A 72,089-nucleotide genomic window follows, 5' to 3' on the forward strand; every position below is an offset into this window, starting at 1 on the left:
AATTCCTTTACATTTTATATTGTAAACTGAAACATATTGCAAGGCAGGTTTTTTTGCTGAATTCTTCAATTTTTTATATCTAATTTTTAAGTTTTAAATTTCATTTATTTTACCAGCGAAAATAAGCATACGGATTAATTTGAATTACTCATGTTACAATGTTTTAAATTTAGTTCAGTCGTTTGTTTTGTCAATTATGGCTACGGGGCCACCTGTCATTTAAAGAAATTTGTTGAAGGGCAGACCCTTAAGGGGGCGGCGTTTTTTAAGTATTGTGATATTAATGCTTCGGGCATACTCGCGTACGATCCGCCCCTTTTCCCCCCCCGCTTACCCAGGGCGATCACGTGAGGGACCCGAGCCATCTCCACCAAACTCTCCCCCAGAAGTTTGCAGGAGTCAAGCAAGCGCACGTGAAGCACGGCTATCTTAAGCTCAGCGTTTTTTCTTATCATATTTGCTAGTAGACTTGTCGAGAATAAAAAAGACTTAAAATAAAAGATCTTGTCGCCCAACCCCGGGCCCCGAGAAAACACCGGGAGCAACGGGGAAGGGTTTAAAGGGCCAACGATTTTTTTAAACGAAAATTAGAAGGGGGCTAAGAGTTCTCAAACAAAAAACACCCCCCGGACCGACGCCCAGTCGGGGAAGATCGGGCGCGGAAACCCCAAAATTTTTAAAATTTAAATTTTCAAACGAAACCGTGTGCGCGGGCCAAGGCGGCCCCCATGCCCCCCGACGAGCGACGACGGCACCCAGCCCCCCCGAGGACAAAGGGGGCGCCGCGCCGCCCCACCACAGCGCGACGACGGCGTCCTCGCGAACCCGCCCCCCGGGGCGGGTATAAAAAACCCGCCGCCCCGGCGAGAAAGAAGACTTGGGCGAAAAGCTCCGCTTTTTCCGGGACGAAACCTACCCCGACTCCCAGGGAACACACCAAACGAGGTCCGGTGCTCCGAGTCTCGACTGAGAGCTTCAGGTGTTCTAGCCTCCTTCAAACCAAAACCCCGAAGGCACGGTTACGCGGGGTCGAGCCCCGTGGGCCCCTCGCAACGAGGGCTCCGCTCCCGCCGCCCCGGGGCCGGGGCTCAGGAAGTTTCCTACGCTACGCTTTCCCCGGCACGCATATCCTCGCGATACCCCGGCCCCCAACCCGGGCCCCCAAAGCTTATACCGGCTTTCGTTTTAAATACCGGCGGTTTTTAAAGTGCAAAGGATCCCTGTAAAGAAACCGCGTCCGTATAGTAATAGGGTTTTTTGGTTATACCGACCCCGTCGAGTAATGGCCGGTTTGTATAAAAAAAACCCCCATACCCTTTTTGTTGATATATCGGTCATTTGGGGTAAAATTAAAATGTGAAAAACCTGCTTTTCCAAAATTTGTTTATTGTCTCGGGCCGCCCATCGGACCCTACCCGCACACGCCCGCGTTCGATAAAGTCAGGCCTTTAAAAAGTTATCAAGACTCAAATAAAAAGAAATAATTTGGCGAGCAAATAAAAATAAAAATCAAACAAACTAAAATGTATTCTATATATGTACGCGCCCCCCTCAAGTGCCCTCGGGCCCTCAGGGATGTCATTCGCCGACCCGTGTCTCTCTTTTTGGGCCCCATCCCTCGTAATCGTCGGTCTCGCTTTCCCCCGAGGGTTTGGTTTTGAAATCGTCGGATGGCGGGTTCATTGGGCCGATCGGGAAATGATCACACGAATTCCCGATCGCGTCTATCAACGGAGGAGGCCGTGAGTCATGTGGGAACCGTAATGCCAACATTAACGGGGTGGGCGGGGTGCTTGGGGGGTTCGGTCTCCCGTAGTGCGGATGCCGTACTGGGTTTCCCTTTTAAGTGGCTGCGCTTCCCCTTCCGTGTCCCGTCTGTGCCGGCGGGCTCTGCCCAAAGGGTAGTCTCTGTAGGATTACTCAGGTGACCGTTTTGGCAGGCGACGGGCTGTTGGGAAGTGTCGGTGCAAGGTGAGGTTGGGAAACCCAAAGGAGGAGTGATATTCCCCCCGATTTAGAAAATTTGGGGGCACGAAACGTGCCCCTCGATTTAACCCCCAAAACGAGAAAAAATAACGTAAAAAATTTGGATTTTTCCCCAAACCCCTTTTTTTGCCTCGTGATTCCCTTCCTTGGTTTTTTTTCAGGTCGCCCCCCCGGGGGGGATTTGGTCGCGATGGACCAAAAAAACCCCGGGGGTCTTCGGACTGCAGTGTGCACCGGGACGTGTCTCTGGAAAATTTTTCTGGAAGAACCCCCGGGGGTTTCCCCCCCCCGGTTGGGGGGGGCCCCCCAGGAAAAAAAACAGGATTTAGGTAAGTATGTCTTTTTGGTGGTTTCCCCCCCAAAAGAATAAAAATTTTTTTTTCCCCCTTTCTTTTAGCAAAAAAAAAAATAAAATTTTTTTTTTTATTTTTGGGGGGACAAATTTGCGTTTCCGACAAAGATTTAAAAAAGGGCTACCGCGGGATATGTTTTTCAGAGTTAAGTGTTGTCGTAAAATTTTTAAACGAATCGACTGTACTTTTAAAAACTAGCGCGGAATCGTCGAGTTGGGCTTTTTTTGGGCTCCCCCCTTGGGGCCTCCCCACTTTTTCGTGGCTTTGGCCCCTTCACATCTTTGCACCCTGTCGCCTACAATGCCAGGTGCCAAATCGGGTTCCGCGTTCCTTGAGGAAAATGTTTCCCCCAACAAAAAGGGGTTTTTGGGTTTTTTATTCGCCCCTTTTATTTTTTGGGAAATGGCTCTCGCAATAAAAAAATTTTTCATTTTCTCAAAATTTTTCCCTTTGGGGGAAATTTTCCCGGGTTTTTCCCAATTTTTTTTAATTCGTAATTTAATTTTCGTTTTTTTTGGGTTTTTAAACCTTTTTTTTGGGGTAGAGGGGGGGAAAAACCCCCCTTTTCAATTTTAAATTATAGCTAACGTTTCCCCCCCTGTTTCGTGAAGCCCCGGGGGAGGGGGCCCCTTAAATTGGGCAAAAAATTGGCAAGTTTGTATGGGCTCCTTGTTTTTTAGCCCGCGACGGTTGTATTTTCTTTTCCCATTTTACCCCCCCGGCTTTTCCCCGTGAAAACTTTTTCCATTTTTTTAGTAACTCGTTTGGGGTTTCCCCAAAAGCTCCTACGGTTCCCCATGTCCACGGTTTTTTTTGCCCCCCACCCCCCCAGTCGCCCTTTAAAATTTTTCCGGCCCCCGTGGTTCGCGGGGGTTTTAAACCCCCCCGGGGGGAAGGGGGATTCGATCCCCCATTAGTTCGCTATGTTATCTCTTCGGGGGAACCCCCCTTTTTGGGGGGTTTTAATTACCTGCGTCAAAACCCCTTTTTTGTCGCGTGTTTTTTTTCCGATGCGTTACATCCCCCCGGGGTTTTAAACCGCTTTTTTTTTCCCCAAAAATTTGTGGGGTTTTTTTGGGGCTCACTTTATTTTTTATCCCCGTGATTGCCCCCTTTAAATTTTTTTCCCCATTGCTGGGTTTTGGGTTGGCTTATTTAGTTCCCCCCCCTTTGTGTGAAGGGCCCCCTTTTCCCCGGGGCCTTTTGGGTTAAAAACCCCTTCGGGGGGTTTTATAGGTGGTTCTCCGCTTTTTTTTAAACTTTTTTTTAACTTATGGTTTGTTTTTTTCGGGGGAGGGGGGAAAAATTTAAAAGTTAGCGTTTATTTAAAAAAAACAAAATTAAACTCTTTATAAAAGCGATTAAACCTTTTTCTCTTTTGCACGATTTTCCCGAAATTTAAAAACCCTTTTTCGTCCCCGAAAAAGCAAATAAAAGTACAGGAAACAAAACGCAACTCAAAAAGTTCAAAAAAGAAAATTTTTTCTTTCTTTTCCCGGGGTTTTTTTAAAAATTTAAATTTCTATTTTTAACCCCTTTAAACCTTTTTTTTCTTTATTTTTAATTTTTTTGGGGATAGGGCCCCCAAAGGTCCCCCCCATTTTGCATGGCCCTCAACGCTCCGCCATTGTCGCTACGTTCAAATTCCCCCCCGGATAACGCCGGGGGCTGTATTTTTAGGGGGGTGGGGGGAAACATTGTCCCCCGGGTGGTGTTTTCCCGGTCTTCCCCCTTTTTTCCCCGATCGTTTTTTTCCCCAAAAAGGGGTGGCAAAATACCCCCCCCCTGATCCGGGGGGGGTTTTTTTTGTCGTGTGATCGTGGGGCCCCAATTTTCACCCGCCGGAAAACCCCCGTCAGGGGGGGTTTGAGGGCCCCCCAAAAGGGCTCCCCTCCGGGTTTTGATTGCCCCAGAATGTTTCGGGTTTTTTTTTTAGCGGGGGTTTTTTGCCCCGGGGCCCACAGGGGTTTTTTTGGGTTAAAAGTTTAGGTTTTGCGGGGTTTTTTTTTGCCTTTTTTTCCCCCGCGGCTTCCCCCTCCCCCGCTGTATTGGCGTCGCGTCCGAATTTTCGCACGCCCCCGGGTTTTTCTTGCGCGTTGAAATTTTTCCCCGGGGGGTTTTCCCCTTTGTCCTCTTTTCGCAAACCCCCCCCTTTTTTTTTCGCGGGTTTTTTTTAGTACGTTTTAAATTTTTTTGCCCCTTTTAGTGTTTTTGGGTTTGCGGTTTTCGCCGTTTCGGAATTTCGCCCCCCGCGTGATCCTTTTTATGGTTCAATTTTTTTTTTGTCTTATTGTTTTTTTCCCAAGGGGGTTTCTTTTTTTTTTTTCCCCCTTTTTTTCTGTTTCTTTGGGAGTCCTTTTTTTGCCGTCCTGTGATTTTTTGGGGGGTCCTCGGGGGGGGGGGGGTTGGGTTCGTCATCGCCCGTAGGGGTTTAAAATTTTTTGTGGGGGGTTTTTTCCCCTTCTTTTTTTTCCCCCAGCTGCTCGCTACCGGGGTAAGTACTCCATTCCTCCTTCTGGTTGTTTTTTAATAGTTTTCCCCCCCTTTCCCCCAAGGGCCTGGGTTCCCGAAAGAAAAACCCCGGAATCTACGGGCTTGTTTTTGCTGTCGTCCCCCCTCCCAAAAAAATGGGTTTATCCACGCAAGTTTTTGGGTTTTTTGAATCAAAAATTTAATGAACGTGTATTGCCCTTGGGCGTTTTTCCCTTTTCTTTTCGTCAAAAAAAAATAGCAATTGTAGAATCGCTCTCCCCCCCTTCCTCGGGGGGGGTTTTTTTCTCGCTGGTTTTTTGGGGGGGTCAGCTCCACGGGGGGTCTTAAAGTTGGGTTTTTATTCGCGTTTTTGATTATCCCACGTCGTTCCTATCTGGTTGTTGGTTTTGGGGGAAATTTACTGTTTTCCGGTTTTTTTTCCCGGGTTTTTCCTCAAGTTTTTTTTCTATTCCTCCGCTTCACGTCGTTTTTCCCCTCTCGCGATGGGTTTCGCACCGGGGGTTTTTTCTCCCGTCGCGGGTTGTCCCACGTCCCCACCCCCCCCTCTTTTTTTGTTTCCCCCCTCCGGGCGTACCAATCGTCCAGGCCCCTTTTGGGGGTTTGGTGGCGTAGCATCCGGGTTCTTCCCTTTTTTGGGGGTTTTTTTTCGGATCGTCTGTCCACGGACTCCCCGTCTTGTCGTCTTTTTGGGGGGGTCCGTCGACAGATTTTCCTCTCGTTGGGGTTTCTTGGGGGCGGACTCCCCGTATTCGGGACTTTTGGCCCTTCGTCAGGTCGCTTGTCAAAACCCCCTCAGGGGGGTTCCCTCTCCTGAATTTGGGGGGGTCGATTGAGGGTTTTTTTGTCGGGGGATTGAATACTCCATTTTTTTTTGGGCCCCCCAGGGGTTTTTTTAGATAAGCGTTTGGCCCCCGACCGTTGTTCGGTTTTTGGCCCCCTTTTTTTCACCAAGTGTATTTTCCCCGTCAGGGTTTTTGAATAGGTTGATTTCGGTGGGCTTTAAAACCCCCTTCGTTTTTTCCCCTTTTTGGGGGGGGGCCCCCCCCCTGCTTGTAAACTTGCGCTTCCCCCTTTGGCCCCCCCCTGGTCGTTTTTGTGGTCGTTCGCCCCCCGGCCCAAGGTTGTTTCCCCTTTTGGTTTTTTTAGGAATAAACGGGGATGATCCCCGCTTAAAATCGGTTTTTCCCCCCATTAAACTCCAAACCCCGGGGGGAAGCCGTGTGGGGGGCCCCGGGTGGGTGTGGTTTTTTTCCCCCGCGCGGGGGAAATTTTCTTTTGGGGCCCCCCGTGCTGGCGCCCGGGTGCGTATGGCGGGGTTTAAAATTTTTCCCAATGCGCATTCGCGGGGTTTTTACTGGATTCGATTGGGGATTATATGGGGGGGCGTTTGCCAAAACCCCCAAAAACCCTTTTGGGGGGCCCAAAAAAATCGGGGCCCCCCCCTCCTGGGAAAAATTTTTCCCCCAAAATTTTTGGTTTTTAAAAATTTTTTTTTCGGTATACCTATTTCGGAAAAACATTTCCAATTTTTTGGGGGATTGATCAATTTTTTTGGGCCTTTTTGGAAAATAGTCGTACAAAATTGGAAAATGACCTGATTACTGAACGTTTTTTTAATCCGTGATGCGTAGCCGGTGTGGACCAAATATTTTTAACGAAAGTTTTTCCCTGCCCCCCGGAAAAATTGTAGTATTGGGTTTCCACTTTTCGGTCGCATAATATTTGTCTTGACGGGTCTCGCAAAACGACTACATCGCGTCCCAAGCTTCAAATTTTGGTCCGTCAAAGTATCGCCGCAAAAATTTTGCTTTTTTCTGGCCAAAAGGGGTTTTTAATGGGGGGAAATTTTCGGTATTTCCTAAAGCTCGGTAGGAATTTTTTGCCCCCCCGGGGTTTATTCTACGAGTCCCCGCTTGTAATCGCTTCCGGGTTAATTCGCACCCCCCGTAGCTTTTTTAGCATTTTTTGCTTCCGTTAAGGTATCCTTTCGGGTGGTTCCCATTCACTTTTTTTAAAAGCGTTTTTTTTTTTCGTTTTCGCGTCCCTTTTTGTTTTTCGCGAGAGCACGTCCTATCTCGTTTTTTGGGGGTCGGCAAAGTTGTTTTTAGGAAAATTTTTCCGAGGAACGCGAAAAAAACGGCTTTTTGGCTTTTTTTTGTACGCAGGTTGAGGAAAACTTAAGCTTGGGATGGGTGTGCAGGAAAAGTTTTCCCCAAAAAAACGTAGGGGCCCTTTTGTGTGCCCTCCCAGGGGGCCCATCGATTCCGTGACGTGAAATTTCTTAGCCCTTTTAAAAATTGCTCGCGTATCCACCCTGTCGCTTTTTCCCCTCTGCGTTTGGTTGGTTTTGGTAATCTAGCCCCAAACCCCCCTTTGCGCCCGCCCCCGAATTCCCCCAAATTTGCGTCCGGCCAAAGTAAGGGCGGCGCTTTGGGGAACGCCGTTAATTTCCCTTTTAAAGGGGCTTTGTTTTTCCGTTGTCCATTCGAATTTTGCCCCTTTTTTTTAAAAATTTTTCCCCAAAGGTTTTTTTAACGCGCTAAGTTTTTTAAAATTCGGCCCAATTTTTGAGTCCTAAAACGATTTTTTTTGTTTTTTTTCGCGGCTCTCGAAAAGGGGGATCGCCTCGCGTTTTTTTTGGTTTTTTCCCTTTTATTTTTTTTTGAAAAATGTGTCCCAAAAAATTTTTTCTTTTTAGGAAATTACATTTGTCTTATTGAGTCGGAACGGGTTTCCAACTTTTTTTAAACCCACTCGAGGTGATTGGCCTCCAAGATTGCCTATAACGGCGTTAGGTTACCAACAAGAATTTTTTGGAACCCCCGGGCTTTTTGCATTGCCCGGGGAACACGTCCCCACGTCTTCAAACCAAAAGGCATTTTTTTTTAATTTTGTAGGGGTTGGCCTAAAAGGAAAACCCCGGTATTGCTTGAATTTTTTTGGGGGAAAGGGCCAAAGGATGATTTAAATCAAGGTGGAAAAATTTTCTCTTTATTTGGGCGAAAAAATTTTCCCCGTCGGCGGTGGTTGGCATATCGTTTTTTTTTTTTTTTACTCTCGCGCTTCAAGATCCCCATGTCGATTTTCTTAAAAACCCAAACCCCCGGGGTTTTTTTGAGGCCCCTTTTTCCTACGATTCCCCCTTTGTTGGGTTGGTTTTTAATTTTTTCACACGATCCGTGTATTTCCGGGATCGGAATTTTTTTTTGACGGGGGGGGTCACGTTTTGGCAATTCGATTTCTAATGGTTTTCCTACCAATTTTGTTTTAAAAAACTCGGCGCGGGCCCCAAAAAAATTTGCAATTGCGTTTTTCCCTTTTCCGCGATCCCCTTTTCCCGGGATATTGGACTGACGTTTACGGAAAAGCGTCGATTTCGCGTCACAAGCCAAAAATCTCCCCTATTTCCAGGGGAAACGATTCCCCCAAACTTTTGTTCCAAAAGGGTTTCCACATAAAAAAAAATTGTGCGTTATCGCTCTTTTTTTTCTCGAATATATTCTTTGCGGGGAAAGTGGCCCTTTCTCCGAAATGTTCCTTCAGGGTAAATTTTTTATCGGGGAACCCAATCCTTTTTCCCTTTTTGGCAGTTGGTCGTAAAAGGCCCGGGTATCGCCTGACGCGTCCGTATTTTAAAAAGCGTTTGTATGATTGCAATTCATGTGTCATTGGGAGTCCCCCATCGCTCTTTTGCCCCTCTTTGCCAACTTTTTTTTAGTTTCCGAAAATTTTTTCCCTTCCCAAAGATGTTTAGGGTCCGGGGGTTGCCGGTAAATTTTTCCCCCGTAGGGCTCGTGCCTTTGGGGTTGGATTATCGCGAAAAAAGCTTTTTCCCCCCGTACCCGGTGGGGCCCCGTCGGGTCGATATGTTCTTCATCTTTTTTTCTGTTTGACGGTAAAGGTTTTAACCCCCGGTTTACCCCGGGGTTTTTTTCCCGGGGCGTTGAATTTTTCCGTTTTCACACAGACATTTGTTTGAACCGCGTTCGCGCTTCGCTTCCGCCTCGCGTTCCCGCGTGTATCTCGTAACTTTGGGTTTCCCATCGTCGTCTCCGCTGTCTGGCGAGTCCGTCTTCCGCCATCCTGGCGATTTGTTGTACGACGACTGTCCCTTGTTCGCCGTGTCGCGTCTGGCTGAATTGTTGTAACGTCCATCTGCTTTTTGGTCGCTCGCGCCTCCGCGATTGGTCGAATTCCCTTTTTCGGCTACTTTTGCGTTATTTGTGCGGTTACTCCCGCTACTCTCGTTTGCGCGTCGCGCATCTGCGCGTAACTTTCGTGTTTCTCTTTCGTTTTCTATGGTGTCCAACATTTCCACCATATCGTTGACCGTCTTTACCACAGATGGTCTCAACTCTCTAGACACGTCTGTATCAAAGTGTTCTCTGACGGTTTGGACTATTTCTTCGTCCGTCATTGGCGGTAACAGTGTCTTGGCTTGGCGGGCCACGCTCAAAGCGTACTCCGCCATTGACATTTGGTCTTCTTTAGCTCGGTATTTTCCAAAGTACACGCGTTGTCGAAACCGCATCTGTGCTTGGCATCCCCAATACGTCTGCGTAAACAAGCGTTTTATTTCGGTTATATCCTCCGCCATCTGAAGCTCAAACCATTGACTGGCTGCCCCACGCATGCATCGCCCAAAATAGTGCAACTGTTCGTCTTCTGGAACGTTTTCGTACAGTGCCAATTTTTCAAATTTTTGCAAAAATTGCATCGGATTTTGCTTATCGCTTTTTCCTCTATATATCACCTCGTCAAATGGGTTTTTTATCCAACCCCCTCGCGGAAGTCGGACCCCTAACGGTACTAACTCTTGTGGCGCGTAGCGTCGCGCGGGTTCCTCGTCGAAGACACGGGAGTCTATTTTTTCCTCCGACCGTCTTCCGGCTGATAGCTCGCGTTCGCTCCGATTGTGTTCGAGCAACTCACGATTTTCGCGCGCCTCTACTCTCAATTGTCGCATCTCTTCCGTCATTTGCTGAATTATTCCGACTAATTCCGCATTTTGTTGTCTCATCGCATTGATGTCGACCATGTTTCGCGGTGGTTCGTTACTCAAGTTTAATACTTGGTTACCATCGCTTTCGTTACCTTGTAACGCGTTTTCATTCGGCTGCTGTGCCTGTGCCATTTCGTCCTCTTCGTCCCGATAGACGATTATTGGAACACGTTGAGTTTGATTCTGACTCGCGTTTATTCTGGCGTTCTCCAGAATTTGTTCTTCTGGCGTTGCCGTTCCTCTAGATCGCGTTTTCACGCCTACGGGTGTCCTTTGCAAATTGGGCATGCCCGTCTGGAATTTTCCTTTTTCGGCTTCGTTTTGCCGTTTTCGCGTACGTTCTCAACTTTTCCCGGTCACGATCACTTTCTTCGGCGCCCGTAACGCTCGTACGTTTTTAGCCGCGTTGTTTTCTTGATCGTGCGCCCGTTTTGGCGTTACGACCACGCGTACCCTTTTTCGCACGTTTTTTGCAACGTTCGCGCGTCTCGCTTATTAGTGTCGCTATCCCGTAGCCTAACGAACGGTTTACCACGATTTTATTAGTTTCGGATATCTTCGATCCATTTCCGACTTTTTTCTGTCCCACCCGGTATGTAAAGCTGAAATGCCCGCTCGTCGCGGTTGTTGCCCCACCCGGTATGTGGTGACTTTTGGTCGCTGTGTTCGACTTCCGTATACCAGGTATAACGGGTGTCTAAATTGTTTTTCGAGATTTTTTCTCTTCACGCTATTTCCTACTGAAATTTTCGCGTTCTCTCTGCGCTCTGTGCCGATTCGCGTAGAATATCCGTACCCTTTTTTCGCGCGAATTGTTTTGTCACGATAATCCCTATTTTTCGCAACTTCGCGTCGTATTTGGCGCACGTTGTTTCGATATTCTCAACACGCGTGCTATCGAATGCACCTTTTCGCGCTACTAATCACCTTTGTTTCGCTACAGCACCTATGACTTTCGCGTACCTCCTTTGTGATACGACCTTTACGTGGCTTTGTGCTTAAGGCCTGGTGGACAACGTCGTACGTTCTCCACGCGAATTTTTTCGTCACGAATTTGCTGATGCTAATCGCGGCTTCGCGTCCTCTTCCGCACGTTGTTTCACGCTCCCACCGTAACTCTTAATTCGCATGCCTAATTTCGGTCTATGTATACTATCGTACGGATTACGCTTTCCGTCTTTACGCAAGAAACTACGGTTTCTTTGCAAACTATTATTCTCGATCGGTTCACTCTCGCGCTGCGGCTCGCACGCAATTCGGTTACGCGTGTCCTGTCACGGTCGCCATTTTATCAATGCGGGTTTTGTTCCCTCCCGTGCGCCAGGTAAGCTATCGGTGCGTTTTTTAGACGCTACGTCTCCGAGATTTCAGGCCCACGCCATATCGTCACGCACGCACCACAACGCTCGATTTTCCCGTCGAATCCACTCTTTCTACTGTAACCGAACGGAGGAGTGATATTCCCCCTGATTTAGATTTAGGTATCACCGACACGGTCGCCACTCGATTTTAACCCCCAAAACGAGAAAGGATAACGCTAGATATTAGGATTTTCCCAACCTTTTGACGCCTCGCTGATACCTCTTTCCTTGTTTCTGTTTCAGGTCGCCCCGTTGCCGCTGGATATTGGATCGTCGATGGACCAAGCACCTCGGACCTCTTCTGGACTGCAGCTGTGCACCGCTGACTGTGTCTCTGGATCTGCGCTGGACCGACCTAGGATCTCCCCGAACGGACTTGGGATCGCCCACAGGTAAGTATCAGGATCAGGTAAGTATGTCTTTTAGGTAGGTTACCCGCACACGAATAAATTTGAGTACTCTGATTTCTTTTAGCAAATAAAATATAATCTATTTTATTTTAATTCAGGTTGTACAAATTTCGCGTGACCGACTTAAGATTTAACGCGTCTACCGCGGGATATGTTACGCAGAGTCTAAGTGTTGATCGTAAGATTCTCAAGACCGAATCGACTGTACTTGTTGAAGCTCTAGCGCGGAATCCTCGATGCTTGGGCTTCGCTTGGGCTCCCGACTTCGGAGCTGCCTCCCCACTTCGGCGTGGCTCCGCCTCTTCACATCTGTTGCACACCTGTTCGCCTTACAATGCCAGGTGCCACACATCGCTTCCGCGTTCCTTTGAGGCAGATGTTGCCTCGAACAAAAGGCCTATTGTGTCTTATTATTCGCCTTCCTATTATTCGAGATAATGGCTCTCGCAATAACAAGTTTTTCATCTTTCTCGAACATTTTTTCGAGAATCTACCCGGTGTCCCATTTCCATTAATTCGTAATTAATTATTCGTTCGTCTGGATTTTATCCTTAATTTTCGCGGTAGAGATGGGACCCCGCGTTTACAATGGATTACTTATAGCTAACGCTTCGCTCGCTGTTTCGTGAAGCCTCGTGGTATGACCACTGGTCACTTGTCGCATACATTGGTCTATCGTTCTGTGTGGGCTCGTTTACTTAGCCCGCGACGGTTGTATTCTCGTTTCGATTTTACCGCTCCGGCTTTTCCTCCGTGAAATCCGTTTACCATTTTCCATGGTAACTCGATTTCGCGAGTTCCATATTATTCCTATCGGTTGCCGATGTCCACGGTGTTTTCGCGGCCTACTTATTCCTATGTCGTTCTTAATTTGTCCTGCGACCTCGTGGTTCGCGTGGTTCTCTTACCATCCCGTATGGTAATGCGATCTCGATACCTATTATTTCGCTATGTTATCTATTCGCGGTAATCCTCTTTTCGAGGTGTTCCCGTTACCCTCGCATCGTAACTTTATCGCTCGCGTTGTTCATTTACCCGATGTGCTTACCATCGCCTGTGGTAAGCCGATTTTCGTTTTCGCACACTTTGTCGGACTTTTGTTGGTGGCTTTACGTTATTATTTATCTCCGTGATTCGCTCGCGTTATTTTTGTCCCGATTCGCTCGGTGGTTCGGCCTATTTAGTTACCCCCTAGTACGTGTGAACGCACCTTTACCGCGCGTCAGTAGCTCTCATCCCCTTCAGGGGTTATCTACTAGAGTCTCCCCGCTCTTTTCAATCTTTGTCCTTAATTTATTGTTTTAGTATTCGCTGGGTACTCGGGATAAATTACATTTCGCATTTTATTTAAACAAACCAACCTTAAACTCTTTATTGAATGCAATTGAACCTTTTTCCTCGTCCGGACGGGTTTCCATAAACTTAAACCATAATTGTCGTCAACGCAACTAAAAGTAAAGTATAGGAAAACAAACGCAACTCTGAATGTCTCTAATATAAGAAATATACTTTCTTGTGCCTAGTCATTTTGATACTTAATTTACTATCTTTAATCCTTAAGCCTATTTATTCTATTCTCTACATTTTTACGCATATGGCGCCTCAAATGGTCGCCCCGCGTCGCATGGCGCTCAATCGCTCCGCCATTGTCGCTACGTTCAACTTTGCCGCCCGGACTACACGCCGCTGGGCCTGTATGATCTCAGGGCTGGCTCGCACATCATTGTCTCCGGGTGGTGATGCCGGTCTGTACCCCTTTTCTTCCTGATCGTATTTCACCAAGGGGTGTGGCAACACTACATCCCCCATGATCCTGGGTTGTCTCTTTGTGTCGTCGTTGGTCGTCGGCAATGCAGCTGCCGGCTGCAAGGTATGTAAAAAGATTGCATACCGAATGTTTGTTGCATAATGTGTTATAATTAAATATATATATACCTATATGTATTATATCATAAACTTACCACTCATCACGTTGTTGCTACTATCACCTAATGTATTAGAATTCTCATCGATAGAAAGTGCATCTTTAGTCACACGTAGAACCTTTAATATTATCTCTATCATTTATATTATCACAAATAGTCAAGTAAAATCAGACTTTTGGTTTGTATTCCACTGTTCACAGTTATTGCTTGACAAAACCCAAGTTCCTTCTTTGATTTCAGATGTCGTATTTAGTGTTCCAATATTCAACATTGCATTGGAATCAACAGCTAGTAATGAATCTGTAAAACAAGATGTATGATAAAGTAAAAATAGCTTTATATATAAACATAAATATAATTTTAAGTAAATAGGGGTTTTAACATAACACTTTTATATATTAATTTAATGTATATTATAATACCTGATGTTGATGAAGTTGTTAATCTTTCTTTATGCATTTTCTTGTTTAATTTGTCTGCAATCTATTGCAAGCTAGGTTTGTTTTCTAAATGACATAAAAAAAATTGTGGTAAATATGCATATTAGGTCAAACCTCACCAATGACTTTGACCTTGACATATGTTGTCAAGGTCACCCTCCTGAGTGACCTTTAGAAGGTTTTAGCCGGCGGTCATTGTTTATTAAAAAGTTGTAAACAAAAAATGTTTCGAAAATATAGCAGTTATTTTGAGTATTGGAAGGCATAAATGACTAATATATATGTCGAAATAGTTCACGCATACACTTTTCACGCAAACCGAGGTTTACGCACACCTCCCCCTGCTTTCGGGGGAGGTGCGGTAGTCCCGAAATAGTTCACGCATACACTTTTCACGCGAACCGAGATTCACGCACACCTCCCCGTGCTTTCGGGGGAAGTGCGGTAGCCCCGAAATAGTTCACGCATACACTTTCCACGCGAACAGAGGTTCACGCACACCCCCCCGTGCTTTCGGGGGAGGTGCGGTAGCCCCGAAATAGTTCACGCATACACTTTCCACGCGAACCGAGGTTCACGCACACCCCCCCGTGCTTTCGGGGGAGGTGCGGTAGCCTCGAAATAGTTCACGCATACACTTTCCACGCGAACCGAGATTCACGCACACCCCCCCCCCCCCGTGCTTTCGGGGAAGGTGCGGTAGTCCCGTGTATTTAATTACCTAAAAAAAAATGAAAGTGGTAGTATTATACCTCGAAAAAACTTAAGTAACAAGTGGTAGACTTTTATATCTCGAAAAATCTCGAAAAAATCTAAGCAGTAGTATCTTTATTTCCGAAAAATTATAACTCAAGTGATACACGTCACAAAATTATGTTTCCTTATCAAAAAGAAAAGTAGCGCTTCAAGTGATCTATTACAATTACAAAAAAGAAAGTGTATGCGTGAACTTTTCATGCGTGGAAAGTTAATATGCGAGATGCCACATGGGTTAGATGACGCGCTTTAAAAGTATTTAACTGTTTAAAGCGCGTCATCTAACCCATGTAAGTATTCTCTGCTTTAACAAAAAAACTTCAATTTATCAACAATTTACTACTTTAAATGTTGTGTTTTGGTAAAGCAGCGACTTTCTCGCAAAATAAAGTATTCTCTGCTTTTAAAAAAAAACGTAATATTAGTCATTTATGCCTTCCAATACTCAAAATATCTGCTATATTTTTCAAACTTTTTTTGTTTATAACTTTTTAATAAACAATGACCGCCGGCTAAAACCTTCTGAAGGTCACTCAGAAGGGTGACCTTGACAACATATGTCAAGGTCAAGGTCATCGGTGAGGTTTGACCTAATATGCATATTTACCATACATATATTACGAGAATTCAAATGTGTTTCTTTATTTTAAAAATTATGGATTAATTTTTATCATCTTTTTACTTACTGTTAGTTGCGATAGTGCATGATTTCGAAATACATCTTTTCTTCATCTGCTTTTTATTATAGACACTATAGTGTCCACTTGCATATATTAGTTTATACATTTTGATTATCCAATCGACACCAATATGTGATACTGTTAATCCGTATGTCTTTTTAAAACAACACTAGCAAAATAACCGAAATAAACACAGTAAGACGATCGACAATGGTCTGTTTCTTTGTGACGTGACAAATGTCACGTCCCTCACCCCAGATGGGAGCTCGGCCGAGGGAAGCGTCAGGGATGGTGCCTCCGCCCGAGGCGGGCGGAGAGCGAACATTTAGGTTAGGATTAAGATCTCTTGCGAGCGTTACAGGTCGAGGGAGTGCGGAGCAGATGGCCAGAGTCACAACGTTGTAACGGCCTATGCCGCATCGAGGGACTTACGGCTGGACAGCAGGAAGCTTCCAAGGGCGGACGGTCGACGGGCGGGTCACGCTGGAGCCCACAGCCGGAAAATCAGCTGGCCTGTCAAGGCGTCACCAGCGGAACGAAAGCACTGCAGCCCGAATACGGAGGACCCGAAGAGGGGGACGCCCCGACAAAGGTTCCCGTCAAGGAACGGCAACATCCAGCCCTGCGAGCCGAACGACGAGCTGCCGGAACCGGAAGAATTTGTAAGGCCACTGCTCAGCCTCCCCGAAATAAGATCGCGGTAATACCAAGGCCCTCCCGGGAGTCGCGTTGTGCCGCGGGAATACATGAAATCAGCCGTAATTGAATAATACCGAGTGCCATACCGCAAAAGGGCCCGTGCGATAAAGTGATCGCGAGTGCCCTTCTCGGGGATGCGAACGTCCGGCCGCCGACAGTCAGCGTGATTGTAATTTCGTTGCTTGTGATTTCGTTTCGGGTACTTTCGTTGCGTGTAATTTCGTTGTGGGTAATTTCGTTGCGTGTAATTTTGTTGCGGGCAATTTCGTCGCGTGTAATTTCGTAAACGTCGTTGGCTTAATCGTGCCGTAGTTTTGGGAGGTGGCTCTCGCGCGTATGAGAGTTTCGTAGTTATCGTCGCCGGTTAAGTTTGTGCCATTTGTAATTAGAAATCCGTGCGTTTCATCGGGATTAATGGCCCACGGTTGTGTCGCGTTTACGGGTGAGGCCATTCGTGCGTCTCAGGGAGAGTAAAGATCCCCAGCGTCGTCGCGGTGGATCGTAAGGAAATTGCGCTAATTGTGAGAAGTAGACGTTTCGAGTATTTCGCGTTTGACCGTCCGGGTAGAATTCGATGCAATTTATGCCGGGGAATAGTCTTGTAGGAATTTGATCGGGATTGCCGTGCAGTTTAACGACGAAATGAGTATCGCGTTCGTGGGGTGACACGTGACGCGTACTCGAATTCTGCTTGTTCGCCGTGGAACACGCTATCCTCCACTTGGTATCTGCCTTAAACTGAAATATAATTGTATGCTCTTGGTTATTCGAGTGTATTGATTGCGCTATACGCTCCCTCTCCTATTCCAACCGCGGTTAATTAAAGAAGCTCACGCCTGAGAATACTGCGATCTCGTGTATCGTGGTGCGAGGAATCGCACCTGGCGCCCAACATTACATCCTAAAAATACTCAGTCGAGCTACCACCAGGGTTTCGGAGAGGAATATCGCGAATTATAAGGAGATCTCTAGTGAAGAAAGCGACGGCGCGCTTCTCCACGGCCGGCGAGACCGTAAGGACATCGTCGTCGTCGTCACATCTTATTGCTGCACTGCCGAACTAGTGCACACTAATGCAGTAAATTCGAGTAAAACGAAATATACTTGTCCTACTCTAACTTATTGCATTATTTCAGCAGTGTAGCTATAAAAAAACAGACCTTTAAGGCCATTGCACATGACAATGTTTTAGTCATAATTGTAAGACCCTAAAAAAAATAGACCAATCACAGTCGATTATTCTCCTTGAGCTCAAAAAATAATCGAGTGTGATTGGTCTATTTTTTTAGGGTCTTACAATTATGACTAAAACATTGTCATGTGCAATGGCCTTAAAGGTCTGTTTTTTTTGTTACATGTCCACTACCACTTCTAGTTTCCATTTCTTGTAATTTTTTTTAACGAGAATATCGTTCGCGTAGTCTAGCCCATCTTGTCTGACAATCCGCAGCTGAAATATATATAAATAAAATAAAAATCTATTTTACTCGCACATGCACACACATTACAACTATATTTATACATAAAAAATACATTATAATTATTAAAATATATTAAAACAGTCACATATATGAATGTAATATTAGTATAAAAGAAAAATGTATCCTATACCCGTCGCGTTTAAGATTTCTCCTATTTCTTCCAATGAATTATTTTTTTCTTTATATCTTTAAAATCTCTTGATTGTTTATATATATATATATATATATATATATATATCATACAGTAAGGGGTAACCTTTAACAACATCCACCAACAGAGAATCATCCTCTCTTGAAGTTCTATTGTAAAGTATATTATTATTGCAATTTTCATCTTCATCTTCACTTCTTTTCGCATAATAATTATCATGATCTTCCTCCATATTTTTATTTGCTATATGCTCGGTAATAAACAACACAATATTCACACGAACAACACAACATTCGATACACATCAAAATAATAGGTTTGCTATCTTGGGGTATGTTCGAAAAGTGCACTATCAGCTCTAGTAGCGTGTTTCTAGAGCGCATCCTTGGTGATCAAAGCTCATGACTGGCATTTGATTGGTTGAAATTTCGTTTTTATGGAATTTCTCGTTTACTACGCACATGTTCTGTCTATGCTTCTGTTATGCTCTGTAAATCAATATGACGACTTTATGTTCGATGCTCATTGGTCCAGCCGGTCTTATGCTACGCATGGCATTTTTCGTTATTTATGCATATGTTCTGCCTATGCTTCTGTCATGTTCTGTAAATCAATATGGCGACTTTATGCTGAATGCTCATTGGTCCAGCAGTCTTATGCTATGCTTATGCAGCCTATGCAATTTTGTGTGCGATGGCCTTAATATGTGTTATAATACTATTAAGTATATATACTTAATCGTTATGCAAGGTATGTAAAAAGATTGCACACCAAATATTTGTTGCATAATGTGTTATAATACTATTAAGTATATATACTTAATCGTTATGCAAGGTATGCAAAAAAATTGCATACCAAATATTTGTTGCATAATATGTGTTATAATACTATTAAGTATATATACTTAATTGTATTATAACACATTATGCAAAAAATATTCGGTATGCAATCTTCTTACATACTTTGCATAACAATAACATTTATAGCTTTTGCGACTTAAGTTAGTCGTAATAAAATTTTTTTTATTTTATTTTTATAATTTGTTTTACAGATTCTCTCTCTCTCTCTCTCTCTCTCTCTCTCTCTCATCGCTAGCTGCCATTTCAATGCCATATCAAATATTGTTATATCAAATGTGACATCTGAAATTGAAGAAGTCACTTGCGTTTCATCAAGCAATAATGCTGATATTGAACAGTGGAATACAAACCAAAAGTCTGATTCTAACTTGACGCTTTGTGATAATGTAAATGATAGAGATAATATTAAAGGTTCTACGTGTTTGACTAAAGATGCTCTTTCTATCGATGGGGATCCTAATACATTAGTCGATAATAGCAACAACGTGATGAGTGGTAAGTCTATGATATAATACATATATATATATATATATATATATATATATATGAATATTTAATTATAACACATTATTCAACAAACATTCGGTATGCAATCTTTTTACGTACCTTGCATAACAATAACATTTATAGCTTTTGCGACATAAGTTACTCGTAATAAAAATTGCTTTACTTTATTTTTATAAATTTTGTTTTACATGATTCATCGCTAGCTGCCAATTTCAATGATACGTCAAATGTAAATGTAAAAAATATTTTGACATCGATATTAGGTGAGCCCTCTGATGTAACACAGAGTGCTCAATGTTGTGATGAATTAAACTCTACTTTTATACATAGAAATGCAAATGTCATTGAGACATTTAGAAAGAGTGTGAAATCAATAATAATACTGACAATGAGTCAAATATCTCTGTTACATCTATGAATAATTCCGATGATAGTTTTCATGTATCAGATTGTTCTAAGCTTGAAGACACAGATGAAGATGAAAATGAAAATACTTGTGAACATATAACTAGTACAAATAAGAATAAAACTGTGAACAGCACAATAAATTTGACAGCATCACGCTCATCTAAAGTAGCTGTATGCGATGATAGAAATATGTATGTGGAAACTTCTGACGGTTCTAAATAAAAATTAAATATGTGCTTATATTGTAAACAATTTCAATTGCAACTCGCAAGGCACTTAGAATCTGTACATAAAAATAAAGAAGAGGTGAAAAGGTTTTGTTTTTTACCTAAAGATAAGTTGTATGTTACATACAAAATTGCCAACAATACTTAAATAGAATATTTTAAATGTTAATCGAAAATTTTATTATAAAAATGTCGAAAAAAATAATTCATTATTGCTTATTATTTATTATAGCTTTCCCAATTTTAATACTTTATATCTGTAAAATTATGCTTTAAAGTGAAATTATATTTAAGTCAACTACCTGAATTTTGCAAAAAAATAAAATTTTGTTACATATTCCGCTAATTTAATTCACGAAGTCCTTTTTTTAACCCGTTGTGGTCACATGGGGTCTAGTGGACCCCAGGCTAACTTTGTGTCTACGTATCTTCGAAGAGACGGTTTAGCATGGAACTTATGGCACCATCTGTTGTTGTTTGAAGGTACTACAATAAGTTTCAAGACTTTTCGAAAGTCAGCAGGGCGCCAGTGCGTCTGTAGACATCAATTTGTACGGACGGTTTTTTTTTGGGGTCCAGCAGACCCCGTGTGACCACAGTGTGGCAAAATAAAAAAAAAAACGTGTGCTAAAAAAAATTTTTTTTTTTCGTTAAAGTGTGATTGACAACGTAAGTATTAGTGCACGTAATGTCATTTTTTTGCCACAAAATAATAGGTTATAACGTTTATACAGATGTCATATTATCTGCGATCTCGAACGACTGCTGACTCTATACAGTAATACTGACTCTATAATATACAGTTTTTTTCATAAAAACAGTTTTTCACTTTATTTTACACGTTCAAAGCTGACCTATCTAATTTTACGAGTTTCATGAAAATTGACAACTTCAAACTGTAAAATAAATATACTTTTTTCAAAGCACGTTATAATACTATTTTTTTCTTAAAAGTATACTATTTCGAGAGTAAAACGCAGGAAGGTTTTTTGCTCTATCTCAAAAATTGAAATTTTGATGAATATTTTTGTAAAAAAAGGCAAATTTTTCGAAAAATTTTTTTCTCGCGTTTTTTCAACATAAAAAATTTTTAGAAAGGAGAAAAACATTATTGAATTATAAAGAGGAAGTCTTAAACTAAATTCCAGTTCAAGGTTTGAGTCGATACATAAAAAAAAACGCAAATGGCAACTGTTTTTCTGCGTGGGGTCCATTAGACCCTATGTGACCATTACGTTATTTTTAAGAGGTGTGACCACAACGGGTTAATCGCTTATAACTCGGAAAGTATTAACGTCCCGTCTTTTTTATATTAAAAAATTTCCGTATCTAACTTAAAAATATACTATTAAAGTATTGTTTGCAAGATTTTGCACACCAATATTGTTGCATTCACCCAACTCAAAGTATTATATCAAATATAATTTTTATGAATTAATATTTAATTGGAAATGTTCTTCGCATTAAATTAGATCAAGTTTTGTTATAAAGCAGACTTATATTACTTATTTGTGTAGGTCGGTTTCTAATTCAAAATATAATTCAAGTTTAAAACACGTTTCAAGTTGACTATTAATTTATGAATTTATGAATAATTATGAAAATTGGATTTGATCTGTTCTGGCTTGGTTTAACTCTCTGATGCCCGATTTCACCCGGTTTCTAAGGGAAACTGTTAGAAAGAGACAAAGAGTGAATTGAACTAAGGTTCAAATTAAACGACGTTGGTGAAATAGGGTATAAAGGTCACAAATATTACTTGATAAATATATCAAGAGACACGGTAGTGTCTCGCGCCAAGTACACGCGGAGCGAGACCGACCGTGACTCTTTTACGCGACGCGACGGGTTGCAAGTACCCGAGATGTTGAGATCTCGATAACGAGTGAACGGATCAAGTTCTAAGTAGGCTTGATCGATAGCTTGGGGTCCAATTAGGGGGGGGGGGGGTTTCTTTTATAATATTTTGCTACGTGCCCTACGAGCGGAGATATTGCGACGCAAAGTCCAAATGTGAAAATTTTTTATTAAGATACGTCGTCGTCGTCGTCGTCTACGTCAACCGTTCTTCTTTATAACATACATGTAACAAACAGAGAACGTCACTTTCACTTTTTCGACACTGGCGGCTAGCGGCGTTAGTGTCGCAGTGCAGTGCAGTGCAGACAGTGCGTTCGTTTAAAGCGCTATCCTGTCAGTCAGTTCATCATCTGATCAGTTAACCTATCTCGATCGATCGAGAGACACGGTAGTACGCGCGGAGCGAGACCGATCGTGTGACTCTTTATTACGCGTCGCGAGGTAAGGTGCGACAACGCGCGCATACGCGCGCACGCGAAACGGCAGTAACACCGTAATCGTGCCGGCGATATACTGAATTGAATTGCTTCGTGCTTATCTAAAGATTTCGTATCCCTACATTGGGTGCGTTCAGCCGATACTCCGCTAGCCTAGCAATTGTGAGCAGTCGCTCGTTTTCGCTCGTTTCCTCTCCTTTGACCCGAGCGACTGCTCACGATTGCTAGGCTAGCGGAGTATCGGCTGAACGCACCCATCGTGTTACTATCGCTGCCGGAAAAGAAGGTTCTCTACGCTTGGCAGAAAATGACGACTGACACGTTCGATCCCGACTTCGTTGATCGCAGAAGAGCTCAATTCGAGGTACGTTTCCGATTTGCAATTATAAAAGTATTGTGCGATGAATGTTGTACCCAATTATAACCTCAAATAAAGTTGTGCACGTTGCTGAAAGATATATATATATATATATATATCTTGATATATAGGCTACGGTCAACGTGATACAAATGCTTTGGAGCGTTCTTCTTCTCCTTCTTTCTTCATTGAAAGAAAAGAGAAGAGGAATGCTTCGAAGCATTTGTAATGTCACGTTGACCGTAGCCGTAATATCATATTAATACATTATTTTATTTTTAGACGTAGCTGTTGATGAAAGAGAATTAGATGGTGACTTAATTTTGGGAGATATAGGTCAAGGATTGCCATTTAAAGCTGGTACGTTTGATGGGGCTGTCAGTATTTCTGCGCTTGTGGTTGTGCTATGCAAGCAAAACTTTGCACAATCCTACAAAACGTTTATATCGTTTCTTATCAACGTTGTATGCATGTCTGTCAAGAAGCGCAAGAGCAGTGTTACAATTATATCCAGAGAACGGTGAACAGGTTGTTGATATTATTATATATATCTTGATATATAGGCTACGGTCAACGTGATACAAATGCTCTGGAGCGTTCTTCTTTTCCTTCTTTCTTCATTGAAAGAAAAGAGAAGAGGAATGCTTCGAAGCATTTGTAGTGTTACGTTGACTGTAGCCATAATATCATATTAATACATTATTTTATTTTTAGATATAGGTCAAGGATTGCCATTTAAAGCTGGTACGTTTGATGGGGCTGTCAGTATTTCTGCGCTTGTGGTTGTGCTATGCAAGCAAAACTTTGCACAATCCTACAAAACGTTTATATCGTTTCTTATCAACGTATGCATGTTTGTCAAGAAGCGCAAGAGCAGTGTTACAATTCTATCCAGAGAACGGTGAACAGGTTGTTGATATTATATATATCTTGATATATAGGCTACGATCAACGTGATACAAATGCTCTGGAGCGTTCTTCTTCTCCTTCTTTTTTTGAAAGAAAAGAGAAGAAGAATGCTTTGAAGCATTTGTAGTGTCACGTTGACCGTAGCCATAATATCATATTGATACATTATTTTATTTTTAGACGTAGCTGTTGATGAAAGAGAATTAGATGGTGACTTAATTTTGGGAGATAGAAATAACGTGGATAAAGCACTGAAAAGCCTGCAAAAGACCGACAGCAGATATAAGTAAGAGAATTTATTATTATTTTTCTTTTTCATACACTTATCGTAATTATTAATTGAATTATAATTTTATTGCAGTAACGCCACTCGCGAACCACGAGAGTCGCGTGGCAAACGGGAAAAGAAAACCGAGGACAGTAAACCAAGCAGCGGAAAAATATCCCTATTTGACTTTCTCGAGGATAAATTATCTGTACAACCTGAGAGCGTCGAAACAACTAATTTGTCTTAAAACAGCTACATACAAATTAATAAAAGTAATCAAGATTGTTTTGAATCAAGAGGATTTGATTATATATATATATATATATATATATATATATATATATATATATAGATTATATAGAGACATTATATAGAGATTATATAGAGACAAAGATTAAATCCTGTTGCTCTCAACGTCTGCCTCTGCCTCGTCTACCCCAATGGTAATTGGGTGATGACAATTTATATAAGAAGGCCATGAACCTTTCTTCTTGGCGTCGTATCTCCGCGGCTCTGCCTCTTGGTCTGCGAACTGTAAAATAATAAAATTGTATAAGAAATTTTATGAATTAAATACATATAAAATGAATTAAATTTTTTATATATAACGAGAAGATATTTATTATTATTATTACATACCCAATGTCCAGTTCTATCTCTAATTTTTGGATCTCCACAATTGAACGGAACTGACGAACTGTGCAATATTTGTATATGTTTTCTATCTTCTGGTATACGTTGAATAAATTGAGGCAATTGAATTCGCCATGTTCCGACAGGTTCATAATCTGAACAACTTCGCAAAAGTGTATGGAAATGATCCATATGAGCGTCCGTAATCCATTTGCCTCGAATAATTATATTTTTTTTCTTTACGTTTTAAAATTACTTTTTTTTTTAAATTCTGTTTGGATCGCTTTATAATAGCGCGATTGTTTAAATCTTGCTGCTCTGCACGAGATTCTGTAGCATAATTACTTTCAGAATGTGTCTTTGCACTTTTAGCAATTGCTTCAGTTTCTGTCGCTTTTATTATCGCTAATGGAAGTATTCTTTGAGAAATAGCACATTGTGAATCTTGAGCACGATTATTTGGTAAATTCTGTTTGCATCGTTGCTGCTTTGTAGCGCGATTTTCTAAATCCTGTGTTTCTGCCCGACATTCTTTAGCGCAATTACTTTTAAAATGTCTTTTCATACGTTGAGCAGTCGCTTTAGCCTCTCTATCTCTTATCACTGCTAATGGAAGTACCTTTTGAGGATTAGCACTTTGCAAATCCTGAGGAAAATGTTCCATAACATTATTTTCCAAAATTTGTACCAAATGTAAACGCATAAACTTATATTTATACATTACTTTGTCAGGTTTAATATTGAATAACAATGAAGTAGCAAAAGCTATAACAAAAACACCACAATCGCTACAGTTCGGTTGACGTTGCACATTAGGAAATTTGACGGGATGTTTTTTAAAGTCATGTGCTGGAAATAATTTTTCCAAGAATCGCTCATGATCTTTACACAATGTTTTATTATGTGAGGAATCATATACAAATATATTTTTTGTATCATAATAACAACACACCCAATGTGACGAGCTACACAATATTTGAATGTGTTTTTTATCTTGTGATACAGGTTGAATTATATCAGGCAATTGTATTCCGACAGGTATATAATCTGAACAACTTTGTAAAAGTCTATGGAAATGATCCATATGTATGTCCGTCAGCCGTTGCCTGATTCAAAAACGACTATAAAATGGTTAGATGTTAATCAGATACGACGTAGAAAAGTTGAAACTTATAAGGAAATTGAGGCTCTTGACGGAGATTCTACAAATATATTTTGTCCATCTATAATAGATGAACATTATCCACGGAGACCGAAAGAATTGGAATCTATGTTTTTATATGAGTTTGTACAGTGGTATGATATTTTGAAAAATAAACCACGAGGTAAAAATATTGAATACTACACGATAGAGAATGGTTATTATCTAAAACAGCGACAGCGTGGATGTCTTATTAATCACTATAAATATAAAGTCAATACGCAGCCGGAAAATTATTTCTTTTCATTACTGCTTTCATGTTTAAACCGTGGCGAAAAATAGAAGATCTTAAAGACGGATGTGATACATATACAGAAGCATTTCACAAGGAAAAGTTATATCTTACGGAAGCATTGCAATATCATGAAAAATTAGAGGAAGTGCAAAAAGCATTTGAAACTGCGAAGCAATTAGTTGAACAATATTTAGATAATTTGGAAAAACAGCATGAGTCTCAAGATGATCCCGATAATCCAATAGGTGTTCAAAATATTGAGGCTGGTGAAGCGATGCAAGATTTTAAGGATCTTGGTGACAAATTAAATCAGGAAATCAATGTATCTGAAATGATTTCAAATCTGAACGCAGATCAAAGAAGAATATTTGACAGAGTCATCAACGCCGTAAAGATATCGCCGGATGACGAACAATTTAAACAATTACTATTATACGTTAGCGGAGAAGGAGGTACTGGTAAAAGTTTCTTAATTAAAACAATTAAATGCTGGATAAAACAAAATCTCTACAAAGATACTGCTGTAACAGCACCTACTAGTATAGCGGCGTTTAATATCGATGCTTTAACAAATCACAGGCAATGGCAGTTACCTGTTGAACATGGTGATCAGTCTCCTAAGTATACACTATTATCTGATCACGTTTTGAAAGTTTTACGAGCAGATCTTAAAGATGTTAGTCTTATTATAATTGATAAAATATCAATGATATCTAATTTAACTATCATGTATATACATTTACGACTATGTCAAATATTTGATACCATGGATGACGATTTCTTTGGTGGAAAGCATGTTCTTTTATTTGGAGATCTGCTTCAATTACCTCTTGTACGTAAAAATTTTATCTTTGTTCCACTATCAAAAGCAGAATTTAATAAATATATTGGCAGTGTGGGGACTACTCCTGAGGAATGGTTGTGGCAAAAATTTCAATATGATGAATTGACGATCAATATGCGTCAGCAAGAAGATACAGCTTATCGTGAATTACTCTCGAGAGTTCGTATTGGTTTATTGACAATTTCTGATTCTGATATTCTCGAGAAAAGAAGAATATCATTGAAAGGTCAGTCTTTCGATGAAAGATTATACGAATTGTGTAATTATCTTGATAATTTGCCGCCTAACACTGTTTGTTTACTGCCTACTCGTTATTTGTGCGATGTTCTTAACACTGCAATACTAAGTCTTATTGCTTTGAAAGAAATATTATTAATTGCTCAAGATACGCTTGACTGTAATAATTATATTAAACGAAAGGTACAAAAGCGATTGACGGATAATGAAGACGATGATACCAATACAGCTGGGCTTTTGAAACAAATTACAATTAAAATTGGAGCGAAAGTTATGATAAGACGCAATATTGATGTCACTTTGGGCCTGATAAATGGTACAATTGCTACAGTTATTTCTGTTGTGCGGGATATATCTACCGATTGTGTAGAAAAGATTAAACTTCAGTAGCTAGAGAACATACATTCCTGCCCCAGGGATCTCGGGTTGCGGTTAGCGGGGTCGGGGGGGGGGGCTTCGCTGCCGCGGGGAGAGCGCCGTAAGCGGTGGGCGAGGGGGTCGAGGGACGGTGTAAAGGGTCAGCGGAGGTGGGGGCTATGCGGGGGGAAGCGAAAACTGGGCGAGAGGGGGAGCGCGACGCGGGGGGAACACTTTACGTAAAGTTAGGTGTGGCAGGGCTGCCAACGGTGGTGATTTTCCGATGTACCTCGTTAGCGATTGGCTACTTACTTTTTCCCTACATATTTTTCCCCATTTTTACGGTGAAAATCGCGAGTCGTCCTCCCGCGAGGGGGAGCGTCGATCGCGCGCTTTTTCGTCCCAACGGGACGGACGCGGTTTTCCGATGTACAACGTTGACGATTGGCTACGCGGACGCGGCTTTCCGATGTACGACGTTGGCGATTGGCTGCGTACTTTTTTTCCACTTTTATCGCTGACGTATAAAAGTGGTGGTTTTTCCGATGTACGACGTTAGCGATTGGCTGCTTATTATTTTTGTTTTTTTTCCGATGTATCGAGAGAGAGACCGAGAGAGAGACGATACCGCTCTCTTCGTTCATCCCCCCCGAACCGTACGTTTCGCTAATAATATTTTTTTATCGCGCGTCCGAACTCGCGTTCAAGGTCGCTGTCGACGTCGCGTCCTCCCGCGAGGGGGAGCGTCGATCGCGCGCTTCTTCGCCCCGACGGGCCGGACGCGGTTTTCCGACGTATCGAGAGAGAGACCGAGAGAGAGAGAGACGATACCGCTCTCTTCGTCCACCCCGAACCGTACGTTTCGCGAATAATATTTTCTTTTATCGCGCGTCCGAACTCGCGTTCAAGGTCGCTGTCGACGTCACATCCTCCTTTTGTTTTTCTCATCTCGAGCGACGCGGCGAGCAATTGTCGTTTTTTTCCGGGAAAGAGTTTATCTCTGGGTATGGAAAACCAAAACGTTGAGATAACGAACGCGTATAAAAAGAGTTTTGCTCGCGACGGCGCGGCATACGGTGACGCGGATTGACAAATGTATCGTGACAGAGCGGTGCGAACCGATCGGAACGGGAATAAGTTGTTTTTTTAATGCGGTATGAGCGACGAGTACGCGGAACTTTGTAAGCCAACGTTCGATCCTGAAATCAGGAAACCGATCGTGAAAATCAGCGAACCGTTCGTGAGGAACGAGGATCCGTCCCCGAGGGACTGGGATCCGTCCCCGAGGAACGGGGGTCCGCGGCGCGTCGACTTAACGAGATATCTGATTCGTCGCGAAATCGGAATCGCCGATCTCCGATCTCAGCGGAGTTTTCTCGATCCTCATAATTACGCTGAAACATTTTTTTGGCGGACTGTAGATGGAGATGTGTATTTAGATTTCGACATGTTAATGGTGCAATTTTAGCATCAGCGACACGTATTTGAGAAATGAACGATCGCCGCGATCACTCGTCCGCGGAATCGGACGTCGACCTATTCTGTCGCGAGCCCATGCCAAAGTTTTTGTCCGAATCGGACGACGAATCGGCGAGGGTCGACGAATCGGCGAGGGTCGACGCGTCGTCAAACGCGCGCCCTTCGGTGGTGAGAGAAGACGCGCGATGGAATCTGGCTACCCATCATCTGCGAAGGGAAATTAGAGCGCGAAGTATTCGCGAGCGAGAGTGGATAGAGACGACGATGGCAAAAAAGGTAAAAAATGCGCCAAGTACACGCATAGTAGTATATATGTATTATGTTGTTACCTCGAAAAAAACAAAGTGGTAGTATTATACCTCGAAATAACACCCTGTACATACTGTTTATACAATGCGTAATATTACAAAAAGGCGTGATATCTGTACAAAATTACCTTTTTTTAAAAAAGGTAAAGAAAGGCGCCAAGTACACGCATAGTAGTGTATATGTTGTTACCTCGAAAAAAAAAGTGGTAGTATTATACCTCACAAAAATCTAAGTAACAAGTGGTAAACGTAATCTTTGTATTTCGAAAAATCTCGAAAAAACCTAAGCAGTAGTATCTTTACCTCGAAAAAAACCGAAGTAACAAGTGGTAGACGTAATCTTTTGTATGTATCTCGAAAACTCTCGAAAAAACCTAAGCAGTAGTATCTTTATCGCGAAAAAACCGGAGTAACAAGTGGTAGACGTAATCTTTGTATCTCCCAAAATCTCGAAAAAACCTAAGCAGTAGTATTTTTATTTCCAAATATGTTGTTACCTCAAAAAAAAAACAGTGGTAGACGTGGTAGTATTATACCTCAAAAAAATATAAGTAACAAGTGGTAGACGTAATCTTTGTATCTTGAAAAATCTCGAAAATTTATTTCCAAAAAATTATTACTCAAGTGATACACATCACAAAATTACGTTACCTTATCAAGAATGAGTCGCGCTTCAAGTGATCTATTATTTTACAATTACAAAAAAGAAATGATATTTTTTTTTAAATTACAGCGCCAATTACAGAGAACATACACTGAGAAAAAAAATGTGTCAATCCCAAGAAATATTTAGTCCGATACGTTTAGCTAAACATTTTAGTTAGTTAACTCAACATTAGTTGAATTAATTAATTCTTGATTAAAGAAACGAAATAAATTGTTGAAACAATTAATATTTACTTAACTAACTAAAATGTTTAGTTGAACGTATCGAACTAAATATTTCTTGGAATTAACAATTTTTTTTCTCAGTGTATTTTTCGAGATACAAAGATTACCTCTACCACTTGTTACTTAAATTTTTTTGAGGTATAATATTACCACTGTTTTTTTTTCGAGGTGCGTAATATACTACAAAAAAGCGTGATATCCGCACAAAATTACCTTTTTTAAAAAAAGGTAAAAAAGGCGCCAAGTACACGTATAGTAGTGTTTATGTTGTTATCTAAAAAAAGAAGAAAATGGTAGTATTATACCTCGAAAAAACCTAAGTAACAAGTGGTAGATCTTTATATTTCGAAAAATCTCGAAAAAATCTAAGCAGTAGTATCTTTATTTCCGAAAAATTATAACCCAAGTGATACACGTCACAAAATTATGTTACCTTATCAAAAAGAAGAGTCGCGCTTCAAGTGATCTATTACAATTACAAAAAAAAAATATCTCTTTAAATTAGAGCGCCAATTACAGAGAGAACATGTATATTGCCTCAAAAAATAATTGTTGCACTACTTTAAAAAATCTTTACATTGTGTCAATTAGAAAAGAATGTATGATAACAATTTTATAAGATTAAAAAAAATATTTAAATTTAACAAGGGAATACAAGATATTTAAATACAAAGTTTACATGTGTATTTTTTAATGGTCACAAAGAATTACAGAGGTAACAGTACAAAATACAAATATTTTATTAAAATATTTAATCCAACGAGGGAATACAATTTTTATTTAAATATAAAGTTTATATATGTATTTTTCAATAGAATAAAAGATTTAATCACAAAGAATTACAAAGGTAACAGTACAAAATAAAAATATTTTATTAAAATACATAAATTTTTTTTGTAAAAAAACTTGGCGCTGTTAGACCTCGAAATTTAAATAAATAAATAAATTTATTCTATACTTAATTATAAGCCGCATTATCCGCCGTCCGCGTCGTCACGCACACCCATATCATTCACTCCCACATCCACGCTGATAATCATTTAATATTACTCCCATCGCATTCTTTCTGAATTATTTTTATTTATTGTTGTCCTTATTTATTTAAAATTTATGTATTTTAATAAAATATTTTTATTTATTGTTGTCCTTATTTATTTAAAATTAAATTATTTTTATTTATTGTTGTCCTTATTTATTTAAAATTTCGAGGTCTAAAATATTTTTATTTTGTACTGTTACCTTTGTAATTCTTTGTGATTAAATCTTTTATTCTATTGAAAAATACATATATAAACTTTATATTTAAATACAAATTGTATTCCCTCGTTGGATTAAATATTTTAATAAAATATTTGTATTTTGTACTGTTACCTCTGTAATTCTTTGTGACCATTAAAAAATATACATGTAAACTTTGTATTTAAATATCTTGTATTCCCTTGTTAAATTTAAATAAAATTGTTTAATCTTATAAAATTGTTATCATACATTCTTTTCTAATTGACACAATGTAAAGATTTTTCGAAGTAATGCAACAATTATTTTTTGAGGCAATATACATGTTCTCTCTGTAATTGGCGCTCTAATTTAAAGAGATATCATTTCTTTTTTGTAATTGTAATAGATCACTTGAAGCGCGACTCTTCTTTTTGATAAGGTAACATAATTTTGTGACGTGTATCACTTGGGTTATAATTTTTCGGAAATAAAGATACTACTGCTTAGATTTTTTCGAGATTTTTTGAGATATGAAGATCTACCACTTGTTACTTAGGTTTTTTCGAGGTATAATACTACCACTTTCTTTTTTTTTTAGGTAGCAATGACAGTGACAGTGGAACAGCATCATATTATTACGAAACTGATTACGATACTGATGATCCAGAAATATGTCAAAAAGGTGAAAAAAGGAAACATGAAAGTAGCTCTTCTGCTCATGTAAGACGCAGGAAGCAAAAACATAAAAGAAAGAAGAAACATTGCAAGGATTCCAGTTCAAAAGAAATTGACGAATCCTGTGATGCTAGTAAAGACGCAATGCTATATGTGGATGAAACTGAAGGGCACGACCCGCAAGAACGTCTTAGCGATGACAACGCCGCCTGTGAGCCGCTGCAAAAGGCGACTGCTCCGGACGACGTACGCGCTTTGCGCAAGAGACCGAGCGAAAGCCACACAACGGGTGTCCCGAAAAAACGAATCGATGATAAAACATTTTATAATGAAAAAGAAATGCATAAACAGCAGGAGGAATCTAAAGATGAGACTATGGAAATAACACCACAATCTAGCGACAGTCATCAAACACACACTAATATTGAAGTACAGGCTGACGTTCATGCACCACCTTCACGTAAACGAATAATGCCAAAATCAAAGGTCGAAATTGATAAGAAATTACAAAAATTGCCAGACGACATTCATGCTATTGAAGTAATAGAAGAAAATATACCGTTAGACAAACGAGAATTAGAAGCAATGGAAGTAGATACGGATAGTGAGATGGATTACAAAATAAATAAAAAGCCATTAGGATATCGTGAACAAAAAACACCAAGTGATGATTTGACAGACGAAAGCAAAATGAATAGAATATTTTCACCTCCTTTGTATAGCGCAGTTCTTAAACCTTTACAAATAAGCAATAAAAATTCCACAAAATCAAAAGATAATGTTCTTAAAAAGTAAATAAAAAACCTCCAAACAAAAAAGTGAGCAAAAAAATAAATAAGAAATTCAATTTAAAGGAACGAACACCGCCGAAAGAATTACAGAGACCAAAAATAAGAGAAATGGAAGTTAACTTCTGTTAACATTGTAGACTCCCAAGATCACATATGGATGAAAAACGATAATGTAATATATTTTATAAATACGAAAGGAGATCCGGTAGATGAAATAAGAGAAGAATTAATTGAAAGGAAGATATGTCAGAAACCGAAAAATTTCAAACGAATAATAGGACATATATGTGTTAACATCAGAAAAGAACAACAAGAAAATTTTTGGAATAATAATAAAAGAAGAAATACAATTAAGCATTGTTATTGACTGTAACTGGCAATGATTATAATCGTAGCAGCGATTATACTCGTCGTGATAAATCGTCACCCCATTTTTCGACCAACGATTCTTGGTCATTTTTAAATTGATGTAATTTTAGATGCTTATAATATAAGCGTCTTGATTAAATAATAAAATTTATTGCAAAAAATATTACCTCAGCCAGGGTTCGAACCTGGAACCTCCCTCATTCCGTGCGGGCGTCGTACCAATTCGACCACCGAGGCATGTGGCAATATTCATCGCAATAACAATGTAAGATGGAACACCGATTTTTCAGTCAACGGTGTAAATTCAAACCGAATAAGTAACATTTGCTTCGCGAGTGAGAATAATAAATACAATTAAGCATTGTTATTGACTGTAACTGGCAATGATTATAATCGTAGCAACGATTATACTCGTCGTGATAAATCGTCACCCCATTTTTCGACCAACGATTCTTGGTCATTTTTAAATTGATGTAATTTTAGATGCTTATAATATAAGCGTCTTGATTAAATAATAAAATTTATTGCGAAAAATATTACCTCATTTTATTATTTAATCAAGACGCTTATATTATAAGCATCTAAAATTACATCAATTTAAAAATGACCAAGAATCGTTGGTCGAAAAATGGGGGTAACGATTCGTCACGACGAGTATAATCGCTGCTACGATTATAATCATTGCCAGTTACAGTCAATAACAATGCTTAATTGTATTTATTATTTTCACTGGCGAAGCAAATGTTACTTCTTCGGAATAAAAAAAGAGTTAAACGATCAGATTCAAGAAAAATATGTAGCGCAGGGATTTAGGGAATTAAAATACGAAATGATACGTTTAAATATTTCACATGCTAGCCTATCTGAAAGTAATAGCGACATAAAAATACCGTGGTTCAGAATCCGAAGCATTATAAGACTTGCATTTTTAAATACGGACATTCAGATTACTGTATGTAAGGGCCAAGTGTGCATACCCGAGCTCAAGGATAGACCACGTATCATACGTGAGTTCCACGAATCCAGTGTCGGAGGACGTAAAGAGATAACAAAGACAGTGGCGCGAATACGTCATAAATATTTTTGGGAAAATATGAAAAGTCAAGTTGAAAAATTTATTCAAACCTGTAGTAGTTGCCAAAAGAAAAAATTAGTACGCGTAAAAACTAAACAACCGATGATTATAACTGACACTCCTGTAGACGCTTTTGATAAGGTTGCGATGGACATATTAGGGCCATTACCCATTACCGACAATGGTAATGAATATATTTTAACGATTTAGGATCAATTAACAAAATATTCAGTTGCCGTACCTCTTGTGCAAGCAAACTCAGATGAAACCGCAAAAGCATTTACCCGTCGATTTATTTGCCAATTTGGAAAATGACAAATTTGATTTGCCCAAAGCAATTTTGACGGATTAAGGTTCAAATTTTACTAGCTCAATGATGAAGAAATTTGCGAAATATTTTATAATAAAACAATATTGCACATCTGCTTTCCATCCTCAATCTAATGGCTCATTAGAAAGAAGCCACCACGTATTAACTGAATATTTAAAACATTATCTCTGATTATCTATCTTTCTCTCATCTTAGAGCTAGATGTAAATCTCTGTCTGCTGTTTGCTGGTCTGATTTTATTGATAAATCTGAACATGCGCTGTCGAATAATACCAATCTTTTCTGGGGCTTTATCAGAGACATCAGATCTTCCAAGCATTGCGCCTCTCAGATTCTGCATAATGATCATTTACTGGAGGATGATGAATCTATTGCGAACTGCTTCGCTGATTATTTCGAATCTGTTTATATTAGTAGCGATGTAATCGACGAATACTCTGACAGCGGTTTTAACTTAAATCACCCCTTGGATCTTTTATTCCTGGACATATCAATTTCGGATGTGTATAACGAGATTTGTGAGCTTCCATTGAGCCGCTCCGCGGGGTTGGATGGCATTCCGCCTTTATTACTAAAATCATGTATCTTTATTGCGTCAAGATTTTTGTGGCTGATCTTTAATAAGTCGCTGAGGGATGGTGCCTTCCCATCTCTTTGGAAGCAATGTCTTGTCTCTCCGATTTTTAAAAGTGGCGACCGTCAATCAGTCACTAACTATCGTCCTATATGTAAACAAAATGTTATGCCGAAAATCTTTGATGGCATTGTTGCTCGAAAACTTAGCTTCCTATGTAAAAACATTATTATAAAGGAACAACATGGATTTGTACCGGGACGCTCGACAACGACAAATCTTGTTAATTACTATGATTTTTTAACTTCTACTGTTGAGAGTGGATCCCAGGTTGACTCAGTTTATACCGATTTTAGAAAAGCGTTCGACTCAGTTAATCATACAATATTAATGTGTAAACTTCGATCTCTAGGGTTCGGAGGTTCTCTTTTGCGTTGGATATCCTGCTTCCTATCAAACAGGTCTCAAGTCATAAAGTTTAATAATAGCTTCTCTAGAAGTATAAATGTTTTGTCTGGAGTGCCGCAGGGCTCACATCTTGGCCCTCTTTTATTTGTTTTATTTATTAATGACATAGCTGCTTTTATTAAATTCTGCTCTTTCTTACTGTATGCTGATGACCTTAAATTATACCGCCGGATTAATGGACCTGCTGATGCGCTTTTATTACAACATGACTTATTTGAACTTGAGGCCTGGTGTAGGAGGAACTGTCTTCGGCTTAACGTCTCTAAATGTTTTGTTATTCACTTTTCTCGTAGACGTAACTCATATTTATATAACTATACTCTTGATGGTTTACCTCTCTCAGCAGTGCGCGAAGCTCGAGATCTCGGGGTCTTGTTCAGTGCGGACTTATCATTTAATGCACATATACAATCAATAGTTTCATCTGCTTATAGAACGCTTGGATTCATCCTCCGATGGGGTAGATTTTTTAAGAATATAACCACTTTAAAATTATTATACTGTACGTTAGTTCGCCCCAAGTTGGAGTACTGTTCCATAGTTTGGTCTCCGTATTTTGAATGTCATCAGTTATTGATTGAACGTGTGCAGCACAAATTCCTGCGTATGGCCGCTTATCGGCTAGGTAATCCCATGTCAATTACTTGCCATGAATACTGCACTATATTAGATAGATTAAATCTGCTATCGTTAGAAAATAGGAGACTAACCTTTGATCTTACATTTATTTTTAAGCTTCTTAATCACTCTATTAATTGTCCGGTTTTGTTGGAACGTATCTATTTCAACATCCCGAATAGAGAATTAAGACAGTACTCCATCTTCCACATCGAGTATCACCGTACTTTGTATAGCGCAAATTCGTGTGTAAATAGGCTAATAATATCTGCAAGTAATTTCTCCAATAGGGTTGACTTTTTTGGTGGCTCTGTATCAACTTTTAAACAAAAACTTTCTCGTCTACTCTTGTAACCTGAATTTCTCCATATTATGTTGTAAAATTTTTATTTTATCTTATTGTTCTTGTTTTTTCTTTTCTCTTTGTACGCTAAAGGGTTTATTACCCGTTAATAAAGTTTATTATTATTATACTTATCTCTGATGAATGCGATTGGGATAATTGGCTCGAACATGCTATCCGCTTTTAAAAAAGGCGTGTTACCTGAGTGAATTTCGTTTGTATCGTAAAATTGAAGCCTCTTTTCCGCGATGCCGATTGGCTATCTCGATTGATTGCCGCGCCGCGAGCTTGCTTCATCCCGTGAGGGACTGTCATCGCGGAGTAGTGTGGCGAGTTTCGTGCGTGTAGTGCGTCGTGTGTGTCGTGATGTGACAGCTCGCGTCGTGTCGCGAGGTTAATCGTCCCGCGTCGTGTCGCGAGGTTAATATTATTATTAATGTGATCTCTCATCATTATTATAAATATGAAATCGCTTAATTCTGAATTTCGGTCGCGTCACGCAAGGATCGAAGTGCCACGCGAAATATCAGCGGATCGGAGATAGGTAATTATAGTGACTCTTCCTCTTCTAAAAAGGACATGTCGTAGGTATTGTTGTCACTTTTCCGCGATGCCGATTGATTCTCTTGCTGCGCTTACTTCATTTGCAGCTGTCATTGTATATTTTGACAGTTGTGTGTATCAAGGCGGGTTAATAGTGTAATAGTAATAGCATAACGTTAAAGCTAAATAGCGCGCGCGAAGCGCGCGCGTCTGTAGTGTCTAGTGTTTTCATATAATACTATTATAGTATACATGAGGGAACGAAATTTACACCGTATGAGTTAGTATTCGGCAAAACTGCACGATTGCTATCTGAAATGAAAACAGATGATACAGCAAAAACGTATGCCGATTATGTGAGCGAACTTATTGATAAATTAACTGATTTAAGGAAACTAGCTGTGTCAAATTTAGGAATAGCCAAAACACGTTATAAACATTATTATGATAAAAAATTGAAAACACAAACATATAAAATTTTATACATTTATTAAAACCTAAAAAGAAAAACAAATTCGATGACGAATACACAAGGCCGTATAAAATTGTAGAATTCTTTGACAATAATAATATTAAAATATTAATGGCACCAAATAGAACCAAAATCGTACATGTAGACCGAACTAAACCTGCTTGGATTGCAGATCAGGGATGAAGGAAAAAGAATACACAATTATACCGGTTTAAAAGATAATCCTGGAATATTTTTCGAGGCCGTTGGAGAAATGCGTACATCCGAAAATTCTTGGAAGATAATAAAGATGCGACTGCCAAGCTCGAACAGCAAATGGACTCGATATTACGACAATGCGACGATCACAATTCGCACTGTGAAATACAAATAACTTCATTACTTGCCAAATTAAATAAGATGAAGCAGTATCAAAATCACATAAATGAACTTATAGGAGGATCGCGAATGAAACGAGCTCCCCTAGAATTTGTTGGGCAGCTTAGCAAGATATTATTCGGAACTCTAACCATCGAAGACGAGTATGACATACGTAATGCTATAACGCACGTAGAAAATAAAACTAACGATCTCGCTCTGCTACTAATGAATCAAACTGTAGCAACGCGAGCGCGTTTCGGGGAATTGTACAACGCCACATAGAAGATAAGGAAGCAACTTAGCGCACTGGAAGTTAAAGCGATGTTAAATCAAAAGCATCGATATTTTTGGAAAATTATGACAAGACGATATGGAAATGTTACAGCATGAGATAGATTTGAATATTCTGATTGACGAAATATTATTTGGAAAACAGGGATTAATTCACCCCCGTCTAATTCCGCCACAGCAATTAATAAAACATTGTAAACTGATAAAAAAACAAAATCCTCATGCGGAATTCCCTGTAAATACCGACGAAACAGAAATGGATCGGCTTATAAAAATATTTGATTTGCGAATCACCTACTCCAACAATCAATTAATTTATATCCTGCATATTCCATTATTGATTCCTGGAATATATAAGATGTATAGAGCTGTGCCGTTACCAGCCAAACAAACGTTTGACGAAACAAAATTTGCTGTAATTAAAGGCGATGCGAAACGCATCAAAATAAACAAAAACACCGATAGCTTCTATAAATTCCGAGAAGGAGAGCTGCGCGAATGTATATCATCCAGCGCCGTATTTATCTGCCCAGTTATTTTTCCTTTGAAAAAGATACGGCAAGCGACAAGTTGTAATATTCAACTTGTGCTGAATAAAAATATAGAAATGGAATATTGCAATATAGTATTACAAAACTTACGAGAGACATACTGGAAGGCCTTAACTACGCCCGAAAATTGGATATATACCGCAAGGAAACGAGAAATAATCCGCATAGAATGCCAACAAAGCAAGCAAGAAGAAATAATTAATTCTGGCATTATCTCCATACACCAAGGATGTAAAATTAAAGCAGGGACTACTACAATGAGCCATCCATCTGTTCACTCTATAGAATTCGCACAGCATTATACTCCAATGAACAATCTAAGCATTTCGCAGTTGTACGAACCCATCCGTGAAAAATATCAAGTCAACCTTGCGACCGCGCGCTTCAAAGGCGAGTTCGGAAACGATCCGACGAGCATGCTCGATGGAGAAAATACCGACTGAGGGAACGAAAGCGACAATCGGTAACGTGAGACACCCAAACCGTAGTGACCTACAGAAACAATGGGCCAGAGGACCACCCCGCGGATTTGGCGCACGAGTGTGCGATGTCAAATTTACCGACGGAGTAAGGTCCCTGAAAAGGGCACCGACTTCGGAAACAAGATCGCTCGACGGACTCGCCAGGACCGGAGGAGCCTCCCCAGGGGGTCGACGCCATTGTCCGGCGAAATTCCGGCGAAATGCATTTTCGCCAGAAACTTATCCACGCGATCGTCTCAACAGGACCTTGGACACCCTCCCAGGGGGTCGGCGTCAAAATCAGACGAGTTCCCCGGGAAACGCATCTTCCCCGGGAACAAACGACGTAATCCGTCGCGAGAGGTCCTGGGACAACTGCCAAGGGGGTCGACGTCGAGCTCCGACAAAGATCCCCAAGAAACGCATCATCTACGGGAACAGTGGCCCGGAACGGCGATACCAGGTCTCGAGAAACCTAGCCAGAGGGTCGGCGTCAACGGCCGACGACACCGACGTCACCCGGACGTCCTCTACAGGAAGAACACCCAAATTCATCATCGGGGCATCTCCAAGAAGGTGCGCAAGGGTCGGCGTCGTCCGCGTCGAGAAATTTCCGGGGGCGGAAACTTGGTGCAGCGGTGCCAAGGAAGGAAGGTTCTCGTACTGCGTTGCGCGTGGAATTTTTCATGGGAACTTTCTAGAACGCGCATAAACGAGAGATGCGCAAGAGGGCATGCGAGAAGGTAATGAAAATCATCTTGTTTTTGCGTGAGCGCGCCAGATGTGCCGGCCGCGAACAATGGGCAAAAGTGAAAGTTCGGAGAGTGTGAACGATCCGACATAGATGGGGAGCCCACCAATATCATTCCAGTGCTAAGAAAACCAATTACTCCATTTCCCTTCTTTTAACGGTCATCTTCGCAAAGAATATTTTATTTTTATAATAATCTTAAAATACACCCATCACTTTCTTTACTTAAAAGAAATAATATTCTAAATTCTAATTGTTTAACTATTCAATTAAGAATATAAAATTAAAACAAAAATATAATTTGCTTATTATTTTGACTTTTCATTGATAAAATATTATAATGTTTTTTGAAGGAGTATGAATTCTTTTTTTCAGTACATGATAAAGACTTTTTCTAAAATTTGTGATAAATACATTTTAAGATTATTATCAAGAAAATATTTTTTCATAAAGAACCCCGTTATACTTACCAAAAGAAAAAAAGTAATTCTAGAATTACGATTGTGTGTACATAATAGAAATTCAAGTATTAAAATTGCGTACATAAGTAAAAATCGGGAATTACAATTATGTACATAATTTTAATTTCCGAAAATTTTTTATGTCATAACGTAAAATAAATTCAGAATTAATATTTTGTCTAGACATAATTGTAATTCTGCATTTTCAATTATAACTTAATAATTTTTCGATAAATTATAAGTATGTCTAGACATAATTGTAATTCTGCGTTTTCAATTATAGCTTAATAATAATTCGATAAATTATAAGTATGTCTAGACATAATAATAATTTCTTTTCTTTAAGTATCGATTTAATTTGATAGAATTTTTATGATGATATTAAATAGTAAAATGGCGTGCCGTATACGCACACGTAAAAAAATATCATTCTAGTGCTAAGAAAACCAATTACTCAGCTTTTTTTCTTTTAAGTAACGATGATCTTTACAAAAAATGTTTTCTTGATAATATTACTTAAAATAAATAATATTCTACATTCTAATTATTCAGTTCTTCAGTTAAGAATACAAAATTAAAAGAAAAATTCAATTTGCTAATTATTTTGATAGGAGAAATCAAGGCTATGAGGGTCAGACGCAGATCACAGTGCGTAATATCAGAAATAACTGATTTATTCGTCGTTTTGGGAATGATGGGAGTCCGTACCGGGGGGAGGGAATCTTTGAGGTAGCTACTATGTGAGCGCCAAGGGGCAGCGTTGGTCTACGCTTGGTGCTCAAGGTATACGAGTTTGAAAATTGAACTCGGGTAGTCTACACCCAGTCCGTACGGAACGTTACAAAATCCGAAAAAATAAATGTGTTTTTCGAGTGTTTGCTGCAGTAGAGTATTCTGGTATGTATAATTTACTATTTTTAATATACTTTTGTGCATTGTGCAACACCGTGTAATTCTCTTTTTTTTTAATTTTGTACAATAAAAATTTTATTTAATAATCAATTTTTGTTATTTATTTATATTATACTAATCAACACAACATCCAAAAGAACTATTTTTACTTTAAGATATTTTTTTGCGTTATTACGATAAATTAAGCAAGTAACGTTATATCGCTATCGCAAAAAACGGGTATTTTTATAGTTCAAAAAAAAAAATACTTTTTGGAATGGATCAAAAAACGAATTCAGCCATTTCGAAGAACAACTTTTTAGCTTTTAAACGCGACTTAAAAAATGTCGATATCTTTTTTTTCATAAAGTTATGCAATTTAAAAGAAAAAATGAATTTTTATGAAAATTTTTTGAGAATGGTTTACATTTTCAAATGTATCTTTGTTTAAACAAATAATGTAATAAATCTATCAACGCCATTGTATTTTTAAAAAAATTTCCGATCCAAAGAAAAAAATTGTTTTAATTGACAAATTACAGCCCAATATACAATCAATCAAAGTCGCCGGGTTAGGCTAACCCATGTCCGTACGGAACGTAACTTTTTTATAGTTCGTACCCTGAGGGTTAATAACTCGTCAACTATTGCGAAAATTGCAAAATGGTACATGACTTTTCGACTCAGTTTGGCTCGCTCTATCTAAATATGAGAAAATTACCAAGAATTCTGGGTCACCCTGTACAACAACCACGGGCATTGGGTCACGCAGATACGGAATATTGTACGGATATTATTAATAAGTGTATACTACAACCGAACACTCTTGCGTTAATTAAGCGCACAAACATTGTATAATAGAGTGATGGTCATACCCGAGTGCGTGATCATAGTTTAACAATCGTGGGGCACAGAGTCCTCCAATCGGAATAATTATCTGAAATACAAGCATCGTAACGACTAAAGGAATAAGCCAAGATACGCAATTTAAACCATTGTGCAACTTTTATTAAATAAAGCGACATCCACACCGAGGCGAGAAACTCGCGTTGTGAGACACCTTTATGATATTGTGGAACGGCCTGTAATGTTGAAATGATGATCTAGAATTAAAGATTAATTAATTCTGAAACAAATTTTCCTGATTAATTATAAAAAATTATTAAATACTTACTTTCTATTTACCTTGTACTTCGGCGATGATCCATCGTTGTCCAGCGGCGTTCCAGTATGCGATAAGGCGAGGATCCGGGGAAGCAGAGCAGCAACAGCAGCGATTCATCCGAGGCAGGAACCTGAAAGAAAAGAAGCGTATTAGTATATAATTAAACATAATTATCGAGACTTACCCTTATCTGGTATGCAAGGTAAAGCGAGGATCCAGAGACAGGTAACAGCAACGGCGAACCATTTCGGGCGTCGATCTGCAACAAACATAAAATAATTTTCATATGATTATTTTATCATGATTTTCCTCTATCTGGTATGCGATGTAAAGCGAGGATCCAGGAATGAGAAGCAGCAACGGTGATCCATCAGGGACATTCTTCTGAAACAAAATTCAAACAATTAGGATATAATTAATTTATCCTTACTTACCTCTATCTGGTATGCGATGTAAAGCGAGGATCCAGGGACGAGAAGCAGCAACGGTGATCCATCAGGGACATCCTTCTGAAACAAAGAAATCCCATTAGCGTTTTGCGAAGAATCGTGGCGTTGATGCGAACTTACCTTCTCAGTAGTCTAAGGTCAAACCGAGTGGCGACCGTTTGATAGGAATATTATCCGCCGGAATTGGGCTCAATTCGTGCCGTCCGGTCACAACCTAACGGTCATGCACAACAACACTATTATTAGTGGCAAACCAGGCAAGAGATGCCTGCAGGGAGGGGTTTTATCCCCCTGCTGTGGTGCCTCGTCGTCAACGACCTCCCAATTGAACTACAAAAGAAAGGCTTCCTGACCTATGACTATGCGGATGATATAGCTACAGTGATCACAGGATCTTTTCTAAACATCTTAAGGGATTGAATGAGCGATGCTTTAAAAATTGTCCAAAAGTAGTGCGAGGCCAAACGTCTGATGGTTAATCCATCAAATATCAGTATAATGATCTTCACCAAGAAATATAAACCAGAACCTATCGAGGCTTTTAAACTCTGGGGAAAGGCAATCCCGTTCACAACATTAGTCAAGTACTTGGGCCTGTTTATAAATAACAAACTCAGTTGGAAGTTACACCTCGCAGAAAGCAGGAAAAAATTCGTGCATGTGGATGTGTAGAAGAGCCATGAGCAAGTCTTAGGCCAGCCCCATGACACGAGCCCTATATCCTAGCTTTTACGTGGCCTCTTAAGTGTCCATGATCCGCTAGATGGCGCTGGCAACATTCATGCATGTTTACATTTGGGTAGTAATATTCAGATCGTTCTGGTGTAGGTTAAATCGTGTGAATGTCCGGAGAAGTTCGGAGATATTGAGATTTAGTGTCATATAGTTGAAATTTTAAGCAATATGCCTCATTGCATAGCTCTGGGATGTACCAGTGGGTACCCTTTGAATAATGAAAAAGTGCATTTCTTTTTTATGTGCCGAAAAATGAAAATTCGATTAAATTATAGCAAACAGCTTTGAAAAAAGAAATTTTTATTGTGCGAGCACATCAACCTGTATGTGAGAAATACTTCTTAGCAGAAGAAATTATTTGGCGTCGTACAATTCTTGACAAAGATGGAAATATTATTGGTGAGGTAAGTAATATTAATTGCTTTTTATTTGCACTCAAGTGATACTGAATCACTCAGTTATTTCAGTATTTTATAGTCAAATAAGACGTCAAATGTTCATCGAATAAAAGTTGTAAAATATAAAAATTAAATTTAAAAATTTAAAGCTATCGCATAACAATACAGGTTTATAAATAAACCTCACTTTTGATGTGAGTCTATTAGTCTATTAGTCGATTAAACGTATATAAACGAATATATCAATAGCATCAATAGTCATACCGGTCATACCAGTCATACATTTTATAAATGTAATTCTGATATATAATATTTTTAGTCTGCTCCATATAATTTTCCTCGTCTACGTAAAGATGCTGTACCAAGCATATTCCCTTGGACAGAGGAAACTGAAATAAATAATAAGCAATCTGAAATATCTACAGATCCTCAAGATTTTGATGTATCTCACAATTTGGAAACATAAACTCAAACTTCATCTTCATTATTTCATGATATAGTACATATTTTAGATAGCAATGAAATGAAAATACCCCGAAGCAATAGACATATATTAAGTATGTAAATAGTGACTTAAAACTATTGATATTTTTTTTACCAATATGCAGCATAATAAAACAAGACGAAGACAGTTATAAAATGCAAATAACGAAAGAAGTTATCCTCAATGAAAACATGAAGTTAAACATAAATGTCTTAAAGCAACCATTTACAAATATTCCATCAAATGTGAAAATACACCAAAACATTAGAACAATGGAGCAGCTGACAGAATCATTATTTTTTATAGACAACTTAGGCTGCGGTCCACTTTACGCTACAAATGCTTCGAAGCATTTCTCTTCTCTTTTCTTTTAATGAAGAAAGAAAGAGAAGAAGGACGCTCCAAAGAATTTGTAGCGTCAAGTGGACCGCAGCCTTAAATATATGCTCAGGTATCGTTAATATTAGTAAACAGGTGACAGATTTTGTACATAGTACAGCTGATACAGCTTTTCAAGATATCCATGGTATATGGAGACATAGGAAATGTCTATTACTGCTACGTAAAACATTAAAAATATGCATATTTTGCCCAAATCTTAAAAATTCATTGAAGCGGAAACACAATCGAGCAAAAATGACACTAAGGATCTCAAAATAATTAAATTTACTAAATTAGCACAAAGTACAGATAATCAACGGAAGTTAATATTGCTGCAGAAAAAATATTGTAAAGCAGAAAAAGCCAGGAAAAGAGCAAAATATACAGTAGAAAGATTAAAAATGAAAATAATTAATTGTATGGCTAAAGTTAAAAAAAGATCTGAAGAAACCATAGAAGAACAGTTAAAAAAAAACAACATTCCTAGAAATCAAATTTGTGCAACATTAGAGATAATAAAAGCTGCAAAACATGCAAATCCAAAAAGTCGAAGGTATATGAAGAGTGGATCTTATTATGCATGCTAACACATATGAAATCACCTAGTACATATGAATTTATAAGAAATAACCAGATATTACCTGTTCCGTGTGTTCGAACTTTACGGTGGTTAGTGTAAAATAAGTTATATGATATTTTACAAGATACACAATCTTATATAAACTTTGTACCACTATATTATGTTAATTTTTTATTAAGCAAATTAATATATACATTTTTCAGATACCTTTTTTTAATAGACACCTTGCGGTTTTGATGAAAAATTTTTCAGATGTTCAAACTAGCATTAGACAAAAAAGAAGACAAAGAAAAGCATGGTGTAATTCTATTGGATGAAATACATCTTAGAGAAAATATTAATGTAAATTCAAAAAGACTCACATACACTGGGTTAGTCGATTTTGGAATTGACGGGCCACAATCTACGAATTCAGATGAAAAAGCAAATCACGGTTTAGTGATAATGTTTCATTCAATAAGTGACTCTTATTCCCAACCAATTGGAGTATTTGCATCTAAAGGACCTGTATCAGGAGAAACCATTGCAAAACTTGTAATTAAAGTATGTTTCAAGTTTTCAATGCAATCAGATTTATTAACGAAATCGAAATTGTACTGAATTCCACTAGCAAATTTGTGTACTTATTTATTACAGGCCATCATATTATTAGAAAATATCAGTGCTAAAGTTCATGGCGTAATTACTGATGGTGCAGCTACAAATCGTAAATTTTGGACCACAGTGGGCGTATGCGGGAAAAAAGATAATTTAAGGAATAGTATCAGTCATTCTACAATTGATGGACGTTATATATACGTTTTTTCGGATGCGCCACATCTTATTAAAACAATAAGAAATCGATTATATAGTACAACGTTACAAGTAAGAATAAAAATAAAATTACTATTTTATATGTAACACTATTATGATAATCTTTGATGTTAAAAATATAAAAAAAGTAATATAAAAATAATAATAATAAATAATTTTATATAAAATAATTTATATATCCTAGAATATCTGAAATTATATCTTATAACTTTTAGCTCAGTCCAAATGAAGCTTCTGTAAAATGGGAATACTTTCGCATTTTGCATAATAAAGATAAAACATTGCTAGCCGAAATGCGTGTATGTCCGAAAATAACAGAAAATCATTTAACACTCACTAATATGGCTAAAATGAGAGTTCGATTAGCTCTTCAAGTGAGAAGATCTTATTACTATTTATAACTTATTACTATTATTATTTTGTCCATAAACAATCTAAAATACTCTATGCAAAGTAATGAATTATAACTCAGTAATTGTTATAGGTTTTTAGTAAATCAATGGCCAGTGGATTACGATTTATTTATAAATATTTCTTACCTGATTTATAAAATTGCGATAATACAGCTAATTTTTGTGAATGGATTAATGATTTGTTTGATGCACTAAATCAGATTAAATCTTCTGAAGGTGTGACAATCAGAGATAAACATTACGAGGTAAGTTTAATTTCGACTAATTAGTCTGTAATTATCTTAATATGAATTATCTTAATAAAAAAAAATATAATAATGCTAAATTGAATGTTTGTATTAGATGTTAGAAGAATCTTTTATCAAATTAAATACTTGGGAAGAACATCTTACAAATGGTGCCATATCAGACAAATGTTTGTTAACAAGACAGACTGCAGAGGGGCTTCGAGTGACTATAAAATCAACACTCGATTTAGTGAAGTATTTGATACTCAATGCTGATTTCGATAGTGTCTTAACAGGACGATTGAATCAAGACTCGTAGGAAGTTTTTATAAAAAATACAAGAAATAAGAATTAACTTTTTCGGTCAAAGCCGTCAAACCAGATCTTGATGCTTAATAATAATTATAACTAAATATGTCTAGGGTAATATTTTTCGCAATAATTCTTTACAATTCTTTACAGTTTTTTAAGGTGCTTAAAGTATCGATAATTGTAGTAATAATATCGCTTAGGACGATACGCGAGATGCGTAAAGATGGACAGGACACTGACTGTACAAGTTCTTTTTGCTATAGGAACTCTTTATTCAATTCACAAGAACAACACACAACACGTCTTGACTCAATGATGGTCAAGGCTCTTATGCACACGACCGTGACGACCGCACGCAGACAACGACCGCACCGCACGAGTGGCGCTTAGTCCGCGCGCCACACAGGAGCTGCCCTCTCTAGAGGCGGGAGCGCATCGCTCGTTTAAAGCCCAGCTCTCAATACTCCCTCCCGAGCGATCCGCGGTCCTTCTCTAAATTTAGTCCTTATCTGAAACACAACAAAAATCAGTTATCGAGTAAAATTAATCTCTAATTTTGTTTAGACTCTATATTCATTATCTTATCTCTTAGATATGCAAATGCTTCTAAAGGTAAAGGTTTCGTCATAATGTCCGCCAAATTTTCTTTGGTCTCAATCCATTCGACTTTCACCTTCCCTTAATCAACACATTGTTTGAAAAAATCTCCATGAGTGTCAGCCATATGTTTTCTGTTTCCAGTTTCTTCTCTTTCTCTTAAGTTTTTCTTTATTTCTTCTAAGTTGTCATCAAACATTTTAAGTTTGTGACTTCCGTCCTTCATAGTGCAGTTTCCTGCTGCTCTGTTGTCACACCATATTGTTACAGGCAAGAATGTTCTTCCAACAACATATCTGAGCGACTTGTCCAACGAGATTACTTCTTGACAGGCCTCACTCATTGCTAGATACTCTGCCTGACAAGTAGAGAGTGTAACATATGTCTGTTTATGACTTCTCCATGCTATCTCACATCTCCAAATAGTTTGATTATATATTCTCCAGTGGATGTAGAATCAATGCAATCTCTGGAACTAGCGTCTGTTAGTGACTCTAACACGTCTGTTTTACCTCTAAATATTAATCCTCGATTCGCAGTTCTTCTAAGATATCTGAAGACTCTTTTTACATCTTGCCAGTCTTCTTCTGCAGGCTCTAATTGTTTCCTTGCTAAATAATTCACTGCAAAAGCTATATCAGGTCGTGTGGCATTCGCCAGATACATCAAGCTTCCTATTGCTTCTCTATAAGGTACTCTTATAATTTCCTTTCCAGTGTTCTTTTCTTCTAATTTACTCGTTTTGTTTTTGTTGCTCATCCTTCTGGTTACCATAGGAGTACTCTGAGGCTTGCATTCATTCATATGGAACTTTTCCAGTACGCTCTCAGTATATAGCATCTGATGAATATTCATATATCTTTCGTCTTTGTTTCGTTCTATTGTTATTCCCAGAAAATTCTTAAGTTCTCCAAGATTCTTCGTCTCAAAGATTTTACTTAACATCTCTATGATTTCCTCTAATTTCTTCAGATCATTGCTTGCAACTAACATGTCATCTACATAAAGTAATATGATTACTATTTTGCCTTCTTTCCTCTACGTGAACAGGCATGGCTCATGTAGATCATTCTCTAATCCAAGTTTCTTAGCCTCTTCTGAAAATCTCTTATTCCATCTTTTTGGACTTATCTTCAATCCATACAAAGCTCTATTTAATTTACACACCTTAGTCTTCTTGGTGTTTTCATCCACTTCTACTCCGTCTGGAATTTCCATATATATTTCTTCTTCTATGGTTCCATTCAGGAATGCAGTTTTCACATCTAGTTGGCAGGTATATAAATTATACTTGTTTATTATTGCCAATATGGATCTAACCAAAGACCATCTTGAAACCGGTGCATATGTCTCTTTCAGATCATATACATGTTTGTCTTTACATCCTTTCATCACCAGTCTTGCTTTATATCTGGTTGATCCAATTGCTTCTAATTTCCTCTTAAATACCCATCTTGAATTTATAATGTTAGCTCGTTTACCATCCATCATCTCTGTCGGTCTATCAACAAGCGTCCATACTTGATTGGTTTCCATAGACTCAAGTTCTTCTATTACAGCACTTTTCTAGTTTTCTTTTTCGCTGCCTGTCATCGCTTCTTCATATGTTGAGGGCTCTGTATGTAATGATGCCATAAGACATCGACTCAATTCATCTTCATTCTCTATATTCTGTTGAATATTTTTCACAGTAGTATAATTAGCAAAGCTAATATCTTCTATTATTCTCCGCACATCAGTGTCTCCATTATCTTCTAATTTTCTTTTGGTTTTTGTTCGAGAACGAGCTCGATCGTTTATTTCTCTTTCGTTTCGTCGCGCAAACGACGCTTCGAGAAGCGTGCTTCTCGCGTGATCATCGCATGGCCCTATTCTTCGGTTGCCGTGATGGGCGGTCCTTTACTTGTTTTTCGTACAGCCAGCGACGATCAGGCAAGAGCGTTACCGTTCGGAGCAGCGCGACGCGTAGTCAGTCGGCGTATCGAAATCATCGGGCAAGCTCGTCGTTTAAGCGCATCCCGAAAACTTTGGTGATCGTGCAGTGTTCTCCGGCGTGTATTCTCAGCGAATTATAAAACGACCCTCACTCTCCGTCAGAATTTCACTGCGAAACACGGGACTTAGTCATCGCTATTGCTTCTGCGGAAAAACGAATAAAATTATTCGAGGAACCCGACGGCTTGCCCGCGAATCAAGTGGGATTCCACACCGCGAGTGACGTCACGCGCTAAAGTGACCGCTCGTTCGACTCGAGATTGTCAAAATTCTCATGCAAGAGATTTGTGAGACTAATAAATAGTGCTGTTTGACAAGTTTATCTAACTCTGATCTTATTTGTGACTGCCTACTCCGATCCTCTAGCGATTCTCATAATCGCGTCACGCGCACTCCGGGCTCAGCGCTGGGCCATTCCGGCGAATCGCCTGGCGAGTGCAATTGATATCTCGAGACAATTGCGACTCGCGCGCTTTCTCAACAGTTTTACTTCTAGTCATTGGAGTATCACTTTCCTTTCGTTCGACCTTCTGTTTCTGTTCTTCTAATTGGGTTGTTTGTTTTCTCGGTCTTCCTCTTTTTCTTTTCTCAGGAATCTCTAATTTTTGTTTTTCCTTTTTCTCATCTTCTACGAATTCTTTCATCCAATTTTTGTCTGAGTCTTTTTCTTCTTCTGTTTGACTATTTTGATATACATTTTTATATGTTATCTTTTCATTAAATCGAATGTGTCGGGACTCTATGAATTTTTTTGTACTTGGATGCCAGAGTATATATCCAGTGTCGGTATATCCCACCGACATACCTCTAATAGCTCTCTTATCGAATTTCGACGTAGGCTTTGGTACTCTTGCATATCTAATGCATCCGAATCTCTTTATTTGTTCAAAGTGACAACTCGTTTCTGGTGAAAACTTCTTCAACGGGATCTCGTATTTTATAGTTTTGTGTGGAGATCTGTTGTACGCATGCACAGCAGCGTCAACTGCCAACTCCCACATATTTTTTGGTAATCCCGAGTTGAACATATATGTTCTTACTTTCTCTTGCAATGTTCTGTTGAACCTTTCTGCAACTCCATTATGTTCTGGAGTGTACGGTGGCGCAAATATGGCTTCTATCTTTTCTCTTATTAATACCTCTTTATAAGCACCTCCCGTGAATTCCTTGCCTTGATCTGACTTCACGTAGCATAGCTTTTCCTCTTTTCCTAGTAGATTTCTGGCGGATATTAGATATTTCTCTAGAGCTTCTCCCGATTCATCTTTTGTCTTCAGAGAGTAGGCTTTTGCTAATCTAGAATAGTCGTCTATGAAAGTGATTATAAACCTCTTTTGTCCTGGATAGGATGTAGGTTTTATTGGACCCATGATGTCCGTATGTATTACCTGTAGTGGTCTCTGTGCTCTATCTCTGTTTTCTTTAAACGGCAATTTTGCCATCTTTGCCATTATACATACTTCACACTCTAATATGGAGTTATCAAACTTCACATTCTCTAATCTCTTTTCTACTTTTTGTAATTGTTTTAGGTAGTTTAACGATGCATGACCTAATCTAACATGCCATAACATTGCCTCATTTATTTTCTCTAGTTTCTTTACTTTTTCAATTACTGAGCTTTCACACATTTTTTCTATACTTTCTATTGCTTGTATATCCTCTAACTTAATGACTTGTTCGAGTTCAGCATTATTGTATTCTATATTTTTGTTTTTGTTCACATTTGTGAGTTCTCCTTCATTCTCTCTCCTAATCGCAGAGCCAACATTGTTTTTTTCGTTTAATTCTCCCTCCGAAATTGATAACTCATTGCTCTGTATGTTTGCCTGCGATTGTTCAGGAAGCTCACTATGTGAAACAATTTCTGCTCTACATCTGTACACAACACATTCTGCATTTTCATTATCCTCTATATTATTGTTTTTAACCTCAAATTGTATAATCCAATTTGGTTTCTCATAAACTCCTTCAAAAAGTATTTTATTTGTCAGTTTATTGTGAACTTTAAACACTTTATCATCTAAATAAATGCTGAACCCTGCATCAGCCAACTTTCTTAGAGACAACAGATTTTCGGATACTTTCTTTGTTGCAATTACATTTGTTAATTTAATGACTCTCTTTTCTTTTTCATTTGTTATTAACAAAAGATCTCCTTTACCATCTATTGAAATGTCTGCAAGCTCATTTTTATTCGCGCATTTAATAACTCTATTTTTACATTTTTCGAAATTGGACAGAATAATATTCTTATTTACAATATGATTCGTTGCACCCGAATCTACAATGAAATTGATTAACTCTTTCAAATTTTTTCTATCTTCTATTAATTTAATCATGCGTAATTTACCTTCTTCTGATTATCTTCTTTTGCTGTTTTCGTCGGTATATGTTTCTTGGCTGGTTGTATCTTGGTTATTTTCCCTCTGTTGTCTACTCTTTTTGTGCCTTTTTGCACAAATATACCCTTTTTGTTTATATTTTTATTAACGGTTTTATTTAAATACCTCTTTCCTCTAAATTTGTTCGCCTGGGCTCCAGCATTAGGACAGCTGTCACCCTTGTGTCCTCTGACTTCCTGACAGTAGTAACAAAACCAGGCCCCTAGTGCTGCCAACGGGCAGTCTTTTGCCATGTGGCCCATCTTGTTACACCTGTAGCACTTTATTTCCTCTACGGCCGTCCTCTGCACCCTGATTTCGGGTTTCTCGGTTTTCTCTAATTTTTCGCCCTTCTTCTCTGCCTCTAACTGCATCATAAAAGACTTTATTTCATCTATTGTCATTTCTTTAAGATTCGATTGTCTTCTAATCAAATCTACATTTCTCAGTTCTGGTACATTAACTGACACAGCCTGATAAAATGCAGATCTAATTTCTTGTTCTGCGAGAGGTACCGCATCTTCGCATGATTCATATTCTCTAATTATTGAATCGAAGCGTTCGCAAAAATCACTTACTTTTTCGTCTTTTCTCATTTTAATTTGATAGAGTCTAGTTCGTACCAATGCATGAGTAACGTTTACTTCACTCTTTTTATAACCTCTTAATTTCTTCAAAATTTCTTTTGGATCTTTCTCATGTAAAATCTTTTTATGATAATTTTCATCTAAATGATTGATTATTATATCTCTAACTAGACTTTTTCTCTTAGCAACTCTTAATTCGGAAAAATTTTCTGGACTTTCAATGTTTGAATCTATTACATCTAATAAATCGTTATTCATTACGTCGGATTTTAAATAATCCATCCAAAGATCAAAATTGGATTTTTGCGTCAGCTTCTAATTCTCTTCTAATATGCAACCTTTGACTGCTTAGTTCTGCTTCTATAGTGCGTTTAATTGTCTCTAAACTTCTATCTTTTTCAGCGGAACAAACTCTTGCTTCATCTAATTTTCTCTTTCTAGACTCTACTTCTAATTCTTTAACCATTGTTATATTATTCTGTACTGAACTTTGCGTATTTTTATCCGTTACCTCTAAACGTCTAAGTTTAACTCTTTCTTTCTCTAAGTTTAAACGGGAGATTTCCACCATATTCTCCATCATCTCGGTGGCCTTTGTCATTATTTTGTCCAGCATCTGCATCGAATTGTCCATTTTTGCGACCAATTTTTCTTGCCTTTCATATAACATTTTAGTTCCAATTGGCAGTACTGGACGGTTCTCTTCCCATGCTCTGGTCACATCTATATTCTCTCTGACTTTAGGCAATTTTTTTTCCGGATTGCACTTCTTCTTTCTGTCTCCTTCTTTTTATCTTTTTCTTCTATACGGAATTTTAAAATTACTATTTTTATTTTCTCTGAATGCATGTATATCTTATTCTTTTAAACTACTTTATTTTCAAAAAAAAAACTCTCTTTCTTTCTATTACCGTGATGATGCTACTATCGCTGTCGTAATCGAGCAGCGCATCTTGGCCTTCTTCCTCCACCGGAAGATTCTCCGTCTCTTTTTCCATCTATATCGGGATTTAAATATCAATTGAACATTAGCATTCCTCTTTTGACAAGATAAACCAACATTCTTATTGACATAAATTTAATTTTTATCACCAAACTTTTTTCAGCGATAAAAATAAAAACACAATGCTTATGAGGCTATATAGAACGCACTGCAATTCACAACAGCCCCAAAGCGAGAAACCACGCGCCTCTGCTGGGCTATCCGTGCGCGCACACCACTCTCCGTTGCGATCTCCAGCACTGCTGAAAAGATCTATGGGAGCTCGGGTTGATCACGCACACGCACGGGGCCCATACAAATTTACGCGGCCTCCCTGTACAGTAATCAAGCTACACCGCACAGCAAGTCATGCTCAATTACCGACCCAATACATATCGATTTAAAAAAAAATAAACTCATGTAGAGTCATATAGAGTTTTTATACATACGCATACACATACATATACATGTATCGCAATCTAGCCATCTAGCATACGCATACAGGCATACATTTACATGTATCGTAATCTAGCCATCTAGCATACGCATACATTTACATGTATCGTAATCTAGCCATCTAGCATCGATGCCATGTTATTAGTCGAAATCGATTATGTGTTTGTGCGCGCCCATCAACAAGTTCCGCGCGCCAAAAACAATGACTCTCACCGTTTACGATCGGACTTTCGCGCGCCAAAAACAATGACTCTCGCCGTCTACGATCGGACTTCCGCGCGTCAAAAACAATGACTCTCGCCGTTCACGCTCGGACTTGCACGCGCACGTCGCCGACTTGCCACCAAGCGGCATCTTTCTATCTCTTTTTATTGTACATATTCTCTTTTAATTTCATCTTTCTCTACTTCTATCAAGAGGCAAATAGAGTTTGTCTTCTTCTAACTTCTAACAGCATTTCTCGAACGTTCTTATTAGCTGGGAATCTCTACTTCTATATTATACTTTATCTCTATCTTTCAAAAAGAGCAGAAATCTGCCTTCTTCTATCCTCTTCTAACAATCTATATCGAACGTTCTTATTAGCTGGGATTTCTTTTCGTATTGCTCGTCAGCATCGAGAGATGTCATTTACTTACCCTCTAATCTTCTAGTGCTCTCGTCTCTTTTTGATGCCCTTCGCCGGCGCCTCACGAACTTTTCGTCCACTTATTCACACGCGTCTTGTTCCTTGCGCAGGGACTCGTGCCCTGGGCCCCGAACCTGTAGTAATAATATCGCTTGGAACGATACGCGAGATGCGTAAAGATGGACAGGACACTGACTGTACAAGTTCTTTTTGCTATAGGAACTCTTTATTCAATTCACAAGGACAACACACAATACGTCTTGACTCAATGATGGTCAAAGCTCTTATGCACACGACACACGACCGTGACGACTGCACGCAGTCAACGACCGCACCGCACGAGTGGCGCTTAGTCCGCGCGCCACACAGGAGCTGCCCTCTCTAGAGGCGGGAGCGCATCGCTCGTTTAAAGCCCAGCTCTCAATAATAATATATTTGACAATCACAAATTTTGTGATATTATTTCTAGCCTCAGTTTAGGATTGCGTTTCAAGTCCGACAAACCGTATCGGCACGCAGTCTATAGAACTGAAATATTTAGTTATAATTATTATTAAGCATCAAGATCTGCTTTGACCGAAAAGGCATTTATTCTTATTTCTTGTATTAATTTTCTTAATAACTTCTACATTTTTAAATATTTAAATATAATTTTAGGTGGTTCTAAACAGCATTATACAGAGTGAGTTTTATTTTTTGTGCTCAAGAAATAAACCTGTATATTATTCTTGTAAATTTTTTATTTTTCTTTGCATTTTATTAGAGATTCTTTGGCACAGTAAGATATACGGCAGGATCAAATGATCACATGGGAGCACCTACGTTTCTCCAAATTTACAAGATATTAAGCGTCTTCAGTGTGATTAAACCACCACAATATGGAAATTGTACAGTCCTAGATTCAAATAATAAAACTGCAATTACGATCTCAGACATTAAAGACTTATACTATAGTTAACATGAAAAAGAAACAACAATAAAGAAGTTGAAAGAGAAATTGGATAACGCTGTTGAAATTGAAAATAATGAAGTTCAACTTCAACATTTTACAGATCAAAATTATGATCAACCTGAAGTCCCGGATTGTGTCATATATTATATTACTGGATATTTGTCTAAACACATTTTGAAATTTATAAAATGTGAAAATTGTAAAAATTTATTTATAAATCCTGGACAACAAAATTCCTTCACAAAAACCTTATTAATAAATATTAAAAAAAAGGGCAGATATATTGGATCCAAATGAAAATATATATTATATTATATTTTAAAATATGTGGAACATTTATTTTCTAAATATTGTCATTATAGTGATGTATATGATTTAGTTATAAAAGATATATATACACCCAACTTGATATTTTCATGTGAGGAACATGGTGATAAGATGTTGGCACAAATTATAGAATTTTAATTATTATTTCGTATGCGAGGCTATGCTAATAAGATTAATCAGGAAAAAAAACAAGTCAAAAAATAAAGATGCAAAATTTTATAAAACATAAAACATATATACTTATTTTACACTACTTATTTTATATTTTTTACTTTCTTATCCTTTCTTATATATACCTATCTTATATCATTAAAAACATAATTCTAATACAAAAATTAACCACGTGCATTATAAAATTTCATTTATAAAAAAACTAATAAATATTTGTAAATTAATGGTTAAAGCAGCTTGAAAGTAAATTGTCACTTGGAAAGCAACATAACATTATTCACTTTTTTAACGAAAAAAGTCTATTTTATATATCATTGAACTCGAAAATTATGTGCAAAACAGTTTCTCGTACTTCCTGTAAATTTTATAAAAGCGAGATGTCATGTTGATTTTTAAACGACGATATAGGCGAGTCAGGACGATCGGGGCGTCAGGAGCTGTAAGCACATATATAACATATATATATATATATATATATATGTATATATATATATATATATCGTCGTTGGATGAATGTCGCCAGCGCCACCGTGACACTTAAGCGGACACGATGAACTACAAGTTGCAGGGGGCTTAGGCCATTAGAGCTAGTATAGCCTTATGGATATACAGGGCGGTGCTGTTGCCGAGATTGCTCTATGCGTCTGTGATCTGGTGGCCCAGGACGAGGAAAGTGGACTCAAAGAACTTTCTGCAAAGCTTACAAGATAGTTACCTAAGGGCTGCAGTAGGGGCTATAAAAACCACACCCACGGAGGCGCTAGAAATTGCACTCTGTGTGCCTCCACTGGACCTTGCCGTGGTAAATGCAGCCAGGAACATAGCATACAGACTGAAGTGTCAGGGAGAATGGAGGAACACAGGTCTGGGACACACAAGACTCAGCCTCCTCCAGAAACACCCTTTTACTCTAAAACGGGACAGAACCTTAAAGAGATACCAGTTGGTAAAACCTTTCAAGATACGAATACCAACTAGAAAAGAATGGACGGACCCGAAAAGAGCCAGGAATCCCAATCTATGGTTCACTGATGGGTCGGGCATCAATGACCGCTTTGGAGCGGAATTTTACGGGCCGAAGGATGACCATAGGGAGTATTCCTGTGGGAAGCTACTCAACAGTCTTTACGGCTGAGATGCTAGCTATCCTGAAGTGCACGGAACACCTCCTAACCAACAAAATAAGAGGAAGGGAGATAAATATCTGCTCGGATGGCAGGGCAGCTATACTAGCGCTAGCAAAAGCAACTATCGAATCAGCACTGGTTTAGGATTGCATGCTGGCATTAGAGAGACTAAATGGACCTAATAAGGCCACCTTGGTATGGGTGTCTAAGCATAAAGAAATACCCGGCAACGAAACCGCAGATATACTGACTAAGAAGGGAGCAAATGAAGCATCATCTAACCAGGTGGCGGGAACACCCTTCGCAACAGGAAAGTAAGTCATTAAAAGCTGTCTGAAAAGGGAGCACTTGATTAGGTGGGAAACTTTAAAAACCTGCCGCCAGGCCAGGATTGTGATAAAAAACAGCAGACCAGATAGAGCTAAAGAACTACTGGCGCTAAATAAACAAAAACTTAGAGTGGCGATAGGGCTGCTCACGGGCAACTCCGCCTTACTTAGAGCTCATTTATTCAATTTCGGACTTGCGGAACAAAAAGAGTGCCGCCTATGTGGGGACGAAAAAGAAGATAACGTGCATATACTGTGTCACTGTCCGGCACTTATATGCAAATACAAAAGATACAAAACTTGGGGACAAACGTACCTAAGTCCCCAGAACCTGGAAAGTGCTAGCGTGACAGACCTGATAGGTACAAGACTCAGGGCTGGCCCCAAACACCTAGCAAATAAAAGAGTGGGAAGGTACAAAGGATCAGTAAGATCTAGGTACCGTTGCGGACTTTAGTGGAACCACTTCCTTACTACTGCTACTGCTATTGCACTGCTACTGCTACTGCTACTGCTACTGCTACTACTATACATTATTAATAATTTCTGATTACGAATCAATAATTTCAATAATATACTCTAGTAGTTTTTTTATTTATTTATTCATATTTATATATACAGTAAAATATACATCTTATACAATAATAATTTTATTTAATGGTAAGATTATACTTTTTAAGCAAATATAATTATATTTACCATAATTATAATTGTTATAATAATTATAATTATCATAATAAGCATCAGTAATAATTATTCATGATAATAGGTGGTGTCCAATTGTAACACTGTGGAAAGTGTGGTGGTATGTCGGGGAGATCATATTCGGTACCAACATGTAAAACAACATTCATTCCAGTTGCGGTGTGCCATGAAAAATGACAATGAAAGAACCACCAACCTGCAAGATATATATTCTTGGTTCATATTTATTTAAAGAATAGCGGAAAGGGTGGTAATATGGAATCCCACTTCGTTTTTTGAGCGATTTCTTGCAAATTACAAGCTTATTTTTTTTTTAATTTTAGTATGCTTAAGGCCTCCGCACAGTGAAAAATATAAGGAATAAGGAACAGATATTAACGATTAAGAAATCATTAAATAAGAAATCAGGAATAAAGCTGGCATTAATACACGGCTTCCGATAGGTTAAAAATCTATTACCTGTGTTATGTATTCCCTGTTTCCGTTGCCTGTATTTTTCATCGTGCATTCAACTTTATTCTTGATACTTTAGTCCTAATCGCTATAATATCTGTTCCTCGTTCCTTATATTTTTTATTGTGCGGAGGCCTTTAGGTTTCTTATTCTATTGGCAATCTATTTCAAACAGCATCGGCAAAAAATGCCCGTTTTCGGTACCTCGATTTTTGAAACTTTTTTTATGCCAAATAGTTACTTATGATGACCCAATAATCCCTGCAAAATTTTAAGAGGAGCATACGCCCCGTTTAAGAAATATAGGGGGTCAAAGTTGACCATTTCCAATAAAAAAATATAGCAGCTTCACATTTATACTCCAATAATAATGTCCAAAAAATTCAGCCGAAATGGTTCTTTTAAGATTTTTGGCTGCTGATTACAAATCTGAAGTCAGATTTTAAAAATTCAAAATGGCGGATCCAATATGGCGGACTGATTTTTCTTAAATTCATCGGATTTACTTGAAACTCGTTACTCGGGGGTTTTGGGGGTCGCTGATTGCGAATCTGAAGTCAGATTTTAAAAATTCAAAATGGCGGATCCAATATGGCGGACTAATTTTTCTTAAATTTATCGGATTCACTTGAAACTCGTTACTCGGGGGTTTTGGGGGTCGCTGATTACGAATCTGAAGTCAGATTTTAAAAATTCAAAATGGCGGATCCAATATGGCAGACTAATTTTTCTTAAATTTATCGGATTCACTTGAAACTCGTTACTCGGGGGTTTTGGGGGTCGCTGATTATGAATCTGAAGTCAGATTTTAAAAATTCAAAATGGCGGATCCAATATATCCAACAAAAGCAAGATGTAATAATCCAACCAACGAAGGCAAGATGTAATGCATAATCCAGCCAGCAAAGGCAAGATGTAATCGACAATCCAGCCAGCAAAGGCAAGTTGTAATAATCCAACCAACGAAAGCAAGATGTAATGCATAATCCAGCCAGCAAAGGCAAGATGTAATCGACAATCCAGCCAGCAAAGGCAAGTTGTAATAATCCAACCAACGAAGGCAAGATGTAATGCATAATCCAGCCAGCAAAGGCAAGATGTAATCGACAATCCAGCCAGCAAAGGCAAGTTGTAATGTAGGTTCTTTAGTTTTCTGTTTGCACGATACGTCATGCACAAGACTGATGCAATGGACTGATATAAAAAATGTAATAGCGGATCGTAACAAGGCACGCGTGCACGCGGGACGTCTCTCTCTCTCTTTCTGAGGGCGAATAGAACGGAACCGGATCTAATGAAATTAGATGGCGTATGCGTTGCCGTCTCGAGCGCTGTCGTTCCGAGCGCTGCTATCGTGCAGACCGTCCAGGGCGGCCACCTCAACACAATGGAATGTTAATGAAATGATGATCTGCTGATCGTCTTTTGTTTTCAGGGTTTCGTAACTCTAGGCCGAACTGTTTAAAACGAGACTCAGTCCGCTCGATGCTCACCGCTCCTAGGTAGAATATAGGTCCAATGTAAGGAAAAATAGGTCCATTGTAGGACAAAATAGGTTCTATGTAGATTTAATGTAGTGACAAAGAAGATTTAGTGTTGGTTAAAAGTTAGTTCACCGTTAGATTCGTGATCAGCGACCCCAAAAACCCCCGAGTAACGAGTTTCAAGTAAATCCGATGAATTTTGAAAAAATCAGTCCGCCATATTAAATCCGCCATTTTGAATTTCTCTAAACTGACTTCAATTTCGTAATCAGCGACCCCAAAAACCCCCGAGTAACGAGTTTCAAGTGAATCCGATGAATTTAAGAAAAATTCGTCCGCCATATTGAATCCGCCATTTTGAATTTTTAAAATCTGACTTCAGATTTGTAATCAGCAGCCAAAAATCTTAAAAGAACCATTTCGGCTGAATTTTTTGGACATTATTATTGGAGTATAAATGTGAAGCTGCTATATTTTTTGATTGGAAATGATCAACTTTGACCCCCTATATTTCTTAAACGGGGCGTATGCTCCTCTTAAAATTTTGCAGGGATTATTGGGTCATCATAAGTAACCATTTGGCATAAAAAAAGTTTCAAAAATCAAGGTACCGAAAACGGGCATTTTTTGCAGGGGGCTTGCCGATGCTCTTTTCAATTTATAATTCTTCACTTACAAGGAAAGCTGTATAAAGATGATCGAAGAGTGAGCAGTTGTCATAAGGCATATGACTAGTAATATAGAGCTCACTATTTTTTGAGTGCGGGAAATTTAAAAAACTCACAAAACGTTGAATGTCTTTCAAAAAAGTAACTTATTTAAAACTAATTATTGTAAAAAAAAATACATAATGAAAAATATATTTTTTCATCAAAAAATGTGATTATATAATAAACAAATATTTAAAAGAGAAAATTCACTTTTTTTGTCTATCAACAAAAATCATATACGTATTCTTTTTTCTCTGTTCCTGCACACTTATTGTAAGCCCAGAGACTACATCGACCCACCTTGGAAATTCTTAAAGAGGCTTTTACCCGGCTGCTCTAATCAATGTAGCAACCAAAAAATTATCATTAATAATTGGTTATAAAATTATCGAAAAATTAAATAAAAAAATAAATAATGATTTTTACATAGTGTAAGAGTAAGTTATATGTTCTATTAGTGTAAATATTAAAATTTATACAATAAGTCAGTTGACTACGTCAGTGCTAAAGAGCAGAATAACATGCGCGTGTTACAACGTCGTCTGCTGCAACAGTCTGCAGCTAAGTGAGGTGTAGCCGTGTAGCGTTGTAGCGATTGATGCGATGAGAGATGGAGCTAAAAGAAAGATATAACGTGAGAATGCTGAGAGAGAAAATGAAAGGAAAATTCTCAAAAATAAAGGTTGTCAATGCGCGAGAGAATAATTATGCCGCTACCATACAGCGCAGAGAAAAGACATGTGCAAGTGAAGTTAGAAACTTCGCGCGATTTTTACACTCGGAAGATCATTCGCCTAACCTGTCGTACGTCATATTAAAACTACAATATCTTTTATAACTCATCGTCAACACCAAGTTTTCTTCTTATCATTAGAAAGATTATTATTTTAACTACAATTTCTTAGTTTTTTGTTTACCTGGCTCGCAAACTTGCCAAGAAAATACATCACATCCGGTAAAAATTTTAGTGTTTACCATATGCCCTGTGTTAAAAATGCAAATTTCAATACTGATATTTTTAAAATTTTAACGTCAACCTATGCTAAAGTTTTGGGCATCGGTTCATTGTGGTTCACTTTACAACATAATTTAATTTCATAAAGATCTGTTGTTTTATGATCGAGGTAAGAGCCTCCTTAACACAAACATTGTCATCTTGAAAAACAATAGCAACTACAGCAAAACGAAAAAAAAACTAAATATTCTTAAATGTTAGAATTAGTTTGTAGTTAAAAACAGGAAATGTTAGATAACATCATATATGCATGTTAAGTGTTTGGCTCTAAAAGTTATCTGTTAATTATAGACAGTTACAGATAAACAAAGTTTTATATATCTTTCAAAGGTTTAAAAATCGACAAAATAGAAATTGGTTAATTAATCTACTGCCATTAAAAAAATTAATAAATCTAGCGCTTTAACGTCTAGAGAGTAACTTAATGAACAAGTTCTAGCTGTCACCTTTAAAGTACAGCTAACAGTGTTCTTAAGATATTGAAGGGTTCCATATTATCAGCAGAATTCCATATAACCACTTTCTGCTCTGCATATATTAGATATTAATATATTAGATATTAATATATTAAATATACATATATATTAGATATTAACATATCAGATATATTAATATATTAGATATTAATATATCAGATTTTAATATATTAGATATTAATACATTAAATATTAATAAAAGATAGTTCCAATTTAAAATTACTTTTGTGACGACGAAGTTGTCGGTCTGTATGTTATCGCTGTACGAAAGAACAATCTACGAGTATCTATTATACGGCGGGCACAATGTCTGCGCCGAGTTAGCGTAGAGTTTATTTTTTTGTCAGGCAAAATATCGTCTTTGTCAAAATTTCTTAAATTATTTAAGACATTATTATTTAAACATTATTTATTTAAATTTTATATTAAATAAAATAATTTATTTGAATATATTTTTTACTGATGAAAATTAATTTTATAACTAATAAAAACAAAAATCAATTCGTACAGGATCAGTCTTGCAAACGGTAACAAAAGTAATTATCGTCACAAAAGGCTTAAATACAATAGTAGCAAAATGTGTATTTACGTTTTGTCTACGCACAATTTATTTGTAAAAATTATAATTTGGTATGTTTGATTAATAATGATAAATATTTTTGTATAAATATGATTAAATTATTAACCTGGGTTATCTGCTTTAAAGCGTATGATGACAAAACCAGTATTTGGCACGATCATGGTATCTTTAGGAGCGCAATTTTGATAATAACCACTTTGCAACCGATTCTTGTGGGCAATTATTTCTCTAACTACATCCTCATCTGTTATATCGTTTTTATTACGTGCATTGATAAATTGACCAGCATACATTACGCAGAAACTATAACCATGCAGATGAAAAGGGTGATTCATGTCTGTAAGAGGATCTGTAACAATATAACATTTTATTTTCTAATTAATAACAATTTGTTATGTATACATTGTAATGTGTTAAATTCTTCACTTATGTTAGTCAATTTTTTCGAATTATGCACTAAAATTATGTACGCGTACGTATACAATATAAAATACTAGAAATTACTACTTTGAATATCTCTAGAGAAACGCACTAAATTTTAATTAATTAAAATTGATTTGGTTACAAAGAAACAACATTTGAAAAACATGAAGTGCTAATTTTTAGTCTTCGAGTTTTAGAATGTGATTTATAAAATCATGTACTTATATGGCAAAAAAAACTGACAAGGCAACCTCGTGAAAATTCTGATTTTTATAAAACTTTACACATATGTGAAGGAAAGAGTAAATAGATAACTTTAGAAATTTTTAGTTTTAGCTTAGAAAATTTTAGCGCCTCGAGAACAGTTCTAAAGAGGAGTGAATTACCCCTCATATAGAATGTTTTTTTGCTTTTCTTGATATATCTCGAAAAGCATTCGAGATATCAAAAAATGTTTATACAAAAGTTTCACGGTAAGAACACCTCTATATATATATTTAAACATATTAATATTTTTAAAAAATATTTTTTGAAAAAAATGTGTGCACACACATACACAGAGAAAAAGATTTCTTTATGTTTCTTTGATTCTTAATTGGTTTTTATTTTTTTTTCGATTCAATAAATATAATTTTTTCTTTGTGTTCGGGTTGCGCCTTTAGGCGTTCTGATTATTAAGGTTATCAAGAGACACGGTAGTGTCTCGCGCTAAGTACGCGCGGAGCGCGATGCACCGTGACTCATTTACGCGAACGCACGAGTTGTGAATACCTGAGATCTTGAGATCTCAATAACCAGTGAATGGATCAAGTTCTAAGTAGGCTTGATCGATAGCATGGGGTCGATTTATGTAATAAAAGTATTTATTTTTCCCTCACGTGCCCTATAAACACAGATATTACAATGCAAAGTCTGAAATGTTAAATTTTACAATTAAGAAACGTCCACGTTCTCCGTTTGCTATTTTCGCCACGGCGCTAGTAGCGTATCTTTTTCACTTTTTTGACACTAACGGTGCTAGTATCGTCGCCAGTTTCGGGGGTGGTCTCGACGATTATCACGACGAGCTGTCACGAGTCGAAATGAGGTTAACGGTAGTGTCTCGCAAATACACGCGAAGATATATCGTACTCGTACAACATTCAAGATTGTTACGAAATGCAAGAGATTTTAAGAAGTATAAAAAATGTAAGTACAACAATAAGTACATTAACAACAATAATTTTAAACATCTTATATATTATCTTAGCGGGTCTATACACGTACGAGTTTAACTCGCAAGTTTGGCTCGGCTCGGGTTCTACTTGTTCGTGGATGGGATGTCACGAGACGGGTTCGGCGTCAAATGAGCCAAATTCACACATTTTCCTTTTATGCGTGGTGAAAAAACTTCCGGTATAGACCCCGTTACAAAGTCCGAGATTTAAATACGGCCCGTATAAATACACGAGCCGTATTTAAATACGGAGCGTCCCCCCGGGTTTCTTTCATGACAATGCTACACTGAAAAGAAACAGCATATATGCGTACGTGTGCGCTCGTCGCTCAGTGCGTTCGTGCGAACAGCGCGCTGTCAGTCAGTTATAACCTAGAAATACATATCGCGTTCACGCGTAACACCGTGATCTCTCATCGTTAAATACTACTAACAAAAAGTACAATTGTTTAATTCCGAATTTTGGAAGGATCGAAGTGCCACGAAATTAGGATGTGGGTGTCACAAGAGGCAAAATATCAGCGGGTCGGAGATATATAGTGATAGTCGTGACTCGTGACCGTTTATTATGTTTACGCGAGCGTTACTTCTGTAGTAACTTATAATAATTCACTCGTTTACGTGGAGAAATTATCGTATAAGTTACTACAAAAGTAACGCTCGCATAAACGTAGTACGTGACAGATAGTGTGTGTGTGTGTATGTATGTATGTGTGTGTGATCATCAATATATCATATAATATTATATATTAGAAGATGCATCCAAAATCACACTCATATGCATTTGTTGTCTTGTAAATGTTTTGTAAATTGCTGTCTTGTAAAAGTTGAAGAGAACAAGAAAATAATCTGTAGCGTATTGTAGGCAGGTTAAAATATTAATTGAATCGAGTACATTATATTTGTTTAGATTAGTAAATATTAGGTTTATTTGATATCTCGTCTTTGCCTTCATATTTGTGTTTCGCGGTCTTGTTCGCGGCGCTGTTGGTATGTAGCGTGTGATGGCGTGTGATGAGTGGTGGCGTGGCGAGCGTGTGCATTGGCGCAAAGCGCGGTAAAAATCAGTACTAAGAAAGCGCCAGTATCGTACGCAAGCAAGCAAGCAAGCTCTGTATCACAAAAGAAAACGATCTACTGTGTACAGAGAATCATCACAAAAATTATCCTACTATTCCAGTCCCAAGAAAACCTCCGACGTTAAGATAAACACACTTAACGTTGGTATCCAACGTTTTCGCTATGTCGTTTTAACCTTCTTTTGCACTAATTTGGGGAATCAAATTTAGGTTGTACCAACGTTGAGATCCAATTTATATAAATTAAATTGAGGTTTTTTCCACCAGTTTTCACGTTGGTATAAGTAATTTTTGTAAACTTTGAATTTGTACTCTCTGCTAGACCTGAGGTTATTTTTTCACAACGTACATTTTAGGTGTAGTTTTCGTGCTTTCATTCAAACCATATGACGGCATTGGTGTAATAAATGTATCATAATACGTACTTATCAATTTGGCACAAATAAAATGGCTTTAGAAAAAAAATATAGTTTGCGCAGTCTTTGATACTATTGTAATTTTGCCATAAATACACGAACCCAGCACTCATAACGAAACCCACTTTATTGATAAATTAGACGAATCCCTTCTAAAATATTCCAATTTACTAAATATTCTATTAAATTACTAAAATTTTCAAAATGTAGATTTTAATTTTTTTTATCAAAATTACTTTTAAAATAAACATGTCAAAACTTTAACAACAGATATTATATAAATGCTTTAAATTGTTAAAAAAGTGCGTTAAACAATATAAATCAAAATATACTGAAAAATGGCGGATTATTTATTTTCCTCTGAAGAATGAAAATGGCGAAGTCAGCGTTCCACACTATATCAAACTTTACGTAGTAAAATGTGCGATAAATTCTACTAAGATTTGTCTTCTTGCATAAAATAATAAACTTTTTCAGACTTTTGCAAACTAAGTAGTATACCACTGTAGGCAAAATTGTACCTATATTGAATAAAAGTCTTAACAAGGTCGCCAAACTGACTTAACTTGTCGATAAAGTATCGATTAGTTAAAAATTATATACTAGATTTGCGAATGCGTCGTATATCTTAACCAAATCCGACCTATGCAATATCATCTATGGTGATCTAGGTCATGGTTATGGTATAACGTTAAGTGTGTAAGTCGAATTGACATTTTAACCCGTTTTTCTCGCGGTAAAAAGTTTTTACCACCAAACTTCAGCAATGGATTATTTCAAAGTAGTGTACGTCAAACGTCACATCAAACCGAATGTTTTATTTACACTCATATCTCTACTATTTTTTAGGCAGAATTTGTTACCATTTCTCGCGATTTCTTAACGTCAGTCAGAAATGACAACAGGTTTCACAACGTTAGCATTTTACAACGTTTGATAACAAAACGTTGGTTTACATTGGGAATTACGTATTCAAGTCGCTCGAAAAGTGTGGTGCAGAGTATAACGTCAGGCGAACGTTAAATATCTTAACGTCGAGTAATATGACTTAAACTGTTTCAAATTTGACGTTGGGAAAGTGATAAAAAAAGCACGTCGTAATTTTAACGTAAAGACAATGTCCAAAAAACGTTAGTAATTATAAGTTACATTTTATAACTTTCTTGGACCGCTTACAACGTTGTGATTAGTAGAAAAGTAGTCCTTAGTCGGAAAGTTAACCGAAAAATGCTGCTTGGGGTAGAACTGAGAATGAAAAGCACAGCCGGTTAAATCCGATGTGTACGGATACTGGCGAGAATAAAGGGACGAGAAACAAAGGATTTTTACGAAGCCGTAGGAGTCTATCTACGCTAAACGAGAGAAATTAGCAGCAATTAGCGAATATCGCTGAGATTAACGAAGCAGATGAGTTCATGCAAAGACGAGGATGAGCCCATTATCAACGACGAGGACAAGTTCACAACAAGCACGAGTCCATTCTTCAAAGACGCAGATGAAGTCATCCATCATTTCAACGAAGTGGACGAAGCCATTACTAGGAAGAGTCCATCGTGCACAACTGCACGAACGTAGATCTACCACAGTGGGAGAGGAGGTTATGTGTGACGCAAGTCACACGATTATATTAGAATGGCACAAAACATTGATTTAATGAAAATTGAGCAAAGAAAAAGATAGCAAAGCCTGGTTTCACGCGAGTAGAAAATTTTTTAAAGGGAATAGAGCCCGACGAAGTTGAAGTCGAAGAAGTAAGATTGAGATTAAATAAATTAGAGGATTTGTGGAAATCATTAGAAAAGAGTTTAACGGAATTAGTAATTTACGACAATGAAGTAACAGATGAGCAAGTTGATCAAGAACTAATCAGTCACGAAGAAAAATACATTAATTTGAAGTTGTTAGGAGAAAGAATAAACAGTCAACGCGTTAGACCAACCCCTGCTGCTAACAGGGTTCAATTAAGGTGACACTTTTGACGGGTGCAGAGTATTCAAAAACGAATAATTACTTGCGTAGAAACGTATATATCTTTATTTCACGCTTAACGTTTTACAAGCGTTAATGGCGGAGAGCGACCAGAGATTGACGCGCTCGCGGGAATTAACGATATCACAACAGCGCCACGAATAACCACGCTACTACTACAACGCCACCACTCACATATGTACGCGCCAACTTCAAGATTATGTTACTGATCAACACTTTCTTTTCACACTTCCCCTTGTTGGTCTGTAATAATAACACCGGCACACAAAAAAAAGTGGTTTGTACCAAAGACTAAACCCATCATTTCTTATGTATTTTGACGTGCTGAATCCAAATCCGGGGTCAAAATTGACCCCCACCACACCATTTTTTTTTAAATCGCGAAAAACCACCATTGAAAACGGAAAATCTCAATATAAGGTGCGGGTCAGCGTTAGGTACAAATGTGGCAACCAACTGTAAGACCAAAATTATATGTACTTTGATGACCTGAATCTGAATCTTGGGCCAGCATTACTGTACCACCCCCTTTTTAACCCACTTTCTTTTTAATCACGAAAAATCACCCTTTAAAACAGAAAATCCCGCTGTAAAGTGGATCAGCGTCAGGTACAAATGTGGCAACCGACGTTACGGCCGAGTTGGACGTACCCAGACCTGGCTTTGTGGAGGACCGCAGCTCTGCTTCCTGGGGGCCGAGTTGGACGCCTGCCTTCGCATCCTATCCCGACCGATTTTAAATAGATATACCTACCGTTATTTGATTTCTACCGAGAGATCACTTAGTTTTAGTTTTGAAGAGGAAAAGAGTTTCTTTTACTCCTTTCTCTTTTTATAACGAACTCTTTTTTCTTCGAACGATCTATGTAGAGGATATCTTTGTCTCTTTCGACTTTTAAGCTGGGTTTCTTTTTTAAGCATCCAACAAAAATTTGCCATCATATTAAGATCCCACCTTCCTTGATACCGGCGCTCCATTTCCTTCATATCTTGATGAAACCTTTTATCTTGTTCTTCGCTGTAATCTCCCAAGTTTTCGGGAAAGTAATCAAGATGAGAGTGTAGAAAATGCAATTTTAAGTTCATCAAGCAGCCCAAACGATTGTAATTTTCTAACATTTCTTCAACTATATTCTGGTAATCCTCACTTTTCTGATTCCCTAAGAAATTCTGAGCTACTTTCTTGAAACTGAGCCAGTATTGACAGTAGATGAGATATCTTACCAAGTGATTTTATACTTATTCCTGTAAAAAATAAAATTCCTGTAAAATCGTAATTTATTGCATATCTCCGCAGGGTTCGCAATCTACTACCAACACTATCCTTTTTCTCTCATTTTAATCCTTTGGACCAACGGCTTAACGTCTCTTTCCGAAAAACGGAGCCCAGTTTTCTCCGCACAAGAGCTTATCTCACACGGAGGGACGCAGCTATCGGAAAAACATTCCATGCTTCATGGCTCTAGTGGACTCAAACCTGGTTCCTCAGATTACGAGTCTGGCGCTTTACCACTAGACCACACTGCCGCCCATTTTATACATATTTTTTTCTTGTTTACCCCATACCGAAATGTCGTCAACATAAGTTCCTACTACCAAATCTCCTTCCGGGTCGTAATAAATGCATGGGTCACTTACCGATTGCACCAAGCCATAACTCTTCAGGTAATCGTCTAGATATTTGTTCCAATTCCTTCCAGCTTAATGTAGACCATACAAACTCTTGGTTAATTCGCAGACGTACTCATCCGCATGCTTTTCTTCAAAGAATTTCGGTAGCTCCATGAATACTTGATCTTGTAGTAGACTATGGAGATAAACTGTAGCGATATCTCAGTGCTCCTGCTGCCATCCCTTCTTTACCGACACGGCAATCATCAATCTAATAGACTCTTTCTTAACAACAAGGCTGTACGTCTCGTTATATTCAGTTCCTGGTATTTGACCATATCCTTGCGCCACAAGTCTCGCCTTATATTGTTCGATATCTCTATCTTCATTTTTCTTCAATTTAAACACCCCTTGATCCAATAACATTTTTGTTCTGTGGTTTTCTTACAATTCTCCAGCATTTATTCTTCTTCATACTTTCTATTTCTTTCTCCATAGCTTCTCTCCATTTGTTTGAATCTGGACGAGATATGGCTTCTTCCACATTTTTCAATTCATCTTGCAGTATACAGCTTGCAGTATGGCAACTGTAAGCTCTTTCTTCTTCCTGTTTCTTTTCGATCTTCTTAGACCTGTTTCTGCTTCTTCCTCTTCATTTTCTCTCATTTGGTCTTCTTCGTGTTCGCTGATGTTTTTTTCATTTTTTACTATACCGTTTTGAGCATCCTGCCAATCTTTTTTATGCCTTGATCCGTCACATTGATCAATGTTTCCATTTTCCTCTGCTTCTTCTACAGACAGTAATAGGTTTATTATATTCTCTGGTTCTTGTTTTTCTTTATGATAATTTGTCTCTTTAAAAAAAAAAATTTTTTTCTTCAAAAACTATGTTACGTCTTGCGAACTCCACAATTTTTTTTGTGGAAATTCATCTGCGTCTAGATAGCTCTTAAGAATAGGATAAGTAAACTGAGCACGGACGGTTATTGATCGGCGAGTGAGCCTTGATCCTTACACATTTCTTTTTTTATTTTTATTATTTCATTATTAAACTGCCCATTTGCTCAGGCGACTAAAAGGGACCTTCCAGATGACAAATTACTGACAGATGCGGCATACATAACCAGATTTTTATCAGCCTTGTCGGGTCCGCAACTATAAACCCGGCGACACGACGCGCCGAAGGGGCCGCAATTCCAGACAGGGTTTGATGGGGATTTTTACTGTATGGCGCGACTAGCTCAAAATTGCCCCGCGCAATGTTTCGACAAACAGAAACGAGGTTTAAAACGTGTTTTAGAAATCTTGTAAGGGCACATGGCGGAGGTTTCTGTTTGCAATAAACTGCAATTAAGATTAAAAGGGTATGCTTTGTCTGTCAACATAAAAACAGGGTCGCGAGATAAGTAAGGGGCCTAGAGTCTAATAAAGAGAAATCGGCGATAGTCAAAAAACAAGATGTGTCACTGGAAGAATCGCTGGGTTGCACCAATGATGAAACAGTAGGGGCCTTACGAGACGACTCACCAATGAACAGCCGTGGAAATCGATAACCGTCTCTAGCTCTCCAGGATAGGCAAAAACTTAAAAATCTACCTCTTGGGTAAGAAACATCTCGCCCAATAAGAAATCCTTTAAACATAAATTAGAAATATTCCGTCAACCGAAAGTTCCCAAAATTTTTAAAAACTTCCTTCCTCTTTTTCTTTTATCTCAGGCCTTATAGTACAGGGAAATTAGGATTTTTCTGCGGAATAATTCGCATGTAGCTAAATTTTTGCATGGACCTTTATTTCGTCGTTAAAAACAATATGTAAAAAGTCCCCATCGATGTGACCCCTGCTAAAAATTTTACAGAGGGTCAAAGGTAAAGAAAAACAGTTTTTCGCGAATATTTCTTTATTCATTAGTCCTACGGCAAAAATAGTTATTACAAAATTTGTAGCTTATAAAATTCTCTACAAAAAATGTTCTATAAGTTTTTTTGTACAAGCAATACTTTTCACGTAATAAATTTTGCAAGATATGCGCTGCGCGGTAAATTTACGGAGCGCGCTGACAGACGTCAAATAAATTGAAGCGTCGCACGCGCGCACAAAAAATGTCATATCTTTTGAACGAATCATCGTACAAAAATGATCGAAGAATCGTTGAAAAGCAAAAATTTTCAGCTTTTTAATGCAATTTGGTTCGTTATTCTCTGATAATTTTTGAAAATTCTACGATGGTTTAAACAAATTGTTACATGCATTTTTTGCCTTTTTTCATAAAATCAGCCACAAGTAGGTTCCAAATTGTTAAAAAAAAAAACGCCAGCAGGATATTATAGTATATACTTCATACTTTGACCCTATTAGAGGAAAAAAATTACAAAAATTTTTTGCTTTAAATCAAGCTATTGACATTTTCAGTAATTTTTAAAATTTTTGATGAAAACGTTAA

At 38.2% G+C, this 72,089-nt stretch overlaps 3 long non-coding RNA genes and 1 pseudogene across 3 annotated transcripts in view; 1 reads left to right on the forward strand and 3 right to left on the reverse strand.

The window, feature by feature from the left end:
* Positions 1-13,016: 13,016 nt before the first annotated feature.
* LOC143897997 (uncharacterized) lies at positions 13,017-17,266 on the reverse strand. The gene is made up of 4 exons (XR_013257072.1): positions 15,413-17,266; positions 13,953-14,036; positions 13,567-13,830; positions 13,017-13,468 (listed from the first exon to the last, which is right to left on the reverse strand). It is a non-coding gene; the product is annotated as an uncharacterized LOC143897997 (long non-coding RNA).
* A 5,377-nt stretch (positions 17,267-22,643) lies between these two features.
* On the forward strand, positions 22,644-24,170 carry LOC143897995 (uncharacterized). Its single transcript, XR_013257070.1, has 4 exons — positions 22,644-22,921; positions 23,108-23,302; positions 23,483-23,588; positions 23,664-24,170. It is a non-coding gene; the product is annotated as an uncharacterized LOC143897995 (long non-coding RNA).
* A 25,760-nt stretch (positions 24,171-49,930) lies between these two features.
* Positions 49,931-53,582, reverse strand: LOC143897993 (uncharacterized; annotated as a pseudogene).
* Positions 53,583-58,138: 4,556 nt separating this feature from the next.
* Positions 58,139-72,089, reverse strand: part of LOC143897996 (uncharacterized) — a 26,718-nt gene continuing 12,767 nt past the window's right edge. Inside the window, exons 2-3 of the long non-coding RNA XR_013257071.1 lie at positions 63,020-63,262; positions 58,139-58,391 (exon numbers count right to left, since the gene is read on the reverse strand). This is a non-coding gene — a long non-coding RNA (uncharacterized LOC143897996). The remainder of the gene's footprint in view (positions 58,392-63,019; positions 63,263-72,089) is intronic.

This window comes from Temnothorax americanus, unplaced genomic scaffold, assembly GCF_048541705.1.
Source record: "Temnothorax americanus isolate GAGA-0224 unplaced genomic scaffold, ASM4854170v1 Scaffold217, whole genome shotgun sequence".
NCBI lineage: Eukaryota > Metazoa > Arthropoda > Insecta > Hymenoptera > Formicidae > Temnothorax > Temnothorax americanus.